The sequence below is a fragment of the Zalophus californianus genome, chromosome 8 (assembly GCF_009762305.2).
Source record: "Zalophus californianus isolate mZalCal1 chromosome 8, mZalCal1.pri.v2, whole genome shotgun sequence".
NCBI lineage: Eukaryota > Metazoa > Chordata > Mammalia > Carnivora > Otariidae > Zalophus > Zalophus californianus.
In genome coordinates this window covers 85,829,095-85,901,183 of record NC_045602.1, presented here as the reverse complement: position 1 = coordinate 85,901,183, position 72,089 = coordinate 85,829,095, and the positions used below count along the sequence as shown (strand labels likewise).

The following is a 72,089-nucleotide window of genomic DNA, read 5'->3' as shown; positions in this document are numbered from 1 at the left end:
TTTTTTCTGAAATCCAGTGGAATTGCCCTTCTCAGATCTGTGCATGAGCCCACTGGCTAGCTCACCTGGCTGGTCTGGGAGCCAAGAGCAAGTGTGGGTATCTTGAGGTCATCATCAAGGCAGGCAGAATGGATCAAAAAACTGGATGTTTTCTCTTTGCTATCCTTTTTTTTTTTTTTCTGTAAAACTAGATTCTTTCATCCAGGATAGGGTAGGAAAATGGAAGGTAGATAGATGAAGCAAGCCTGACCCATGAGTTGATGGTTCTCAAAGAGGAAAGATGGGTTCATCGGGCTTAGTATATTCTTCTCTCTACTTTGTTATATGTTTATATGTTATATATTTGAATATATGTTCCATAATAAAGACTTAAAGTATTGCAGTCCTAGTGCTTGATAGTGTTAGTGGATGTCCTGCTTCCAAAAATGCATTATTTTATCAGATCATTGACCCCAGTGCTTCCACTTTTACATATCTTGAGCAAAATTTGATACACATACTTCAGCTTCACTTGCTCTTAAAAATAGAAAAAATGTAGGATTCCTCTTTAAAAGTGATAAGATGTCCCAGATGGTTTGGCTCAGACTTATTAAATCCTTCTTAGAAGCAGGAAATCACATCTGCCAACCCAATGTTAATCTGAATTCTCAGATCAGAGGGAAGTTTTGAGGAGCCCATGATAATTGCAAGATCACATAATAGCCATTTCTCCTTTGCTCAGGTAAAGTATAGGAAAGGCAGAATTCAGGTCACCTTCAACTCTATCTGTACAAAAAGAAAAAGAGGAACATAGCTTCAACATTTTCACAGGTGAGACATTGGTCCACATTGATGATTCAGTGATTTCTGGTCTGCCTGTCTGGCCCCCTCTCCTCCAGGACCCTATGAACAAAAAGACCCCCTCTATGACAGATCCCAGTTTGGCAATATACATTATTTATGTCCACCACTTTTCTGGAAAAATTATAATTTTGGATTTGTGCGCGTTTTAGACCTTATATCGATTTTTTATTACAAAGACCAGCCTGTCATAGAGATGTCATTTCTCAGTGACCCAGTACCAGCTGGTGCTGACTCCCTGATGCTTTCTGAGTTGCCAGCAGCTCTTGCATACCACAAAAAGAGTGATCAACTCCTAAGCACCTTCTCTCAGGTTGTGGGAAGCTGTTCTTGGCCCCAGGTCACTGTAGGGCTAGATTAGTCTTCTAGACTAACAAATTACCACAAATTTAGTGACTTAAAACAATGCCCATTTATTATTTCACAGTTCCCGTGTAGTGACCTAGACGAAGCTTAGCTGGTCTCTCTGCTCAGGGTCTTATAGGGTTGTAACTGAGGCGTCAGCTTGTCTGTCATAAGGCCTCACATGATGTTCAGGATTTTCATTCAAGCACATATAGTTATTGATTGTTTGCTTCCTCGCTGCTATCAAATTCAGTCTGTTTCTCAAGGCTAGCCTGAGAGACAGTCTCTACTGCTTCAAGTCTCTCTGCCTCTTTTAAAGGGCCTGATTAGGTCAGATGGTATCCAGCAAAATCTCCCTTTTAATGAACTCAAAATCAGTTGATTTTAGGACCTCAATTACATCTGCAAAATCCCATCAGTTTTGCTATATAAGTAACCTAATCAAGGGAGCGGCTTCCATGATACTCACAAGGTTCCCCCATACTCAAGGAGAAGGATTACACAAGGGATGTACACTGGGGGTGGGGATGCTGAGGGCCATCTCAGGATTCTGCTCTTCCACATAGTTCAACACTTCCTAAAGGTTCTGAGCTCTCTGACATGGAGGGAAAAAGGTAGCACTGCTAATAGACTAGGATAGGTTCTACCTGGAGAGAGGTCAGGAACAGTAGTTCTAAATATGACTACCCAATGGAATCATCTGAGGCTTTAAAAAATTCTGATCTGTGACCCCACACGCAGAGATTCTGATGTGACTGGTCTGGGATGCAGCCTGGGCCCCAGGATATTTTAAGCTCTCTAGGTGATTCCACTGTGCAGCCAGGGATGAGAACCAGTGGTGTAGACAGGTAAGAAACTTATCTGCTCTGCCTCAGTCCTAATGAAAGAGAACACTCAGCAAGCAGAGCCCTAACCACTACCACAGTCAAAGGGACAAGAATTTACAACGTGGAGATGTTTATCAAGGTAGATTTTAGCAAGCTGCATTTCAGATGAAGCCAATTCATCTCAGTGATTGTAAAATCACTGACAGAGGGAGTCCGTTGGGACAGGTAATTTTTCTCATCATTTTTTTTTTTTTAAAGAATATGTGAATCTAAGATTCTTGCTAAGTAAGTGAACAAGACTGGAATTCATTTTTCTGTATTTATTGGCTGTGTGACTTTGGGCAAATTCTTGACTCTCTCTGCTCCTCTGTTTCCTCACCTGTCAAATGGGATAATTTTAAAGCCTAGCTCATAGCATGGTTGGGAAGATTAAAACGAGTTGCTTTGTGGAAAGATGTGGTCTGAGTGGAGGGGTGCATGAGTTAGTCCCAGAGAACCAGTTAGAGGAGGAGAGTTCGTATAATAAAATAAGACCCCTCATGCAGTATAGAACTACTTGGCCATCTTCAGAGTTTGAATTTATTATATATGTAATTGGACCAGATTTATTTTGAGAATAGATTGAAAGTTCAGATGGTCCACCAGCTATTTGATATTCTTTATTGGGATTGGATAGGCAAAGATAGAGGTTGACTTTCTCTTGACCCTCAGCCTGCCCTATATGTGCCCTTTTATCACCTCTGAGGTGCCTTTTTGTTAACACCCAAGCACCCAACACCCAAGCACCTCCAGAGCTTTTCTAACCAATGCCCAGCACCTGAGGCCTCTCCTGCTCTTTGTTCTCAAGAATTCGCTGTCTCCATCATCCCGCTCTTTGGCTTTGCCCTTGTTCCCTCTGCATTCTCTCTGTGGGCCATCACTGGATTTAAATCATGATATTGATTGAATCAATACATTTGTGTAAGTGATGTCCCTCGTGTTGCTGTGTCAAGATCCTCCCCATCTTTAAATACTAGTTCTGAATTTTCAACCACTTACAGAATGTTGTTCCACAGTCCACAAGCACCTCAAACTCCACAGCTAAAGGCACGTGCCCCCTTCTCAGTTAATGTGCCATCCCTCTCCTCCAGGACAAATCAGTCACCTGGAGACAAACAGGAATCCTCCCCTTCCTCAACCTGAATACCAACTAGTGGCCAAACGCAGTGTATTTCTTCTTCTAAGTACATGCCCAGGCTCCTCCCACCCCATGGCTGAGGCTTCAGCTGTTCAACCAATCTGCAAACGGCTCTGACTCCAGTCCTGCCATCTTCTGCCCACTTGCCCCCCCCCCCCCAAATGGCTACTTACCCTTCTAAAATATAGATACGGTTATGTTACTTCCCTCTTTGAAAGACTTCACTGGCTCTCTAAAGAGTTAAGCCAAAATACTCCTCCCTCCTGAAGCTTTCCTTGGCCCAGTTCCTGTCATGGATTTAGCCAGCCCTCCCTATGTCCCCATACCACCTGTACCCAGCGTTACTACAAACCTGACCCCTACTGTGGGATTGACTCCTGCACCTTCCACGAGACTGTGAGCTCCTTGAGGACACAAACTCTACCTACTATCGTGCCTGCATGTAATATAGCTAGATGAATATTTGCCAAATTTATTGGCACTACAAAACCAAACTTCTCAGGGTATCTGTGACTTAAGCCTTAAGCTTTTGAGATAATGAAATATTGACTATTCAGTTTCCAGCTGGATTAATTTCCTCCTCTGTTCTTCAATAAAATTATCTATCTATCTATCTATCTATCTATCTATCTATCTATCTATCTATCTATCTATCTGTCTGTCTATTGCAGGCCACTTTTGTAACGCTGTCTCAATCATTCATAAAATTCTTCCAATCAGTATCGCTGTGACTTTTTAATGTATGGTGAAATTATGGACATTCAGAGACTTAGTAGAAATCCTCTATCTCGTCCTCTTGGAGCAAAGGTAGATTCCCAACTAAAAATGCGCTATAGATTATGTATGGCTCTCGGAGCAGGGTGGGGGACTCTCATCTATAGATGACCAGAGAAGAGAAAACAAAGGCCAGGAGGCTGCCTCACTCAGTTTTGACAAAGGGAGGATCTTCCAGGGTCAAGGTAAGTCTGAGCAGCTCTGGGCTGGCGAGGAGAGAGGCTGCCAGCAGACTGTTCCCCTTTGGAGGTGTGCATGCCGTGAATAAAGCGTCTTCATCTTGGCTGTGTTTTCAATCCATTAAAATGAATAAAAATTTTATTTTGAGTATTAAAAAAAATTCTTTGAGCCAAATCTAATCATTTTAGAGGTCAGGAAAGGTGAGGGACAGGGGGCAGCCATGCTGCCAGGGAAGCAGGGAAAATGCCAAGTCTGGGTTTGTAAGAATTGATCCCACACAGACTGCCGGCTCTGCCACCCCTGGGTACGGTGAGATTTCGCAGGGGCGAGTGACTGAGTTGCTGCCATCTGGCTGAATCTCTTCATCATGAGTGCTTTCAGATATAGAGCATGTTTCCAAAAATAAGTGTCCTATATGTCTCAGGCCTGGGACTCTGTCAGCAGCTGTAGCGCATCTGGGCAGGCACTGACGAGGTTCACCCAACCAGCAGCCCCTAGCAGGCAGAGCACCTTCCTGGCTCCCCTGGGTATTCCTCTACCTTCTCACCTCCTTCCTGAGCTCTTCATGAGGAGGAGAGGGGGCCACGTGCAGGCTCACTCTGCAACGTAAATCCTGCTCCCACTTATTGGCCTTTTGCGGTCCAGTTTACAGAGCAGAAGAGCTTCCAAGGGGTTTGAGTATCTACAGCCACCTGCAAGAGGTTTCTGGCAGCCAGGCCTTCAGGAAGGTAGGATGGGCTTTGGCTTGTTCCTCAGTTTGCTTGTTCATCTTGTGGGATCCCCTCGCTCCTACTAGTCTCCATCTGGCTGACAGGATCAAAACATCACTTGGGGCAGAAAGAAATATAATAAAAGGCATAGGAGGAATAGCAAGGGGAGGAAATCATGCAAGACAGAGGGAGGCCTCCAGCCACGGGTGTGGGGCCGACAGACAGGCTCTGGACACTTCACGAGGGCATCGGAATACAGAAACCTGACGTCACTTTCCCCACAGCATTGTCTCCGTCCCGATCTGCTCAGCTGGAAAGCTCAATGAAGAGTGATTTGTCTTTGTTCCGACTTCTACTGTTTTCCATTTGAAGGCACCCACCCCAGGAGATTCAAATTTCCTGTAGATGTTGATGTGCCCATAACTTGAGTGACAAATAAGCCAGTAACTTATTCTTAGAGATCTGGTGTTCACACTGCAAGAAGTAACTCCTTTTTTTTTTTTAAAGGGGGGAAAATAAATTACAAACATGCTTTAGTCATCTCTCTGAATTGTACAGTGTCAAAAATTTGTGATTTATTACCCTGCTTTCTCCCGGCCTATTATATTTCCCTGAGACTTCCCCCAAGGGCTGCTTGGGACTAGATTAGCCCACATGATTATTTCAAAGCACATCATGTTGAAAGCAGTTCCCAGGAAACCCCGTGTTTCTCAGAAGGGAGCTGAAGAGTCACAGGAAGCTGGGAAGAGGTCAGAGCAACTGAAGTTGGTGCATTTGACTGGTTTCAACAGTGACCTTGGGGTCTCCATACATGGCCCTGCTACCTTCTGGCTCTATTTACTGCATTCCCTTTCTCCTTCTGCATAGTTACAAGCCCTTCATTGTCTTGGTACTAAAAAGAGCTCAAGGTTTGGGGGGAGCCAGGGTGGAGGAGTTTATGGTGGAGAAGGTAATTTGAGACATGGCTGGTTCTAGAAATCTTTGGCAGAAATCCTTAATTTAATAAAAATAAATTCGTGTGAGCTCTTTCAGGTTGTATGGTATTTTTAGAGCTCAGACTAGTGTCCGCCTCATAGTAACACAGCAAATAAGTGCCTTTATTAGCCTCCCTATCATGGATATTCATCCATTGCCTGCTATGCACCATGCATTCTAATCGCTGTGGATATTGCAAAGGCACCTGGTGTTCTGTTCTTCCATTTTTTTCATTTTTTCAATACATATTTATTGAGCATCTTTTTTAGTACCAGCCACTGTTAGTCTCAGGGACTTCAATGATGAATAAGACCTGGTCCCCAAGTTACTCACAGTTTTATGGGAAAGACAGGTGTAAATAAATAAGTATGAATCATGTGTTGAGTGCTACACAGTGTTATACAAAAATGTTACAGGAGTGGCTGAGTAGAGAGTGACTAATGTGGAGCTGGAGAGTTTACAAATAGGGTAATATTTGAATTAGGCCCTAGAACCAATAAGATGTGGGTATGTATAAAGTGAGAGATTTATTTTAAGGAATTTGGAAAGTCCAGTATCTGCAGAGTAGGCTGTCAGGCTGCAGACTCAAGGAAGAGTTGAAGTTTCAGTCCAGACTCTGTTTGCTGGTAACAGGGAGGTCATTTTTGGGGATTTTTTAGGTGTTGTGGTTGTTGTTTTAAAGGCCTTCGACTGATTGGATGAGGCCCACCCACATGATTGATAGTAATCTACTTTACTCAAAGTCTACTGATTTAAATGTTAATCCCAACCAAAAAACACCTTCACAAAAACATCTAGAAGAGTATTTGGCCAAAAACCTGAGTGCCATAGCTAGCCAAGAAGACACATAAAATTAACCACCCCAGGTAGAGATAAGAGTTTGAAGTTCAAAAGAGCAAAAGCAGACTGAAAATTCTTTCACAGCATCTCCTGGCCTTCCTGATAACCTCCAAGTTCCTTAGCAAGGCAGTCAAGGCCAATAATAGAAGCTCCTTGGCAGTCTCTCCCAGTCACATGTTTTCCACTCTTCATGAGGGATTCATGCACCAGCCAGAGCCTCAGACTTGCAACTCCCCGAAGGGATGCTATGCCTTTGATCGGCCCTATCAGCCTGGATTATTCCCACTATCCTGACTCCAGAACCCTCTCTTGTGGGGACCCTGCTCTGCTCCCCGGCCAATTTGGGAGTGAAACAGTACATATGAACCTCACTTCATATGCAGCAAGGACAGCCTAGATATGGCCACTTCTCTCCCACAAGCTTCCTGAAAATGGTATTTCTCCTGGTATCATGAGCATTTGCAATCTTGTTTAAGAATATTTGATTGTTAGAACAAGAAAAAGAGGATAGGTGGAACACATAAGGATAGATAGTGAGCTGATAGCTCATAAGGTGGAACTTACCTGTTAAGTAAAGATAGTAAGCAAGTAGTTATGGGATGGGGGCAAAAGTCATAAGGTGTGTTAAATAAGTCCGTAATCTCTAAGACATGCCAAAGACACACAGAATTAATAGAAAATATGATGGAATGCACAGGTACATTACTTATGGACCAAAAGAATTGCAAAAACAAATCATGGCCATGCCACTTGTGGCTGGACAGCTCTGTCTCCCCTAAACCAGCCATGTATATGTGGCATCAGTGGGGTCCCATCCTGGCCCCGTACATGCTCTATCCATGAACCACAAATGCAGCCCGCAGCTGAAGTTCAGCACAGTAATGTGTGCTCTACATCTGGGCCCAGCAAATATGCGTGGGTCTCTTCAATACAAGGAGAGTGTGTTCTAGGTCCTGGCATATCTTGTCTGGGGTCCCCCTTACTGCAACCTCAACTCTGGGCCCCACGACTACCAGTGAGGATGGCTAATTTGTTAGAGAGAGAGGGGACCTGGGAGCACCACACAACTCTGGGGGCATGACCCTCCCACCTTCCACCGTCATCTTCCTTGCACTGACCTACCTCCTTTCTCTGCTGTCCTCGCTGGGGGTTAGTAGACCCTGCAGTGAGGCCTTCAACCTAGTCTGTGAGAGGTTTTGTTCCCTGACCTCTAAGCAAGTTGCCTGGTAGGGTGTTGGGGGTGACACTGCATCAACTTAATTTCCCATGCAACATGTGTTCATATACTCATATTTGGTATGTGTCTTACATAAATTAAACACTGACTCAACAAATATTCTTGTAATGAGTGGGTGAGTGAATGAATGAAGGAATTACAGGCAGGAAGAGGGCATCCTTGCCTGAATCAGAAAAAACAGGAAGCATGCAAGTACCTTTCTTTCTTACCTGGCTACCTGGAGTGTAGAGTTTGAGGGAGGTCCGACTTAGGTATAGAAAAGTAGGCAGGAGTCACTTTATGGACACTAAATTCCATATGGAAGCATTGCAGATTTACCTTTTGGTCAAGGGAGCCATTAAAAGTTTTTAAGCAGGTCAGATTTTTAATTCAGATCAGATCTGACTTTCTGAAAAAGCACTGTAGCAGCAGAACAAAAATGGATTCGAGAATAAACCAGAGGCAGAGACCAGGTGGGGGTGAAATGAACTCCAAACTTAATTGGGGAAATAAAAAGATAATTAACCGGGTAAAAAAGATAAAAAGGTCAAAGGTAAGATCACAGATTTATACCATCAGAATTCAGATGAGAGAAAAGAAAATGAGCGTTTATTGAAACCCTACTATGTGCCAGAAACTCACTCACACTGCCTCATGTAACCTGCATAATAACCCTGTCAGGTGGTACAATTACCCACTGTTAAGCCAAAGAAATGCTAGCCAGAGAAAAGCTACCCTAATTCTCACACTAGAGTAGATCCAGGTTTCATGGGGTCTGAAGCTTTTAGAAATTTTTAAGCACTCTGTAATACAAAATCCCAAATATAGAAGTAGGTATGAAAGTGAGTACTTATTCAAACTGAAAAAAAGAAAGTACCATTTGAAGGTGAACATCACAAAGACCATAAAATCCAGCAAAACTCATTATCATGAATTAACTGCCTAACAACGTTTGTAATACTTCTTCCCTATATTTTTTATCCATATGTTCCCTGACTTCCCCTTTGTATAACCATGACTTTGTGTTCTCTATGGAGAGAACAGAAATACAATTTTATCTATTTTTCTTAGCATAGTTGAGCAAATTTGTTTTTACCATTGATAGTTTAGAAAAGTTTCTTTCATCTTCATACCTCAATATTGGTAAAGCCATGTAAAGTTTTAGGATTATTGTCAAATTCAGGAAAACTTTTATCAAGTTTCTTTTTAACATAAGCTGTAAACCTTCAAGGCCTTTCAGATTTTCTTACTCGATGGCTAGTCTTAGATTCTCTTTCAGTTGGAAATGGCTGGCCCATCTGGCTCTACTCTTATGTCCTTCCTATGCTAGGTACTGAGGATGCAATCTTTTTGCCATGTGATCTCTAGCCCCCACCTCCCTGTGACTAACCTGGTGAGGTAAGTTGGCCCAGAGAACATGACTTAAAGCCAATCCTGTGCTGGGACACCTGGAAATAATGGAACAGTGCACAGAACTAACTACAAGAGCAGATAAACGTGTCCCTCCAAAACTAGATCAAATATGTCCTCCCTCAACTTCTGCTTGTCTACATCCCAACATCCCCTGCTCCCCCACCAATGGCATTTGACATGAAAGTATGACAGCAGAAGAAAACAAAGTGGAAAGAGAAAATGGTCTTGACCAACTGAGATGTAAAGTTTACTTTTGCAAATTTTAGAAAATACATGACGTGGTGAACACATTACCAAGACACTGGAGGTGTCTAATATCTTGGAAATGACCTGTGCAAGAAAGGGGGTCCCCATCAAAGTCAGAGTCAACCAGAAAATCAAAGTTAAACCTTCAATGCACTGACTTAAAAGCCCATTCTCTTCCTAAGACTCTGAATGAGCCTCCAAGCTACTTTAAAGAAAAAAGAATTACCATTTTAGCCACTTTTAAGTATACAATTCAGTGGCACTTAGTATATTCACACTGTTGTACAACCATCACCATCATCCATCTCCAGAATTAATTGTCTTCCCAAACTGACATCCTGTACCCAGTAAATGACTCCACATTCTTCCCTCCCCCCAGTGCCTGGTAACCTCTGTTCTACTCTCTGCCTCTAGGTACCTCATATAAATGGAATCATGCAATATTTGACCTTTTGTGTTTGGCTTATTTCACTTAGCATAATGTTTTTAAGGTTCATCCATGTTGTAGCATGTATTAATATTTCATTCTAAATAATATTTCATTGTATGGATATACCACATTTTATTTATCCAATCATCCATTGATAGACACTCAGGTTGCTTCCATTTTTTGACTATCATGAATAATGCTGCTATGAACATTGGTGTATAAATATCTGTTTGAGTCCCTGCTTTCAGTTTTTTGGGGCATATACCCAGGACTGAAATTGTTAGATCATATGGTAATTCCAAGTTGAAATTTTGAGAAACCATAGTATTATTTTCCACAGTGGCTGCACCATTTTACATTCCCACCAGCTGTGCACAAGGGCTCCGATTTCTCTGCATCCTCACAAACACTTGTCTTCAAGGGTTTTTAAAATAGCATCCAAAGGGGTGTAAGGTGATACTTCATTATGGCTTAGATTTCCATTTCCCTAATGATTAGTGATATTGAGCATCTTTTCATGAGCTTATTGACCTCAAAGCCACTTTTATCAAAATTATCCAATTAATACATTGAAGCTCTCATGAAAACTTTGATTTTTTTTCATTCATTAGTTAGTACCCTCAATAAAATAAGATTAAATAACTTTCAATGGGTCAGACAATAGAGGATTTTCCTGGGAGTTGAGGAGTGGACTGCAAACAGCTGAAACTTTAAAATTTGCAGAGACTTTCAAGGATATCTGAGCTGCTGGCAGCATATTTCAGGGATAGAGAGAGTTACTGCTCTCATGGGTTTGCCATGACTAAGGGGTGTTTAAATTGGGGGAGGGGTGGAATACTTACCCTCTCTAAGTTTTTGCAATCATGATTGAAAGGATGCTATAGACCAAATGTGTCTCCCCTGCAAATTTCCATGTGTGGAACCCTAATCCCACATATGAAGTTATTTGGAAGTGGAGCCTTTGGGAAGTGATTGTCACAAGGGTGGAACCCTCATGGTTGGAATTAGTGCCCTTGTAAGAAGAGGCCAGAGTTCACTAACTCTTCCACCATGCAAAGAACTGTGAGCAATAAATTTCTGCTCCTTATAAGCCATCTAGCCCATGGCATTTTTGTTATAGCAATCCGAATGGACTGTGGCTCCTCAGGATCTCTCAGGATCCTTCCAGCTTAGTCTAGAATCTCTATGTCCAATTGTGACAGTTTCTGAACCCTGCCATAAATATGTGTGTCTAGTCTTAGAGCACGCTACCATCTCCCTTACTAATGTGTGCCATGTTTGACAACGTTTGCTGTCAGGAAACATTAGGCCACAGGCATTCATATTAGGCCTCTTCACAAACATGGATTGGAGCCATGGACAGTGTCACTGTTCACACTGACATCCTCCAGCAGAATACTCATACTTATGGTCATGTTTTAGCAACAGTCATCTGTAGACCCTCTTTGCTTCCAGCAGCTTCACAGAGTTAATCAGACACCAGATGGGAGACTGTGTGAATTGATTCAATCTGACCTCCTGTCTAACCATCCATTTGGCAGACACGATCAGTGTAATACTGTCACAAAGGAAGAGAACGATAGGCAACTGTGCATGGTATGACAGTGAGTAAACCTCCGAAAGTATTAATTGACCTATAAATCACACTATATGTCCCAAAGCTGGAAACTATTTCCCAATCGATAACTTCAAATGGCATAATGGAAATGGTACAATTCAGCCTTGATAATGTCTAGAACAAGTGAATTGACACATCTATGGAATGAGGAACCAAGTATACATCAGTCTATGACATGGCCACCAACATAAATTTCAGACAACATTGCCGCAATCAGGAGAAGGGGAATGGTTAACTTCTTCAAGGGCGGGGGCCCATGTTTAACACAATAGTTATAAATCGAATGTTGAAGTTGGGTGTAGGACTATAATGCTTTACCAGAATGTTTGAAAACCTCCATCAAGATTTACTAATGCAGTTGTGAAACACTGGCGCCCATTATGTACTGCAGGATCTTGCTTATGACTAGGCTGTTAAAGTTGAGTTATTACAGTGCTTATTCTAAATACCACTTTGTGATGATTTATACCTCAGTCAGTTTATGACACTCAGAACCAATTCTGTTCATGACTTCAGCTGAAAAAGAATTTTACTTATAATATTTAAAATTGCTTTAGTCAAGCATTAAAAACAAGGTGCCTATAAAAAGTTAATTTTTAAATAATTTCAGAAGAACCTTCAAAAAGTTTTCCTTAATAAAACTCTTAATGCCTTAATTCTACTGGTGGTTTTAAATGCCTATTTTTAATGTTGGATATAGTTACTAATTTGCTAAAACCAGCAGTTGCACAAGTGTCAAATCATGTCAGTTCCAAAGAAAATGAACATCGTTATAATTTGAGATTATTATAAACTCAAAATGTGCTGCTGGTGTTTATGACAGTTTTTGAGATTTGTATATGGATTTATAGCAAGAAAGGAATCATTTTTAGCTGAATGCTTCATTTTAAGTGAATTTTTTCCCATCTTTTAAAATAGTCATAATGAATTTCCACGCTCTTTGAGAAATAGCAAATCACTTTGTCATCCTGGTCTTCCACTTTGAACACTACAGTATGAGTGAACCACCCCCTAGAACTTTACAGTAAATGAAAAAAAAATGTTAACGCTGTTCATATTTCCTGCAGTAGTGTTTTGTTTAGGGCAAATTATGCCCAGAGACTGAGATTTGTCTTCACCAATAACTTATTTAACACACATCCACTGTGGGAATGATAATTTATAATAGTAATATTTCATGAGCCAATAGCATACAGGATAATGTCTCTTAATAAGCCAATAAAAAATAACGTACTCCAAACCAGTGATAAATTAATTACACTATTTTTCCAGGCAAAGGGGACATGAAAGAAATAAAAGCCACATTTAGTTGAGGTGCACCTTTCTGCAAATTTGGTCTTCAGTAGAGTCAGTCCTTCCCACTAGAGGCTGGGTATCAGCTGCCAATCAGGTCCCTCCCTGCTGGGGCGTGTAGCTAGTGGGTGACATCAGGACTGGCAGACGAGGTAGCTGTTCTGAAGGTGATTACCCAGGGACCACACCGTGGCTTGCACCACTGCCCACAAGGAATAGCCTCACCAAGGCAGAAACAGATGTTCCTTCTCTTCCTTAGACTACTGCTCAGTTTAACACCAATGCCAACCAAGAGTACCCTGAACCACAACAGGAGCAAGTGCCTCAAGATCATCAGAGAGCTATTTAGATCCAGAAACAGTAACCTCACCCAGACTGAACACTCTAGGGAAGTCCTCACAATTCCAGGTTTAAATGTCCATTGTATCATAGCTGGTCCCTCCATATACTCGTATCGATTGAACACTCTGTACATATTTCTGCCGATATCACCCTTACACAGCCTCCCAAATTTGCCCTTGATCAAAATAACTTCATGCAGATCAAAACAACTTCACTTAAGTCATGAACAAGGAGATTCTAAATCATAACACACCAGTACATAAAAAGTACAAATCCCTTGAATTCTCCAAACACAAAACATAAAACCAACCCAAAAGAGATTGCATGCTTTCTCTGAATTTCTCAAACGTGTATGTAAGGGTTCAAATATTTTATGATATCATCACCCTGCAAAAGAGTGGGCAAAATCTGAATCCAAGTAGAAAATAGATGCCATAAATCGAAAGTCTTTATCTCCCTAACCAGTAAATCAAAAACCTACCACTTTAGTATACTTCAACTGAAGATGAACACTGTAATTCTGCTCTTGATTACTATAAAGACAATTCAGATCTCAGAGGTTAACATGACAAAACATAGAGGAAAATGGAAATTAGAGAAGGAAGAAGGGTTCGTATCAGGCATAGACAGAGCAAGGCTTTGAGCTTATAGTTCAATCACCTTCTTATCTCAGCAATCTATTCTGAATTAATATTCTGTTTACTGGAAGACAGAGTGGAAACACTCCTTTATGCAGAATTTTCTCAGCAAGATTCCTGCAGTTAAAGGGGGAGTGGGGAAAAATACTTGAATGATGGGAGAGCAAGACAAAAGCATAAGACAAGGGGCGCCTAGGTGTCTCAGTTGGTTAAGTGTCTGCCTTCGGCTCAAGTCATGATCTCGGGGTCCTGGGATCGAGCCCCGCATCAGGATCCCAGCTCAGCGGGGAGTCTGCTTCTCTCTCTGCCTCTCCCCAGCCCCCCCCAACCCCTGCTCATGCTTGAGCTCTCTCTCTCTCAAATAAATAATAAAATCCTAAAAAAAAAAAAACAGACAAATACCATATGATTTCACTTATATGTGGAATTAAAGAAACAAAACAGATGAACATAGGAGAAGGGAAGGAAAAATAAGAAAACAAAAACAGAGAGGGAGGGAAACCCTAAGACTCTTAACTATAGGGAATAACCTGTGGGTTGCTGGAGGGGATGGGGGTAGGGATGGGGTAACTGGGTGATGGGAATTAAGGAGGGCACCTGATGTAATGAGCACTGGGTGTTGTATGCAACTGATGAATCACTAAATTCTACCCCTGAAACTAATAATAGTAATAATAATAATAAAGTGTAAGACTGTTGCTACAATCCTTTAGAAATGCAGGTAAAATTTTCTTTTTAATTAGCAGACACCATGGAGTCCCAGCAGGAAGAACGGCCAAGTATTCATCTCTCTGGGACTTCTGAATATGCATGGAGTGTCACTGACAACAGCACTACCAACTGAATCCGTTTAGATAGAACTACTTTCTCCCAGTGGTTTGAGATAGGGTAAACAATAGATACGTAGATCGATTTGCTTCCCTTCTGGTTCCTTCTAGTAGGAATAAATGATTATCTTTAATCTTTGCCTCTTCTTGGAGGATTTAAAGTTAAGAAGATGGATGTTAACTAGCCTAATTGTGGTGACTGTTTTGCAATATGTACATATACTGAATTGTTGTGTTGTAAACCTGAAAATAATATACTGTTCAATGGCAATTATATCTCAATAAAAATTAAATAAATAAGCAAAATTAAGAAAGGTGCCCATCTCTACTCATCAGAGCTCCAGAATGCTTTCCATCCAGAGCCCTGAGTCCTGCGTTGTTCCAGATTGTTCCTTCGTCTTCCTCTTCCCTCGCGCTACTTCTGTTATGTGTGTGATTACTCTTCCCAATCAAACACATGTATAAAAAAGGTTTCTTTCCTGGAGGCTCAATATTCTATGTAAAGAAATGTCCATAATTTATAATTCCACATTAGAGACTTTTCAGAAGAGTCATCCTTGTGTCCCTTATAAAATGCCACAAATAGCCGGGCAGGTGTCTCCTAATACTAGGTTGAGAGTCACTGGCCAGGTGTCTCCTGATTTAACACCTCTAGCTCTGTCTACCCCCAACTTAGATCATAAGGTTTTAAAGTCTTGGCACCTATTAATAGCATTAGTCATTTGTTGTGTCCTATCTTGTGTTATGTCCCCTGCAGGGCATTCTTCACCCATTACTTCATTTAATTTTCACACAGCTTTACCAAAAAAAAAAAAAAAAAAAAGCTATTATTCTCATTTTTACAAAAGAGGGATTGCAGCTGAGATGGCAGAACCAATACTGAAACTCAATCTGTCTTTAAATCCCATTCCTCTCCCCTGCCATGCCCCGCAGTGCCCTCCACAAGTGCTCATAGAAGGAAAGTAATACAAGGAAAAACCTTCGTTTTTGGTTCTGCTCCAATTATGTAACCAAGGTAGGTCACGGCCTCCTTGAATTTTTCCATCTGCCAAATGAAGTGTTGACTCCACATTAAAAATCTTATCCAGAAAAAAAAAAAAAAAAAAAGATCTCTGATTGGCTTTTATTCTGCCCCAGGTCTGAATTTTTATGTGAGAGAGAAGAACGTTCAAGCCCTCCTTTTGACATTATCTCCGTGTTTTTTTTACTGAAATTAGTGTTTATCACAGTTTTTCTCTAACTCTATGATGTTGACTTTATTCCCTGGCCCGGGATTTTATTTGCACTGTCCCAGAGCTTGCCATTCTCTATGTATTCTGTCATGGAATGTGGCTTCCGGCAGGCATCTGAGCCCAATTACAATTGACATGGTCTTCAAGCTACGTGGTTTTATTCTCTTTATATCTTCAAGGCATGGTCTGTAGATCACCCTGAGGAGCAGGTACCAAGTGCAGACATGAGGGCCAAGATGCTCTTGGGATTCTCATTTCTCAAATTATTGGCCTAATCTGAATTTGAGAAACATATCTAACTGCCAGAGAGTAAAGGACTGATCTGGAGAAATCCTATTTAAAACAGCTTCTGTGAAAAATTCTCAAATCCAAACCATTGTCTAATTATGTGCCAATGTTCAGTAGCACTGCATTCCACTAGGAATTGATACCAACTCAACAACTGAAGCCAGAAACACCAGGGAAAAGTATAGAAAGTGACTGAGATTTCAGTGATAAAGAGTACCTACTTCTGTAGGAATTAGAAAAAAGAAAAGGAAATGAGGACAATGCCGTACACAACACTGTACTGCGTTTTGACACTTTATTTGACCCTTATCTGCCTCCAGATCATTTCCATACATTTAATTTATGATTAATTTGTACATCCTTACCCCACAAAATATAAAAAGATGTTATAAATTGCTTACCATGTTAGTTGAAGCATAGATTTTTTAAAGTCCCACTGAACCATCCCTTCTCATTTGTATTACTCAATAAAAAAGAAGGTTAAACCAACAACGGCATTAAAATAACATTGAGATTCATAAAATGAAACAAATCCTAAGAAGCTCTCAAAGTTTTGCCCTAGGTTGTTTATCTATCAAGGATCCATCCTCCATCTGGTTTGCCAGTATCCCCAGATGTTCTATTTGAAGAACACTACCATTAACATAATCTCATGTATAGTTTTTAAAAAGGTAATGATAGCATCACTAAATACTTTTTAGACAGGAAATTGTACCTCAAATCTAAAGGATCGATGGCTATATAAAACCAACTGTGATTTTGGATGCCAAATAGTTGTCCTCAAGAGAGAAAATATTTTCCAACTGTATGTGACAATAATATTCACTTTTTTTAAATAAAATAAGCAAACAAAATTCTAAATAAAACCAACATACCAAAACCAAGATTTGCACAATAGAAGGAAGAGGAAAAAGCGGGGAAGGAGAAGGAAGGGAAAGAAAAGAGAACCTCACTCCCAAAAGAATTTATAACAGGAAATTTTTTAACATTATTTCCCATTAATCAGTGAAATATGAATGAGGTCCATGCTCTTTGTTTACATAGCCAGGCACATCAATTTTTTTGAAGAACATGATAAGCCCATATGAAAGTTATGTAATTTTTATTTGTTAAGAGACTTAAACCATAACTAAAATCCAAAAATCCAAAATCCTCAGCCTGATCTTCCAACCCTCCACAGTTGAGTCTCACCTAATGTTATCAACCTCCTTTCCCACCTCAGCCCATCCCTCACCCTTCTCCATCTCCATTTCACTTCTTGCCCTTCTCCAAGGAAGATTATTTCCATTTCCATACTTTGTTCCTGCATTTCCTTCAGCCTAGAATCCCATTCTCTTCTCCTTCTTGCCGAAAGAACTCACACTCAACATATTCCAACCCATTCATAAAATTCCAACCCATTCACAAAATTTCCCCCTTCCATCCTTAGAAAGTATTTGCTCTAATCATCTTTGTATCCTCAGAGCCTAACATAAGTGTTGGCCCATGGTCAGTGCTCATTCCAAAGTAGAGTAACTCAAGAACTGGCTCACTGAAGTCATCAAAACCCACTTCTTCACAATTTTTCCCTCTGCTATTTGCAGCATGTCATCTTTTCCTGTAGGATGGCATCCCTCACGGTCTCAAGATAGCTACTAGTTCCAACCATCACAGTCAGATGTGACATCACTCTTGATTTTCACCTAAAAGTTCTTAATAGTGGGAACCCTATTAAGGGTAAAGCAGGGCACTTGGTCACAGTACAGCAAACTCAAGACAAATTATAAGTTCTCACGCATTATCTCATGAGTAATGCTGTTTATGGGGAAGAGTCCACCTCATTTTGTTTTCATTTCATAGAATGTAATGCTATTTATGACGTCTTGTGATTTTTACTCAAAAAGTGAACCACACCCAACACCCAGATTGATTTTACTCCCATCCTCCAATTAAAGGTACCTGGTCGCCCTGGATAACTAGCTGATTCTATTGTGGCATGGAATATGCAAAATGAGCCTGAAACAACTAGAAATGTCACAAAATAAAGAAGTGTTCAAAAGATAATGATGGAGGCATGCCAAAGGGACACAGGAGCCAACCTGAAAGAGCTCTTAATGGCAGGAGCTTAATTAAGCAAGACAAGTAACATAGTATTAAATTACAATGCAAAGTTAAAATTATCCATGAATATATACTAATATGAAGAAATGATTGAATAAATAACTGGGAGAAAGAGACAAACCTCCTGTACAAAAGAATTCCAGATCTTAATTTAGATATTCACCACCACCACCACAACTGCCAAGAAGGTATGCTTAGTGACTTGCTTTCAAAGAGCACAGAAGGGGATGGAGGTTTTTCAGTGAAGAAAACTGGCAAACACTTGGCCAGCTGATTAAGGTCAACATCATCAGTGTTAAGTAATGTTCAGAGCACATACCTGTAATATAATATGATAAGAATGACATTTCACCTTTGGAATCATTTCATCCGAAACCCACAACCCCAGTCTAATCAGAAGAAAAACATCAAACAAACATGAATGGAAAGATAGGGCACCAAATACCTAAACAGCTCTCCTCAACACTGTCAAGGTCATCAGAAACAAGGAGAGTCTGAGAAACTATCACATGCCAGAGAAGATGAAGGAGATGTGATGACTAAATCTAGTGTGATATCCTGGTTGACATCCCAGACTAGAAAAAGGAAATTAGGGAAAAACTAGTGAAATCAAATCAAGTGTGGAGTTTACTTCATAGTCATACTCACATGTTGATTTTCTAGTTGTGACTAGTCTACGACAGTGACAGTAACATATTAACAGCAGCAGAAATTGGATGAGGTGTATATAGGAACTCTCTGTACTATCTTTGAAGCTTTTCTGTAAACTGAAACTATTCTAAAATCAAATTGTTGTTTTTTTTAAAGTAAGGCATCTATATTGAAAGCATGATACATAATAGGGAAAACTGATAAGCTGGATTTTACCAAAATCAAAAAAACTTTGCTCTGTGAAAGACCCTGCAAAAAAGATGAAAAGACAAGCCACAGACTGGAAGGAAAATTTGCAAACCACATATATGACAAAGGACTCATATCTACAATATATAAAGAACTCTCAAAAGTCAACAATAAAAAAAATCAAACAATCCATTATAAAATGGGCAAAAGACATCTCACCAAAAGGGATATACAGATGTCAAATGAAAAGATGTTCACATCAATAACCACTAGAGAAATGCAAATTAAAACCACAATGAGCTATTACTATGCAACTATTAGAACAGCTCAAATAAGAATAACTCCACCAAATACTAGTGAGAATAGAGAGAAACCAATTTTTTCATACACTATTAGTGGATGTGTAAAATAATAAAGCCACTGCAGAAAAGAGAAGGGTACTTTCTCTAAAGTACACATGTACTTATCATCTGACTCAGTGATAGCTCTCTTAGGCATTTAATCCAAAGAAATGAAAACTTAAGTTCACCCCAAATTCCATACACAATTGTTCATGGCAACTTTATTTGTAATGGCCAAAATCAGAAAGAACCCAAATGTCTTTCACTGGGTGAATGGTTAAACCATCTGTTTATATCCATACCATTGGCAATAAAAGGGAGGGAACTATTGATAATGGGCAGTTACAAGGATGTATGCCAAGGAAATTATGCTGAGTGTATGCCAGTCTCAAAAGGCTATGTATTTCAGCATTCCTGAAGTGACAGAGATGGAAAACAGATTAGTAGTTGCCAGAGGCTGAGGGGTGGGGATAGGGAGGGGCTATGACCATAAAAGCTGGCACGAGGGATCCTTGTGATGGAGCAGTTCTATATGTTGTCGGTGGTGGAGGCCACACAAACCTACAGATGTGATAAAAATATAGAACTAAACACACACCACAATGAACGGATATGAAACTGGTAAAATCTGGGTGAGGTTGATTGCTCTTATCAATGTCAATGTCCTGACAATTATATTATACTATAGTTATGCAAGATTTTACCATTGAGGGAAACTATGTAAACAGTTTCTTCTCTCTGTGTTATTTCTTACAACTCCATGTGAATCTAAACCTCAACATTTTTTTTTTTAATAATGAAAACAACACAGGAGAAAACATCAGGCTATGACAGATGTTTTTTTTTTCTTTCCAATACTGAAATATCTGAATCATCACCACCTAGTTTTGTCTAATCAATTCAGGCAAAAAAAAAAAAAAAGAAATAAAAATAAAAAATATAAAAATTAAAATGGAGCAAGCATATAATCTAACCAGTTCTGTTGTGTCGTATCAGTACATCCCAGAAACCACAGGCTAACTAAATGGAAGCTCTACTATAAAAAGAATTAAGGACTCAGCATTTGTATAATTCTGTTGTTGACCTGCTGCATAAGCCTTAGGAAAGACATTTACTACTTCACTCTGTGCAGGATGGAGCCAGAGCCCTATAGTGTATCTCCATAATCTCTACTCTTTAGACCCAGTTGTTCAGTCAGTTACAAATTCATCTATTGATACAGTTATTGAATACATTTTTTTCTTTGTAACTATAAGCATGTTAGTTTTGTCTTTTGTCTGTTTGGTTTTTTTAATCTCAAATCTCAAACATATTGTTGACATCAAGATAGTCTATCTACAACATTCCCTAATCTGTATTTGTCATGTAGGAAACCTTCAAAGGAAATGTGGTTAATGAGGCACAGTTTTACATAATCCATTCTGACTCACAAAGATCCCTCTCTTTGAAAAGCTTGAACTATACCATAGTTTGTTGGGGAAGTACTCAGTTTTCTAATCTATAATCTCAAAACTTACCTTGATTGCATTTTTGGAAAATTGGAACAATGGCAACATTGTTACCATTACAATGCTCATGGTCCCAAAGACACAAAAATATATAAACGGAGAGATGAGAGATGTGGTAGGAGTGCTTTTGCCTTAGTTTAGGGAGTGGGAGTTTTAGGCTTCATGGCACAAGTAAGCTTTAAGCAGATTCTAACAGTTAATAAGTACTTATCCAACAGTTATTGGATAAATAGATGAAAAAATAAATGAGAAAAGTAAACTCATATTTGCACAAAATATATATGCAAATATGTTTTTGTTTGTTGTATGGATAAATTCAAAACCTCTGAGTGACATTTAAAAGGGATTGATTAAATAAGGCATACAGCTCTAACACAGCTATTAAAATAAATGAGAAAAAGCTTTGTGTATGAATATGGAAAGATGCCCAAAAGACCATATGGGATGGGATAAGCAGAAAATTGCAAGGATATATTCCTATAATTTTATATATATATAAATACATATAATGTATATAATTATATATGTATTTAAATTATATGCATATAATTTTTATTTAAATACAATAATAGTATTTGTTAGTATACACCGAAATCCAACAAAATATAAATTAAATGACTTAAAATTATTAGTAATTGTCTAGATGAAGGGTAACAGGCAGTTTTACATTCTATTTATTCATTTAATGTTTGATTTCCTTTTTTAAAAAGTTTTATTTATTTATTTAGTAATCTCTATACCCATAGTGGGGCTCGAACTCACGACCTCAAGATCAAGAGTCACGTGCTCTTCTGAAGGAGCCAGCCAGGAGCCCCAGTGTTTGATTTCTTGATATAAGAACAAACTGAAGAAAGAATCTAACAAGAAGAGCAGGCATCACACTATCCAAAAAGCAAAGGATGTTATGGACTGGGAACAGCTTCTGTAAATCTAACAAGAAGAACAGGCATCACACTATCCAAAAAGCAAAGGATGCTATGGATTGGAAACAGCTTCTGTAAATGTCACGCTTAGTGACTCCACGCCCTCTAACACATCTAACATATTGGCTGGGCGTTGGAGACGGGGCAGTGGTGTTCAACAGCATCTTATGTACCAAGTGAACTAGTTTGGGCTTGTTTTCCACAGAGAATGGGATTTTAAGAAGGATTAAGATCATCAAGCCTGAGTTTTAAAGGATAACACATTTATTATCTTTATCCTTGATTATGACACCTCAATTTTGGAGCTATCCTTTGGGATCACCCAAACCACACTTTTTTTTTTTTTAATGTCACTTCTCTGCCAATTCCTGCTCTATTTCTCCCTAGGATGCTTTATAATTGTGCGGTAAGAACCTCCTTTCAAAAGCCACCAGCTCCTCCTAAGCCCTCTTTCCTTCAGAGCAGAGTTAGCTTTGTGCCCATTAGCTCTTCTCTGAACATTTGGGAAACTAAATCCTACTATTCTGGTCTCTTGAGCTCTTTCCGAGTCTATAAAACACAAGCTTGGGAAGATTTGCAGAGGGATAGTTCTCCCTGTTCTTATCTACCTATTTCTCTACAATAGCTCCCTTCCCCATATTTCACCACCACCACCACCATAGCAAAATATTAATACTTTAGCAGAGAAATGGCAGGGGAAACTAACTTGTTCACATACCCTTGGATTGGGTTAAAGCCACCAGGAAACTCAGCCATGCCTCATGCAGAGTTGAGGAAATCAGTGGAAATCTATGAAGCATCCCTGAAACTCGGAGCTAGAATTCCTACGCGTGAATGCTGTGTCCTCCCACAATATGAGGCTTTGCCAAGTCAGGAAAAGGAGTCACCAAGAGAACCTATCAGCTGAGCAAGCAGCTGTGTGTGACCCACATGTAGGAAGGCAATCTCAGGAGCTGGTGGCAAATTCATTTCAACCCGGAAAGTCTGGGCAGGTGCCAGCACTGTTTGCGCCAAAAGGAGAGGTCAGGGTTGCTGCTGTGGTCTGCAGGGTTATATGGACTTGAGTCACACATGGAGGTGCAGCAGAGCATGTAAGAGCAAACAGTGTTCCTCCAACCACCTGACTCTCCTCTGGTCAGGAAAACCTTGCAGACGAAATATCTCACCAGCCCCCAGATGTGTGCAGTCGGTGTTTCCCAGCCATAGGTGACGGGCCATCAGTCTCCTTGCTTGAAACAATCGACAATGTTCCCCTTCTTCAAGGCACAGCCTAAGGGTTACTTTCTTGGGAAGCCTTTGAGGCCCTAAGTGTCTTTGTGTATATCTTTCTCCTAACACATAAAACACCATCCTAATTATTTGTTCGACTTCCTCCTCTCCCCACTCCTGTAAAAAAAATCCCAACAAAGCTATGACTCACTTGAGGACAAGGACTTTATCTTAAATTTTCATCACATTTGGAGGCAGATAGATGAAAGGATAAAGGAAAGAGAAGAATTTGTTATCGTGAAACCAGAGTGGGTACCTAACTATTGTTGTATATGCATGCACACATGAACAGGTGCTTTATGTACCAATCTTCAGCAGGCTTTTCTGTGGTAAAGATGCTATTACGTGATTAGGGCTATTATTTTAGCCATTCACAATACCTTTTAAATAGAGGTCTATGAGAGAACAGGAAGGTTTTTCAGGTTCTCACTAATCATTGCAAAATAAAAGAGGAAAGGTAATTGTGTGGTTTTTAGTTAAAAGGCTTTGCTGTTTCAAGACTGAGCCTGTGGCATCTGGTTGAAAATGGCTTTTGAGAAGCAGTCCCTGATGCAGTCTCTCCCTTCTTTCCACTAAAATGCTGAAGAATACACAGCAAAGGCAGAAAACTTGTATCCTCTCTAAGATCTAGGTCTGACAGTCCTTGTGGGAAAATCTGAAGCGAGGGAGTAATAGATGGATGCCACAGAACGAGGGAAGGAAGAACAGCCTCTCAAGTGCTAAAACTGAAGGAGAAAAGCTCCAAAGTGCACTGTTTCAGGTCTCACAAGCCACACTTTCCTGGCTCTGCTTTTCTCTGCCTTCCCCTCTCTTCCGAAGGACCCCTCTGCATGAGCTGTGATGACCCCTGGGACCCCCATGACCCATGACCTCCTGGCTCAAGAGTTTTGCAGAGTCTGGCTCTAGGTCCTGCCTCTGCATGTCCAGGAGGCAAGCTCTGAGCAGCCCAGTGTAGATCAGGGCCACAGCGTAGTAGAGAGGATGGGGTTGCACAGCTCATCACATCAGCTGTCCCTGATGGGACAGAGGACAGGTGTGGACAGGCTCCCTGAAGGTTGTCTACTGCAACCTTCCAGAAAACAGCTGTGCAGGATAGAAAACTGCATGGGACACAATCAGGTTGTGAGATTATATGCATTAGTTTTCCAGGGGTGCCATGGCAAAGGACTGATGGCTTCCATAGCAGAGATTTACCATCTCACTGTTCTGGAAGCTGGAAGCGCAGGATCAAGTGATCAGCAAGGTTAGTTCCTCCAAAGGCCCATGAGGTAAGGATCTCTGTAGCTTGTGAATGGCCGTCTTCTCCTTATGTCTTTCCCACACTGTCCTCCCTCTGTGGCCAAATTTCCTCTTTTTATAAGGATTATTGTTTCACTAGATTAGGACCTACCCTGAAAGACTTACTTTTAATTTTTTTTTTTAGGATTATTTTTATTGTTATGTTAATCACCATATATTACATCATTAGTTTTTGATGCAGTGTTCCATGATTCATTGTTTGTTCATAACACCCAGTGCTCCATGCAGAACGTGCCCTCCTCACTACCCATCACCAGGCTAACCCATCCCCCTACCCCCTCCCTCTATACCCTCAGTTTGTTTTTCAGAGTCCATCATCTCTCATGGTTCGTCTCCCCCTCTGACATACTCCCCTTTTCTTCCTCTCCTGTTATCTTCTTCTTTTTCTTTTTTCTTAAAATATGTTGCGTTATTTGTTTCAGAAGTACAGATCTGTGATTCAACAGTCTTGCACAATTCACAGCGCTCACCATAGCACATACCCTCCCCAATGTCTATCACCCAGCCACCCCATCCCTCCCACCCCCAAACACTCCAGTAACAGTTTGTTTCCTGAGATTAAGAATTCCTCATATCAGTGAGGTCATGTGATACATGTCTTTCTCTGATTGACTTATTTCACTCAGCATAACACCCTCCAGTTCCATCCACGTCGTTGCAAATGGCAAGATCTCATTCCTTTTGATGGCTGCATAATATTCCATTGTGTATATATACCACCTCTTCTTTATCCATTCATCTGTCGATGGACATCTTCGCTCTTTCCACAGTTTGGCTATTGTGGACATTGCTGCTATAAACATTGGGGTACACGTACCCCTTCGGGTCCCTACATTTGTAACTTTGTGGTAAATACCCAGTAGTGCAATTGCTGGATCGAACGGTAGCTCTAATTTCAACTGTTTGAGGAACCTCCATACTGTTTTCCAGAGGGGTTGCACCAGCTTGCATTCCCACCCACAGTGTAGGAGGGTTCCCCTTTCTCCACATCCCCGCCAACATCTGTCGTTTCCTGACTTGTTAATTTTAGCCATTCTGACGGGTGTGAGGTGGTATCTCATTGAGGTTTTGATTTGGATTTCCCTGATGCCGAGCGATGTTGAGCACTTTTTCATGTGCCTGTTGGCCATTTGGATGTCTTCTTTGGAGAAATGTCTGTTCATGTCTTCTGCCCATTTCTTGATTGGATTTTTTGTTCTTTGAGTGTTGAGTTTGAGAAGTTCATTATAGATTTTGGATACTAGCCCTTTATCTGATATGTCATTTGCAAATATTTTCTCCCATTCTGTCGGTTGTCTTTTGGTTTTGTGGACTGTTTCTTTTGCTGTGCAAAAGCTTTTTATCTTGATGAAATCCCAATAGTTCATTTTTGCCCTGGCTTCCCGTGCCTTTGGCGATGTTTCTAGGAAGAAGTTGCTGCGGCTAAGGTCGAAAAGGTTGCTACCTGTGTTCTCCTTTAGGATTTGGATGGACTCCTGTCTCACGTTTAGGTCTTTCAACCATTTGGAGTCTATTTTTGTGTGTGGTGTAAGGAAATGGTCCAGTTTCATTCTTCTGCATGTGGCTGTCCAATTTTCCCAACACCATTTGTTGAAGAGACTGTCTTTTTGCCATTGGACATTCTTTCCTGCTTTGTCAAAAATAAGTTGACCATAGAGTTGAGGGTCCATTTCTGGGCTCTCGATTCTGTTCCATTGATCTATGTGTCTGTTTTTGTGCCAGTACCATACTGTCTTGATGATGACAGCTTTGTAATACAGCTGGAAGTCCGGAATTGTGATGCCGCCAGCTTTGCTTTTCTTTTTCAGTATTCCTCTGGCTATTCTGGGTCTCTTCTGGTTCCATACAAATTTTAGGATTATTTGTTCCATTTCTTTGAAAAAAGTGGATGGTATTTTGATGGGGATTGCATTGAATGTGTAGATTGCTCTAGGTAGCATTGACATCTTCACAATGTTGATTCTCCCAATCCATGAGCATGGAACGTTTTTCCATTTCTTTGTGTCTTCTTCAATTTCTTTCATGAGTATTTTATAGTTTTCTGAGTACAGATCCTTTGCCTCTTTGGTTAGATTTATTCCAAGGTATCTAATGGTTTTGGGTGCATTTGTAAATGGGATCGACTCCTTGATTTGTCTCTCTTCTGTCTTGTTGTTGGTGTATAGGAATGCCACTGATTTCTGGGCATTGATTTTATATCCTGCTACTTGACTGAATTCCTGTATGAGTTCTAGCAGTTTTGGGGTGGAGTCTTTTGGGCTTTCCACATACAGTATCATATCATCTGCAAAGAGGGAGAGTTTGACTTCCTCTTTGCCGATTTGGATGCCTTTGATTTCTTTTTGTTGTCTGATTGCTGTGGCTAGGACTTCTAATACTATGTTGAATAGCAGTGGTGAGAGTGGACATCCCTGCCGCGTTCCTGACCTTAGGGGAAAAGCTCTCAGCCTTTCCCCATTGAGAATGATATTCGCTGTAGGTTTTTCATAGATGGCTTTTATGATATTGAGGTATGTACCGTCTATCCCTATACTCTGAAGAGTTGTGATCAAGAAAGGATGTTGTACTTTGTCAAATGCTTTTTCTGCATCTATGGAGAGGATCATATGATTCTTGCTCTTTCTTTTGTTAATGTATTGTATCACGTTGATTGATTTGCGGATGTCGAACCAGCCTTGCAGCCCAGGAATAAATCCCACTTGGTCATGGTGAATAATCCTTTTAATGTACTGTTGGATCCTATTGGCTAGTATTTTGGTGAGAATTTTTGCGTCCATGTTCATCAAAGATATTGGTCTGTAATTCGCTTTTTTGATGGGGTCTTTGTCTGGTTTTGGGATCAAGGTAATGCTGGCCTCATAAAATGAGTTTGGAAGTTTTCCTTCCATTTCTATTTTTTGGAACAGTTTCAGGAGAATAGGTATTAATTCTTCTTGAAATGTCTGATAGAATTCCCCTGGGAAGCCATCTGGCCCTGGGCTTTTGTTTCTTGGGAGATTTTTGATGACTGTTTCAATTTCCTTAGTGGTTATAGGTCTGTCCAGGTTTTCTATTTCTTCCTGGTTCCATTTTGGTAGTTGAAACATCTCTAGGAATGCACCCATTTCTTCCAGGTTATCTAATTTGCTGGCATAGAGTTGCTCATAATATGTTCTTATAATTGTTTGTATTTCTTTGGTGTTGGTTGTGATCTCTCCTCTTTCATTCATGATTTTGTTGATTTGGGTCATTTCTCTTTTCTTTTTGATCAGTCTGGCCAGGGGTTTATCAATCTTGTTAATTCTTTCAAAGAACCAGCTCCTAATTTCGTTGATCTGTTCTACTGTTCTTTTGGTTTCTAGTTCATTGATTTCTGCTCTGATCTTTATGATTTCTCTTCTCCTGCTGGGTTTAGGCTTTATTTGCTGTTCTTTCTCCAGCTCCTTTAGGTGTAGGGTTAGGTTGTGTATTTGAGACCTTTCTTGTTTCTTGAGAAAGGCTTGTATTGCTATATACTTTCCTCTCAGGACTGCCTTTGCTGTATCCCAAAGATTTTGAACAGTTGTGTTTTCATTTTCATTGGTTTCCACGAATTTTTTTAATTCTTCTTTAATTTCCTGGTTGACCCATTCATTCTGTAGTAGGATGCTCTTTAGCCTCCATGTATTTGAGTTCTTTCCGACTTTCCTCTTGTGGTTGAGTTCTAGTTTCAAAGTATTGTGGTCTGAAAATATGCAGGGAATGATCCCAATCTTTTGGTACCGATTGAGACCTGATTTGTGACCTAGGATGTGATCAATTCTGGAGAATGTTCCATGGGCACTAGAGAAGAATGTGTATTCCGTTGCTTTGGGATGGAATGTTCTGAATAAGTCTGTGAAGTCCATTTGGTCCAGTGTGTCATTTAAAGTCTTTATTTCCTTGTTGATCTTTTGCTTAGATGATCTGTCCATTTCAGTCAGGGGGGTGTTAAAGTCCCCCACTATTATTGTATTGTTGTCAATGTGTTTCTTTGCTTTTGTTATTAATTGCCTTATATAATTGGCTGCTCCCATGGTAGGGGCATAGATATTTACAATTGTTAGATCTTCTTGTTGGATAGACCCTTTAAGTAGGATATAGTGTCCTTCCTCATCTCTTATTACAGTCTTTGTTTTAAAATCTAGTTTGTCTGATATAAGGATTGCCACCCCAGCTTTCTTTTCGTGTCCATTCGCATGGTAAATGGTTTTCCACCCCCTCACTTTCAATCTGGGGGCGTCTTTGGGTCTAAAATGAGTCTCTTGCAGACAGCATATGGATGGGTCTTGTTTTTTAATCCAATCTGATAGCCTGTGTCTTTTGATTGGGGCATTTAGCCCATTTACATTCAGGGTAACTATTGAAAGGTATGAATTTAGTGCCATTGTATTACCTGTAAGGTGACTGTTAACTGTCTGTTGTCTGTGTTCGTTTCTGCTCTTTGCTGCTTTTAGGTTCTCTCTTTGCTTAGAGGACCCCTCTCAATATTTCTTGGAGGGCTGGTTTCGTGTTTGCAAATTCCTTTTGTTTTTGTTTGTTCTGGAAGCTTTTTATCTCTCCTTCTATTTTCAATGATAGCCTAGCTGGATATAGTATTCTTGGCTGCATATTTTTCTCGTTTAGTGCTCTGAAGATATCTTGCCAGTCTTTTCTGGCCTGCCAGTCTCTGTGGATAGGTCTGTTGCCAATCTAATGTTTCTACCATTGTAGGTTACATATCTCTTCTCCCGAGCTGCTTTCAGGATTTTCTCTTTGTCTCTGAGACTCGTAAGTTTTACTATTAGATGTCGGGGTGTTGACCTATTATTATTGATTTTGAGAGGGGTTCTCTGTGCCTCCTGGATTTTAATGCCTGTTTCCTTCCTCACATTAGGGAAGTTCTCTGCTATAATTTGCTCCAATATACCTTCTGTCCCTCTCTCTCTCTCTTCTTCTTCTGGGATCCCAATTATTCTAATGTTGTTTTGTCTTATCATATCACTTATCTCTCGAATTCTGCCCTCGTGATTCTGTAGTTGTTTCTCTCTCTTTTTCTCAGCCTCTTTATTTTCCATCATTTGGTCTTCTATATCGCTGATTCTCTCTTCTGCCTCATTTATCCTAGCAGTTAGTGCCCCCATTTTGGATTGCACCTCATCAATAGCCTTTTTGATTTCGATTTGGTTAGATTTTAGTTCTTTTATTTCTCCAGAAAGGGTTTCTCTAATAACTTCCACGCTTTTTTCAAGCCCAGCTAGTATCTTTAAAGTCATGATTCTGAACTCTAGGTCCGACATCGTACTAATGTCCGTATTGAGTAGGTCCCTGGCTGACGGTACTACCTCTTGTTCTTTTTGCTGAGGTGATTTTTTTTGTCTTGTCATTTTGTCCAGAGGAGAATAGATGAATGAGAGAACAAAATGCTAACAGGTTTACAACGTCCCCAGCAAATATACTGTATACAAATCAGAAAAGACCTGAAACCAGGGGAAAAGAAAGGGAAAGAAAGAAAAAAGAAAGAGAAAAAGAAAAAAAAAAAAGAAAAAAGATAAAAACAAAAACAAAACAATACAAAAAAGGCAGAATATGATCAAATATGATCAGGCTAGTGCATAGATCAGTGCCACACACTAGATTTTCGGCGTATTTTGGTCTGTTAGAAAAAAGTGCCTCCTAAAATTTTAAAGGAAGAAAGACATATATGTACAAAATAAGGGTTGATTCAATGAATGGATGGAAGATGACTGTAAAGATGAAAATTATTAAAGATTTTATAAAAGGACTTGGTAAGATAAGTTGTTTGAAAAAAGAAAGAAGATTTAAGAAAAAAAAAAGGAAAAAGGGAGAGAATGTGATCAGGCAGGAGACTAGAACAAAGCCATACACTAGTGATTTAGGGTATATTTTGATCTGTTAGAAGAAACTGTACCTCAAAATTTTAAAGAGAGAACAACTTATATTTATATGCCAAAAATAAGGGTAACTACTATGAAGGGATAAAATATGACTCTAAAAATGAAAAATAAAAAATGTTTTTTTTTTTTTTAAAAAAGGGATTGATAAGATGTTGGTTGAAAAAGGGAAAAAGAAAAATAAAAAAAAAAACAGTCAACAAAAATTAACTTTGATGAAATAATGGATCATGGTAGAAAAAAAAAAAAAGCCATGAATCTATGTGCAGTATTCCCCTAGCGCTGGAGTTCTCCCATTCTCCTTGATCGATCAACTTGGTCTTGGCTTGCTGGCTGTTTGTGCTGATCTTCTGGGGGAGGGGCCTGTTGCTGTGGTTTCCAAATGTCTTTGCCGGAGGCGGAATTGCCCCGCCCTTGTCGGTCTGGGCTAAGGAAGCTGCTCCGGTTTGCTCTCAGGAGCTTTTGTTCCCTGCAAGCTCTCGGTACAGCTTTGGAGGACCAGGGCAGAAATGGTGGCCTCCCAATCTCCACCCGGAGGAGCTGAGAACTCGGGGCCCCGCTCCTCAGTGCGCCCCCAGAGAAAAGCAGTCACTTCCGTGTCCCCGGTCTCCGGCCGCACTCCGTGCTCACCCGGCCTGTGATCGAGCGTTGCTATCTCTGGCACCCGACCCCGCGCGGAGTCTCCAAACCCAGCAGATCCCTGCAGTGCATTCCCGCACCGCTCCTCCCCGGGAAGGGAGGGGAGTCTCCCCGGATCTGCTGCTTGTTGGGTCCCTGCTGGGGGAGCCGTGCCCCGACTGGGCTGCAGATCACAGTTTATGGCAACCCCGAGCTGAGAGCCCGTGCCTCGGCTCCGTCTCTGCAGCCGGCTTCCCCGCTCCGTTACCTGGGAGCTCTGGCGCACTCAGGCACCCCCGGTCTCTCTGTGACCCCAAGGGTCCTGAGACCACACTGTCCCGGGAGGATTCCACCCCCCGCTTAGGCACTGCAGCGACGTCCCTCCGCCGAGCCAACTTCTAAAAGGTCCGATTTTGTGCTCCGCGGCTCTATCACTTGCCAGAAGCGGCCGGCGGAGTCCCCTCCCCCGCCGTCTATCCTCCCGAATATCGCCCCGGATTCACTTCTCCGCACGCCCTACCTTCCAGTAAGTGGTCGCTTCTCTGTTCAGAGAGTTGTTGCTACTCTCCTGTTCGATCTCCTGTTGAGTTCGTAGGTGTTCAGAATGGTTTGATCCCTATTCAGCTGAATTCCTGAGACCAGACGAAATCTAGGTCTCCTACTCCTCCGCCATCTTGCTCCGCCCCCTTACTTTTAATTTTTAATTGAGATCTAATTGACATATAACATTATATTCATTTCAGGTGTACAACATAATGATTTGGTATCCCTGCATATTGCAAAATGATCAGTCTAGTTAACAGACATCACCGTAAATAGTTACAACACTTCTTATATATGATAATTTCTAAGATCCATTATTTTAGCAACCTTCAATTATATAATACAGTAGTATTAACTATAGTCACCATGCTATACATTACATCCCCATGACTCATTTATTTTATAACAGGAAGTCTGTACCCTTTGACCACCTTCACCTATTTTGCCCACTCCCCATCCCCCACCTCTGGCAACTATCAATCTGTTCTCTGTATCTGAGTTCAGTTTGTTTGTTTGTTTTCAGATTCCCATGTAAGTGAGATCATATGGTATTTGTCTTTCTCTGCCTGACTTATTTCACTTAGCATAATGCCTTTGAGGTCCTTCCATGTTGTCAAACATGGCAAGATTTCTTTTTTAATGGCTGAGTAATATTCCATTTTAGATAAATATCACATTATCTATGTATAGATATATAGATATCACATTATTTTCTTTATCCACTTATCCATCAGTGAACATGTAGGTTACTTCCTTATCTTGGCTATTGTAAATAATGCTGCAATGAACATGGGGTACAGATATTTTTCTGAGTTAGTGTTTTCATTTATTTTTCTATGGATAAATATCAAGAAGTGGAATTTCTGGATCATATGGTAGTTCTATTTTTTATTTTTTTGAAAAACCTCCATACTGTTTTTTTTTTATAGGGTCTGCACCAGTTAACATTCCCACCAACAGTGCACGAGGGTTCACTTTTCTCCACATCCTCACCAGCACTTGTTATTTGTCTTTTTGATGGCATTTTTACAGGTGTGAGGTATCTCACTGTGGTTTTGACTTACATTTCCCTAATGATAAGTGATGTTGAACACCTTTTCATGTACCTGTGGGCCATCTGAACGTCTTCCTTGGAAAAGTTTTTACTCAGATCCTCTGTCCATTTTTTATTTGGATTGTTTATTTGCTATTGAGTTGCATGAGTTCTTTATATATTTTGGATATTAACCGCTTATTAGATATTAACCCCTTATCAGATTTGCAAATATTTTCTCCTATTCAGTGAGTTGCCTTCTCATTTTGTTGATGGGTTTACAGATTCACTTTAATTTGATTACCTCAGGAAAGACCCTATCTCTACCTAAGGTCTTATTCTGAAGTATAGAGGGTTAAGACTTCATTATATGAAATTGGGGGAGACTGGGGAGACAGAGTTCATTCCAAAACAGTACATTTGCAAACACATAGATATTTAACACCTTGTGAAGTATAATATTTGATGTTCTGTCTTCTCAGAGCTGTGTGCATACTCTCAAAGAATATCAAGAACTGCTCAGTGTGAACACAGATCAGAAATTCAGAACTAGGTGAGGGACTATATGGGCGGCAATCTGCCCTACAGGTATGGGTCTGGGAAGAACGTTTATAAGAAGACTCAAACAGCTAAGTCAGCACTAGTTACTAAAAGAATGTGAAACAAGACAACAAAATCACATTTATTTCTACTACATTCGCAGAAAGTTAAAACCATACTCCATTCTGAAAAGAATGTGTTTAGATGAACATATACATGCACTGCTGAGGGGAGTGGAAAATGGAACCACATTTCTGGAAATAATTTGGTGCTTTAGTCAAGGGCCCTTAAAAAAGTTGTGTAATTTGACCCAATATCCCTGATTTTAGAAGTGTTTCTTCAGAAGCCAAAAAAGCCTATATTGAAATTTTTTTTAAAACAATGTTCTTCCCAACATTGATTAGAATAGTAAAACAAAACTGTGGAAAAACCTCAGTGGTCAATAAAAAAGGAAAAATTTGTATGATGGGGGAACTAAAAGTAGGAGTCTTCAAATAATTTGTTCTGATGGAAAAAAAATTATGATATGATTTTAACGAAATAAGCCTTACACTTATAATACAAAATATAACTAATTTTGTTTTAAATATTCTCATAAAAGAAATCATGGAGATCTTAACATTTATTATGTTTTGGTGAAAGGATTAGAGAATGTTTCTATTTTTTTACTTTTTAATTTTCATATTTCCGAAACCCCTTACAAGGTGTATATTTATAGGTTACTCCTATACAGCAAAAGGATAGAATTTCTTTTAACATTGTGTATCTTTCTATTTCATGTCTCCTGTTCCTTTATGTTCCACGAAGGCTATAGATTGAACAGTGACTAAGTGCTCACAAAGTCCATTACCCTCTTTTATTCATTAGCTTTAGATCTATTTGTGATTACTATTGCATCCATTATAACTCTATCCATATCCCGATGCTCATGAAACTTACATAAGAATCTCAATTTGTTTAACCTGCTATCACTAAGTAAGAATGCAGTTGCCTCTGCTTCAGCTGCATCATGGCACTAGGATGAAAACAGTTTAGTGAATGGAAAATTGACTAACAATGGAATTATATTAAGATTTCTGAAGGCTAGAAATGGAAATAACCTGGCTGAATTACTGTCATTTACAAGCTATACTTTTCTATATATGTATTGCAATTTTTACCTTGGCGTTTTTCCATGATAGAAATATGTTGTCTTTCAAATATAAATATGAATAAATATGGATATAAATATAAATACTATATATATGAATGCAAATATAAATATAAATGTATTTATTAGTGTGGCATTATCAATTTGTCATGAAGTCTTTTAACCCTTTCTTCTCACTTGTGACAGGATGATTATTGTAAAGAAAGAATTTGATTATGTTAATTTCCCAATTTGAAATTCTTTACGTGGATGTGTGGTGTGTGACCTTGATCTGCCTTCAGAACTGAGCACTCATTCCTCCAGTTGCCAGTGGTTTTGGAGCTAATGGTTCTCAACTGAATGACCCTCCAGGTGTTTCCCTCCACCAAAGACAGCAGCTTTACCCAAAGTCATCCCCACCCCAGGAACAGCCCACATCTAATGACTAGTCAATGCAGGGATATAAAGGCCTGATCACCTTGCCTCTACTCAGGACAAATCTGAAGGGCCATATAAGCTCTAGAGTTTGTTGTAGGATGTACCCTGCAGTTCATTTCTTCCCTCTGCCCACTCCTACTTCTTTCATTTCCCTATAGATGTTGATCCTGGAACACTTTCTAATAAATACCTCCACACATAAAAATCTCTGTTTCAGGGTCTGCTTCCTGAAGACTTAACCTGAGAGCTAGTGTCAGGCGTGGTCTGAGGAAATTGATTCTAACATGGGATTTTGAAGTAGATTATCCCTAGTCAACTGGCTATGAGAAACCTATCACTGGTGGTGGGTGGAGCATAAATAGCCCCAGGCATCCTGTAGCTATGAAATTAACTTTCACTAATAGTGAATTGGGATGGGATACCATGAAAGCATTGCACTGGAGTGAGAAATATCTCAGTGCCTGAGAATTCAGAAAATAGAAATGAAGGACTATGGAATCAGGTAGCCTTGTTTGGGTGCCGTTAAGACAGAGAGAAAAAGGAAAGAAAAAGAAGAAAAGAAAGAAAGAAGGAAGGAAGGAAGGAAGGAAAGGAAGGAAGGAAGGAAGGAAGGAAGGAAGGAAGGAAGGAAGAAGGAAGGAAGGAAAGAAAGAAAGCAAGAAAGAACGTAAAGAAAGAGAGAGAGAGAAAGAAAGAAAAAGAGAAGAGAGAAAGAAAGAAAGAAAGAAAAGAAAAGAAAAGAAAGAAAAAGGAAGGAAGGAAGGAAGAAAGGAAAGAAAGAAAGAAAGAAAGAAAGAAAGAAAGAAAGAAAGAAAGAAAGAAAGAAGAAAGAAAGAAAGAAAGAAAGAAAGAAAGAAAGAAAGAAAGAAAGGAAGGAAGGAAGAAAGGAAGAGAAAGAAAGAAAGAAAGGAAGGAAGGAAGGAAGAAAAGAAAGAAAGAAAGAAAGAAAGAAAGAAAGAAAGAAAGAAAGAAAGAAAGAAAGAAAGAAAGAAAAAGAAAGAAAGAAGAAAGGAAGGAAGAAAGAATGAAAGAAAGAACGAATAGAAGGGAAAGAAAGAAAGAAGAAAGGAAGGAAGAAAGAATGAAAGAAAGAACGAATAGAAGGGAAAGAAAGAAAGAAGAAAGAAAGAAAGAAAGAAGAAAGGAAGGAAGAAAGAATGAAAGAAAGAAAGAAAGAAAGAAAGAAAGGGCCAAAAATGACTAATCTGGGTAAGTCTAAGAGTCAGAGAGCTTCTTTGGCATGATATAGAGTGACTTTCATCTTCTATAGCTGAAGGGCAGGAAAAGCTTAGGATCAAATCCAGGACATACTCAAAAGAGTAGCAGAGCTGCAGAGGAGGTTAAATTTTTAACACCAAAAAGTCTTCGATGCCAAGGTCAGAGCCCTTGGAAAGGAATGGGGCCCTGAGACACAAAATCACAATATCTGGGCTCATGCACTTGAAAATTTTGAATGTAGATCCCTCTGCAATCCCTGGACCTGCTAGCATAGCCTACTCTTTCCTGTTAATTGCTAAGGTTCTCTTCTCTTGCTTGAAGGTGATGAGCAGCAGGTCTGTGGCTTCCAAGACAACATACACCTCCTTTAGCACCTACCCCTAATTCCTCTCCTGGATACAAACTCAGGTTAAGTCATATCATAAACTTGCAAGGAAGGGGCTAGGCCTACTAAAAGGGGAAAGTACTGTGTCCCAGAGAAGCCACAGGACCTACCAAACATGAGCTAACAGGAGTTGATATATGGAACTGTATTACGAAGGTGTGAATCAAGGGAGACAGAAAAGTTGTATAAAAGTTTATGCATATGGAAATACTGTCCCCTGGTACAGGATTTAATATCCTGGCCAAGACCCCAAAAGACAGTGTTAATGCCATGCTTGAATGTTTCTTAGAAAACTGGAGAAAGTGATGGTTCTTGTATATAAAGTCAACATACCAGAAGGACCACGACAGACAATGGAATAGGGTATCAAAGTCTCAGAGAAATAGACCTGCTAGAAGGAATGTCCTATGCATGCCCAGAAGAACAACTAGCTGTTGTTCTGTCAGAGGCATGGGAAGTACCATCAAAGCAATAAAAAAAATACACTGGTTAGGGGTGCCTGGGTGGCTCAGTCAGTTGGGCATCCAACTCTTGTTTTCGTCTCAGGTTATAATCCCAGGGTCCTGCGATTGAGTCTCATGTCCGGCTCCCTGCTCAGCAGGGAGTTTGCTTCTCCCTCTCCCTCTGCCTCTGCTCCTGTGCTCCCACTCTCTCTTTCTTGCTCACTCTTTCTCTCTCTCAAATAAGCAAATAAAATCTTAAAAAAAAAAATACACTGGTTAGAGGGCAGTTGCATCACCAGGAATCTCAGAGATGACTGTGCTCTACAGACCAGGGCTGATAGTAGGAAATGATGCTATAGCCCTGGGTTCTGTGGTAGCAACAAGGATGATAAAATCCCAAAATAATAGAGGTTGGATGCTGCACTTAAACATCAGAAACAAGATGGTGCAATTTTAATAATAAGTACAAGGTCATTGTAACAGCCAAAAAGCTTTGGAGATAACATATCATGTCACACTTCCAAACAAGATAGGTGGATAGACAACAACGGTAATGTTCAGTCCAAAATCAAAACAAAACAAAGATAGACAATGAGAACACTGAGAATCGGTGCCCCAATAAAATATCACAATCACTTTCCCAGTTTCTGAACCTAAATGTGCAGACCCAGCTCCTATAGACTGAAGAAGAGGCCAGGTGCCTAGAAGGAAGAACCCTCAATACTATGTAAGTGTGTTCACTAATAGCTCCAGTCCTTCTCTAAAAGGACATATGACCCATTACTTGAGTAATCATATCTCAGGGAAAGGAAAGCATCTCAATATTTCAATGACTGAGGTACACAATGTCTGAGTTGATGCACTAAGAGACCCAAGGTATCATCATGCCCTCCCTGTTAAAATAGGAATATACAAAATCCAAGTAAGAAATGGAGTCCTGGCTCAGATCTATCGATCCTTGACCCACCCTATGGTCATTTCCCCTGCCACCCAAATCATAATTGGAAAGGACACATGTGAGATTTGGCAGGATGCACATATTGACTCCTTGACATATGAGGTAAGGACTATCATTGTGGAGAAAGGCCTGAACTGTTCCCCACCCCATCTGCCTGCTCTGTCAGTAGGGTAAATCAAAAACAGCTCTGCATCCTGTACAATTTCAGAGACTGGTATTACCCTAAAACCATACAGGGTATAGCAATGCTGGTCCCCGATATCACCACATTAAATCACCAGTTTAGCCCTTAAAAATCCAGACAGTTAATGGAGCATGACAGTTGTCTACCACAATCTCAGTCAAGAAGCAATCCTAATTGTACCATGTGCCTCATGTGGTATCTTTGCAAGTGCAAATTAATACTGACCCCCCCACTTCAAAGCACTGGGGACCCCCTGCATTTCTGACCAACTGGCTATAAATTCAGGGGCTCCTACAATCCCCTCAATTTCAATAATTCACTAGAGCAACTCACAGAACTCACCTAAAGTGCTATACTGACAATTAAAATTGTATTATAAAGGATACAGACCAAAAAGAGCCAAATGAAGAGACATATAGGGTAAGGTCAGGTGGGGGTGGGGTACCCAGATTTTCCCTGCCCTCGTGACAGGTGCCTCATCCTCCCAGCACATTAATGTGTTCATCATCCAGGATGTTCCCCTGAGCCTCAGTGTCCAGAGATTTTTATTGGGCAGGTTTGATTAAATGATTGTTCACATTAATGGACTCAATTTTCAATCCCTCCATCCTCCCCCAATTACTGTGGCTGGTATTCCGGTGACAGCCCCCATCCTGAAGCCATCTAGGGGCCGACCTTGAATTACCTCGCTAGCAGAACAAAGACAGCCCTACCACTGAGGAAATTTCAAGGGTTTGAAGCTCTGTGCCAGGACCTTGGAACAAACACCAGATATGTTTATTACACCACACAGGTGACTTCCCTGTTACTTGAGGGCAGTCCGGCCTATATATATCCAGTGATTGGTAGGTATAGGAGATGGGAGTTTGGGATAAAGGCAAGACTGTTTTCTTTCGAGACAGGACAGCTCTGAAGGACCACCCTAGTTCCAGAGTTCCCCTGGATCAGCTGTAACTTTTGTTACAGTTTACATTCTGCCTTCAATACCCTACAAGTGTTGATCCACAGAAGCACTCTCCAATGAACCTCCTTGCCTGTTCCCTTTATACTTCACTTTATGGGCAATCTAAGACATTTTTCTATATGTGGCAAGATAAAATTCAAACATCTATGCAGATAAGGTCATTGCTACTAAGTTCTTTAATATCACCTTACATAATTGTTGAAACTTCTACTTCCACCATTTTGAATTCCATTCTACAGTTCCTAAATTCCTTCATTTAGCGGATAGGGCTGGATTGGCTGGTGACACTCTCATCTTTTTGTAAAACCAACTGACTTGCAGCAAACAGGCTACTTCCTCACAAGCAGGCCCACAAAACCATGCTTCACCAACTGTGTTAGTGATCATCTGGAGACAGCTCTTCCCAGAATTGTTTATGCTAGCACTTACTGTCAACAATATAATTTAATTAAAACCATATCAATTAGTAAACTATAAAGACAAAAATGAGTTGTTTCTGTGAAAACTAAATTGAATGTTTTGGAAAGACTTGCTAAAGGGGAGTTCATAAAAATAATTGCTCTCTAATTTGGATAAAATCACAGCAAAAGATAGAAAGAGGATAAGTCCCTAGAAATTTTCTCAAGAAAGTTGTTTCCAAGTGACTTCAATTTTTCATCTCACTTGAAAAAAAAGAGAAATAGGAACCCAGGGGATGCATTAAGGGCATAGCTCATGCAAGGAAGAAAATATGAAACAGTAAATAATCAAGAGAAGCCATTGGTCCTTTATTAAAAAATTGGCCAGGGGCGCCTGGGTGGCTCAGTTGCTAAGCGTCTGCCTTGGGCTCAGGTCATGATCCCAGGGTCCTGGGATTGAGCCCCGCATCAGGCTCCTTGCTCGGTGGGGAGCCTGCTTCTCCCTCTCCCGCTCCCCGTGCTTGTGTTCCCTCTCTCGCTATACCTTTCTCTATCAAATAAATAAATAAAATCTTTAAAAAAAGAAATAGGCAAACATAAGTACACTATGGTTTTAACATAAACTAAAATGTTTAAAGTACTTGTGTCCATTTTTATAATAACTTGCATTAACCAGTAGACTGAGCCTGACAAGAAGCAACCCTAATTACATCACATGAGAATCTCCATTGGACTACTGTTCTGAGTCTACCAAGGCCCTTGCTTTTCACGTGATGCTTTTCCACATGCTGCTTCCTTCACCTGGTGGTCCTGAAATCTTTCCCTCCTCCTCTTTCAAAACTCAGCTCAGGAAGCACTTCCTCTAGGAAACATTCCCAAACTCCTGATATTTCACAGGCTCCTCATTGCCCTCTGGAGAGAGGCAAAACTCCTAAGTACACAGAGTATTGTAATTGCCCATGTATTTATCTTCTCCCCAAAACTGTAAGCAGTGCCTGACTCTTATTTATCCTTGCCAACCCTGTGCTCAGCAGAGTCTGGCACTTGGGAGGAATTCAATAAATATTCACTGGATTAGTGAATTTATGAATAATTCACCAATGTTACATTTTCTTTCCATGACAAATTTTCTTTCAGATACCCTTATTCTCTTTTTCTGGCTGCTGCCCTCCCTGCTCCTTGCATAGGAAACGGGCTTGTCAACATCAGGGGTGTGTTCTGATAGCATGATGTAGAATAGAGGCAACTGCAAACTTCAGATACCAAACCAGAAAACTCAAATTCCTAAACATTTTCCAAGCTTTAGTCCAAAAATGTAGTTAACACAAGGCTTATAATGACATCCTTATAGCATTTTTAAGTCAATGAAAAGGAACTGGAACTTACCTCAATGAAATCTGTCCTTAGAGAAATATATATATATTTATGGGTTGTACTAGCTGAGGGAAAAAAAAATATAGGCATATGGTGATTTTTCCAACCTTCCTTTTTTTGGAAATAAAGCTCATATTACCCTCCACTTAAATGCACTCAACTACTGGATTTTTTTCTTCTTAAATTTTTTTTTTCCTGCAAATGTCTTGACTTGGAAAGATATACAATGGCTATAATAATCCTCATATTCCATTTCCACATAATCTAATTAACATAATGGCTCTTTAATGATTAAAGAAGAAAATTACACTTCAAGGAGATAGCTGATCATTGCCTTTAGAAATTTATTTGTAAATTACTGTGACTCTAGTAGCAAATTTTATTAATTAATCTACCTTCCACATATACCATTTCACTCTCCCTAGAAGCACCAAATAACCTTTGGCACATTTTGTATGAAACTGGTTACCTGGTGATAAATTACCATAATAGCTGAGAATACCATTAGTATTCTTGACAATGTTGCAAAGAAAGTCATGATGATGACACTGTGCTAATGGTGTTTCAGCTGGAAGCTAACAAGAAGCTTCTACCATTTGTGGCTCAGTGTTTGCAGATGACAGAATCTTGTAGGATACCATTTTCCCCTCCACTAACACAGTCTCCATCCAGGAGAGACCGCACTGCAGGAGGTTCCTGGCAATGTCTTGACTGGGAACCACGACTTCTTTGTTTATCAGACAGTTCCATGTTCGGCTACATCGAACCATCAGTACAGGGAACAAAACAAACCAAAACAAAGAATGCTTCAGTTTCTCAACATTCAGAGAACTTTTAGAGTTCAAGAAAAATCCTCAGAAGCAATGGGGGTTTTCATTCTCCAGTTACCAGGGTGAAGATTTTAGTAAAGAGTTGTAGCCAAGGCAACCAGGGCTTTGCCCTGTCCCCTCCAACCCTGCGGCAATTGTGCCCGCAGTCTCTGGCTTCTGTCCCTCCAAACTCCCTCCTGCCCCTTGCTGGCAGAGGCTGTTTTTAGTCTACCAGGCCCATTTTGCCTGAGTCAGAAGCCAGAAGTGCCTCGAAATTGGGGGCATAGCCCTTATCAATAGCTGAGTGGTGTAATGGTATAAATGCCCAGCTCCTTTGCCCCCAGAATTTGAGCCTAAGTTACCTTCTGTGGGTAACATTTTGACTGGTCTCCTTCCCTTCCCCTCTCAATGGGGGTGACCACCTACACTGGTTTGCCTGGGACTGTACTGGTTTCAGCACTGAAGTTCTGCATCCTGGAAACTTTTCGGTCATAAGCAAACTGGGCCAGCTGGTCACCTTTCAATTCCCCACACCTCTCCCAAGGGGACTTTCCAGGAACACTTCCCAATAAATCACCTTCACATGAACCAGATCTCATGATCTGCCCCCAGGACTTCCAACCTGTGACAATAATCAGTTTGTAGAAACATTGGCTTCATAAGAAGGAAACCTCTTTAAGCTTCAGCTTGCCCACAGTGCAACAACAGGGCATTCCAACAACCAGAGTCAGCCCACAGCACACTTTCAAGGAGGTGAGAAAGGTCTTTCAAGGAGATGAAGAAAGATGAGGAAGTGGGCAGACTCATTCTCCACCTCCTTTACTGCCACCTCCCAGCACCAAAACTTTGCCATCATCTCTCACTGGGATCTTTAGTGGCCTCCTCACACCACACATCTCCTATATTCTCCCCTTGTACCCTGTAGTTTATTTTAGACTAATTTAGTTAAATATAAGTCAGACCATGGTACCCCTCCACACAAAGCCCCAGTGACTGCCCTGCTCACTCAGAGCCAAAGCTAAAGTCTTCCCTCTGACCCAAAGGCTCTACAACAGTTGGTTACCCTGCCACTCTCCCCTTCTGGTGCCCCAGTGGCCACCCTGGCCTCCTCATTCTTTATCAGTTATGCCTACCCACCCCACCTTAAGGCCTCTGAGCTGGATCTCGCTTCAGTCTAGAAGGTGATTCACTTCCTTCAGGCAGGTCTTGACTCAAATTGGCCACCTCAGTGAGCCCGCCTCTGGTCCCCCATCTGAAATGGAAATCCCCGCCACCGACGTGCCATATTCCTCTCCCGCTCTCATTTTTCTCCTTAGTATGAACTTCTTTGTCTTCTTTCTTTCCTGTCTTCTCCCTCATGTGCAAACTCCCACAGGCAGTCTTAGTCTCTTCTGCCCCCCTGCATGTGCGCCCAGCCCCAGACACTCACGGTAGATGCCCAGTCGTTATTTGATGATTGTCCTTGTTGTGTCCCCAAGTCTGCTGCAGCCCTGGGAGATCTGGACTTGTGGGGAGCTAAGCTCGAGTTCCACTTTGTTCATGGCCAGTGACCAGTCAATGACCTGTGTGGCACCTGAACTCTTAGATCCTAAGAGCTCTGGCCAGAACCCGGGTGGAAAAAAGAGCCACCTCCCCGGCACGATCCCACTCTTTTTTGGGATTGTATAAACTATGAAGCACTGTCTTGTGACTGTGTCTTTTGCTTTCCTCCCAGACGCCAACTTCCCTCTAGACACTTCCCCCTTATCAAAGATGATAAAAAGGTGATGCCCATTGCCTCAGGAACTGTAGTTGGACAATGAAACCCAAAAACAAATCAGAATATCCGAAAGACAAAAATAGCACTCAATGTGGGATGTGAGCATCTGAGTAAAACATTGCTCTTACCATGCCAAAGGCATGTATCTTTGAAGGCACAACTTCAGGTACAAGCCAGCTGAACCTAGCACAGTGATTTTCAGAGTGAGGCTCCCAGATCAACAGTGTCATTGCCACCCAGGAACTTGCTGGAAATGCAAATTATCAAGTCCCTCCAAAGCCTCCAGATCTACTGAATCAGAGACTGGTGGCGGGCTCACCCATGTGTACCTCGACAAACCTTTCCAGGGATATTGATGCACACCTGACATTGAGAACCACTGGCCTAGTAGATAGACTTTACTGGGGAATCTTTCTCTAGAAAACACCTGCTATAAATTGTTCCATTGGAAGCTGTTAGACCAGGGTTTCTCAGCCTTGGCACTGTTACGTTTGGGGCTAGACGGTTGGGTGTGTATGCTGTCCTGTGCATTGGGGCATGTTTAGCAGCATCCCCAACCTGCATCTGCTAGATGCCAGTAGTATCCCTACCCTAACCACTCCCTCCACTTGTTGTGACCAGCAAGAATATCTCCAGACTTAACCAAAATCGCCCCTGGTTGAAAATCACTCCCTTAGGCAACATGGAAGACAAGACGGCTTTATAATGTGATTAAAGCTGAGCCTGCCAACATCAAAATAGATGGCAGTCCTCCCATTTCAACAGCTTGATCTAGAGTATCTGCTGCATTTTGGGCTTCCTGGGAATTGAGTTTCCAGTTGGCGGGCATGCAGGAGGTTTATGGGGGAGTACGCCCAAGGACCACTACGGTGAGGGACAAGGGAAGCAGGAAGGGCAGATGAAGAAGCTGAGCTGTGAGGAACTTGAAACAGAGGCCCCACCGGAAGCTATGGAGTCCCAAGGCCCTGCCGAGTTGTCCTAATTGAGCCCCAGGAACAGGCCTCTCCCATTGAAGGGCTACTCTGGGCTACCCCCGGGGCATAAGTGGAGATGAGGCAGCTTCCTGCACAAAGGCAATTCCCAGAGGACTGAGTCATGAGCCGCCAGCAGCCAGCACTCCAGGCAGCTGGGACGATCACAGGCCCTGGGTGGGGGACCACAACTCTCACGACAGCATCTGATTGTCACAGGACTGGGACCTCAGTGTCAGCAGAACATCTGTGATCCCAGTCCATGCTACTAAGTACCATGACAGAGGCTTAAATCCAAATGGTAGTTATCTAAACACCTGAACAAGGAACATTTACTCAGTCAAAATACATGTTATTCTTTCTAAAACCTATTGCACACAGACCCAATGCTCCCTGCTGTACCGTTCTCTCTTCCACCGGAGCGCTATTTGTTCTCATAAATACATCATCTGTGAAGATGCCCTCCCTGGATCTCCACACTGCAGCCAGCGTGAATCAGGCTCAGCGATTGATTTCCTGGCTCTGATATGACTCTCCTCGTGAGGAGCTAATTACAGATGATGAGGAGTTTTCAGGGTGTGCAGTCTTGCCTTCTCTTTGATTTCTGTTCTGAATGACAAAACATAGAGCCGTCATCATCTCTGGCCAGCTCTGTCTCCTGGCCCCGGGGACAGAAGACCTCCGCCTGCAACGTCAGCGCTGCCTGTCTCTGGGCCAATCAGAACAGAACCCTCAGTGTTCCAGACATCCCATCCTCTTCTGGAGGAGCCCCTGACATCCGTCTGGTGTGCCTATCCATCAAGCTGTCACCTCTCATGCGTTCAACATTCACTGAGTTCCTGTGAGGACACATCTAAAAGGCTGTTCAGCATTCTCCTCTGACCCCATGCCCTGCCAAGTGATGTGGGCCCAGCCTATCACTAAGCAGACTTGTCTACAACACTGGTGATCCTAGTGTGGGCCAAATGTCCTTGTGAAAACTTTGATTCTTTTAAGGCCACTTATTTCCAAGACTTAAAATCCCAAGAAGGGCATCAACAGTAGAAATACTAGAAAGAAAAAATTTAATGCTTTCAAATGTGAAATTTGACTCTCAGTAATCATCTAAGTTAAAAAATATAAATTAAAGTTGACATAACATGCAAAGGAGGAAATACCTTTGAACGAGTCTTTTTCCTTTCAGGAATTTGCCCCCCACACAAACCTTTTATTGAGATGATGAGCTCATGGGACTGTTTCTACCCTAGACTTGTAAGCGCCTGGGTGACAGAAGTCAGGATCTTGTCTCTGTTCTGTGGAAAATCAGGATCTGGGGGCTGTGGTGTGTGGGAAACCCAGACTGAGATGGGAGAAGAAAAGGGGGACTATTAGAAACCTCACGCCACCATTTGTCTAAGATTTTGTCAGAGAGCCTCAATTACAACAAAAAAAGCAAATACTCTGTACTTTTGTTAGACCATATGTCTGCCAATACTCCTATTTATGGTTCAGAAATAGGAAAATATTTCCACTGGAGGTAAAAAATGTAGTGACAACCCTGTCCTTAAAATCTTCTCCTTGTGATCAAAAAAAAAAAAAAATTTGTAGAAACTGTGGTTGTTCACCTATTTGGATCACACACAGTGCTGTGAGTCTGACTCATTCCTCTCCCCACAACCAGACCGTTTCAAGGGCTTCATCAACTCCAGAAGTCCTCTGCTCCCTCCCGCCACTTGGAGCCCAGAAAAAGAATCCCAAGCTCCCAGAGAGAAATTTCATTTTTAGCTCTTCTTGCCTCTCCCTGCCAAGGGAGCTACCTAACTTTCTCAGAAGTATGCAAGAAGATAGTATCTTCATCCACTTTGCCAGATGGCTGCATCAAGATAACACCAAGACACATTCTGTGGAGGTGGGGGAGAAGGAAAACACTCCCGTGTGACAGTGTGACATATGACTTCCATCATTCAGCCTGCATCTATTCACACCACAGCAGTATCTGGAAGCTCAATGGCCTGTAAACATATTTAGGTGCCTGATCATTGTTTCACAAGCTACTGTCAATTTCACATGTCAATTTCCATAGAACATTGAATGTGCCATCATAAAAAAACTTCCGAGGCATTTTCCTCCCTTTAATATAGATTTTAAGAAATAAAAATTGGACAAAATAAGGACTAACTCATCACACAACTCATACACTATTGACATCAAGCACATCGCAGAAATTCATGACAATATGTGATGTCCAGTCTCTTCATAATCCAAGAGTTACTGATTTTTCATTGTTTGGGAAAATGAAAAAATTTTGCTTTAGGCTCAGGATTTGACATTTGGTTTTGGCTTACCCATCTTTGAAGAAAGCTCTTCAGATGTAAGTAAAGTTATTTGAGAGTAAAGCACAGGAGACGATTTTACCAGGCTCATCGCTCAAGAAACTCCTGTCATTCCCCACTCACGAAATGTCCTCCCTGACTCTTTTCACCTGTTTCATTCTTACTGTGAAGATACAAGCTTTGCCCTAGTGAAGCTGAGCTATATTTCAGAATGGTACAAATTTAACTGCCTCCCGGAAGCCAGACAGGAATATGCAATCCATACACTGCCCCTTTTCTTTAAAATCCCTACAGCACCCAGAGTTCATAACACTCCTGTAAATATTCAATTGTATAAAACTTGGTTTCAACAACAGTTACCATCAACCCAACTCACTTGTATATCTTCTGAAGACTGAACTCCTAGCTATGGGATTTCCATTTCAGGGATGTTTAAATGATTGCAAATAAATTTCTGACCATCCCAAAATGTATCACGAATGGAGAATTAAGATCCACAGTGCTATCAATTTATGTTATGAACAATAATTGTGAAATTCATTTCTGTGTGTGTGAAATTCTTATCATAACAGGTATGAGCACTTACATACATACTGACCAAAGTTGAATTGACTTTTAAAACCATTGTTTTAGTACAGTGTAGTAAAACAATAGATGATAGATAGATGATAGATAGATAGATAGATAGATAGATAGATGATAGATAGATAGATGATAGATAGATAATAGATAGATGATAGATAGACAAAATGGCAATTCAAAGACAGTCAGTACTGTATATAAGTAATCATATCCATTATAAGAATATATATATGTGTATGTATAGAATGTATTTATGTAAGGATATATTATGTAGGAATATATTTATGTAAGAATATATATATATACATATATATATGTATATGTATATCTCCTGGTAAGCACAGGCTAGAGATAGAAAACTAATTAGGTTCTGAATTTGACAACCTACTAAAAAATAGTAACCTATTTATATAGCATTCTGGAAAACTCCCATCCTTAATTTAAAAATTATTAAGGCATGCTATTTATAAACCAGTTTATAGAAAAATTAAAAAAATATTTTTTTTAATTTTAAATGTGATCTGCAATATACAGAGATGAGCCCAAAGATTTATGTATAAGAATATTTGTTGTCAGGTTACATATAAAATTAAAAACCAAAAAATATCATAAATTTCCAAGAAATAGAGTCAATAAAATTTAATATTATACACTCATGAAAAGAATGTTTTAGGAGAATTTTTAATAGCCTAGAAATGTTCAAAAACATATTGTTGAATTTTAAAAAGCAAATTATAGCATTATGCACAATACAGTTTCTTATTTAGTGTATAAAAATTCAAAGAAAAAAAGGATAAATTTTTAAAACGTTAACTGTGATTACATTGGGAATGAGAACTAAATTGTTTTACTTCTTCATTGGTACTTTTCTCTATTTAAAAAATTTTCCACAGTGCACATGTATCACTTTTGTAATCAGAAAGGAAATAGCATTTAAAAAAAAATGTGATACTCTGTACCAGCAGTACCGTTTTTAAATAACATCTTGTTCTGAAGCATAATTTTTAATAACAGCAAAAAAATGATGAACCAATAAAATTATCTCTGAGAGTCTGTTTTAAATAAACCATAATTCATCTAGCACTCTGATTTTGTTTTCCAAATACTATTCTTCAATAAATAAACAAATACATACATATGTACATACACATATCCATACATAAATGAAAAACAGATTTTCAGAGGTAATGACTGAATTCAAGGCCTGAGGCAAAGAAAGTTCAAGATGAATTTTGAACATCTTTTCTTTTTACTTTGGCACAGGTTTTTGTTGTTCTTAATTCCTAAGCATTACACACAGAGTTGTGCCTCTCCCGTGACTTTTCCCTATTTTTGCTGGTCCTAATCCTTGCGTTTTCTGAGGTGCAGGTAGAAAGCTTCCTTTTCCGTGTCACCTTCATTGACAAGCTAGAAGTATCCTAAAGCACCAAAGAATAAGGCAGTGCTCAAAGAACAACACTGTCGTTGATGGCAAAAGGACATGTGAGACAACTTGAAAGGGCTCCCAATGGCGAAATTTGGGATAATTTGAGCAATAAAATAATTATAGAAAGGGATTCGAATCCATAGAATGAAAATATCCATATTTACATAAAGATAGAGGAGAGGGATAGATGATAGATAGATAGATAGATAGATAGATAGATAGATAGATAGATAGAGGGAAACCACCTCCATACTGTAGAATTTCAATGAATAAATAAGCTTTTAATAATTGTACTGTGGTTTTAGAAAATGTTAACACCTGATGTGGTTTGATGAAGGAATTCAGGAATTCTTTGTTCTACTTTGGCAACTTTTTTATAGATTTAAAACTATTGCAAGATGGGGGCACCTGGATGGCTTGGTTGGTTAAGCATCCGACTCTTGGTTTTGGCTCAGGTGATCTCATAGGTGGTGAGATCAAGCCCGGCAGTGCTCTTCTCTCTCTCTCTCTCTCTTTAAAATAAATTAATAAATCTTAAAAAAAAATATTGCAAGATGAAGAGTTAAAATTGCAATAATTTTTAAATATTAAGGTATACATTTCTTTATTAATATGTCATGGTTGTAGAAAACTGAATAGAAGAAAAAAAATCACAACCCATAAATCCATCACACAAAGAGACATTTCTATTGTCTTTGCTTTTTAATGGATATTTTTAAAGGCATCTAAGGGCAAAAAGCTATACAGTTCTAAAGAGACACTTGCTGTGCCTCCTGGATTTATTCCTACATGGCCTTGAGCTTTTATACTGAACACTGGACAGCCATACTTCTAGTGTGCTGACTCAGAATTAAATCCACATGTTGAAACATGGGAGGACAGTGGGCCAGTATCAGACATGGAAAGAGAGCCTCTTCCTCTTCAGTCAGAGCAAGCTTCTGGCCTGGCCAGCTTCCGGCCTGGAAACCACCGTCGGCCCATCCCATCTGGAGAACATTAGCAGGAATTTCCAGGGGTAGCATCAGAACTTCCCTCCAGGCATAACGAGGCCTGATGACAGCCAGGAAATGGTAACAAGATTTCCAGCAGCAGATAAAGAGCAAAACTGATGTTTAAATGATGTAAAATTGCTTTTCTTAATATAGATTTTTGATCAAAAACCAAAGCATCAAGAAGTCATTACAAGGCATCTACCTGGTGAGGCATCATTATGTAACTTGTAAGCAAATAAATAAACACAAGGCTGCAGAAAGGCCCTCTGTTCATGGCCACCAGACCGTATTTCCTGGTAGATGTTATGCCCCACCAACTTGAAATGGCGGTTTCTGCCTTGACAGTGGAGGAAAGCAAGCCTAGAGTTCCATGAGCCAGCAGAATGATCCTGTTCTCTGGAATTAGGCTGTTGCTATAGCAACCACCAAATGATGGACAGATTTTTGAATGTGCAGTGGTCTACTGTGATAAGAGCTTCCAGGATATCCACCACATATTTTCAAACCTGCTACGTCGCGCATACTGTGTAATGATACTAAATACCATGTTTCAAGATCAATTTTAAATGGCTTTCTTTTAAAAATTGAAATGATAGACAATCTGAACTATTTTTAGTGCTAAATAACTATTTGTGCTAATACCAGTTTTACTCACTAGCAAGCCAAGTCGAAATTTGCATTCTTTGTACAGCTCTGCTTATTTGCTTTAAGGAAAGTGGGATGGAATTAATGAAAAAGTATAGTGTCCCCTAGATAACAGTAAAGTTCTTACTGAGGTGAATTTAATGCCAGGAGTTGGATGGGTTCTAAGAAATCAACACAGTAAAAACACAATAAGATGCTTTTGGCCGTCACTTGCTATATATATTTGACTCATTCCCTTAAGAAAATACTATATCTACAGAGCAATTTCATTTTGGTGGAAGTGGGACTGAATAATGCCCATATGACAATAGCATTTCCAGGCAATCAAGTTCAATTCTCTACCTGGGTTTATGCAAAATCCCCTTGACTTCAATACATCCAAAATGCTTTTGACAGCAAGTATTAGAAAAAATGCAATGAGATGCCCAGAACTGCTGGAATTTGGAGCAAGTGGTTTTCTCTGATCCCTGCCTAGCAAAGACCCTCGTAATCATTTAAACCATAGCTGATGTCTAAAGGAACAATCTTAAAACCCAGGGGAGCCTTTTAGTGTGTTTATAATTGACAGAATGTGGATTGACTTTACCAAGAACCTTGGGCAAAAAGTCATCTCCCTTGAGGCAAAGACTGTCAGTGTCTTAAATTTTTTGTTGAAGCATGTTATACTCAGAGAGAAGTGCCCATATCGTAAGTGCAATCAGCTCAATTAATTTAAATAACACACCTGTGTAACCAGCACCCAGTTCAAGACAGAGAATACTATGAGAACCACGGAAGGCTTTCCATGCCCTCCAAACACTATCCCCAAAGCGTGACCACACCCTGACTCCGTAGATCAGTTCTGCCCATTTCTGGGGTTTATACAAATGGACTCAAACAGCATGTTCTGTGTCTGGCTCATTTAGCTCAACGTTGTGTCTGTGAGATTCATTCATGCTGCTGCTTGCAATGACAGTTTGTTCCTTCTCAACCCTGTAGAGTATTTTAGCTGTCATTTTCATTAAAAAAGATGGTCTGGATCTACTTTAACATGGTCAATTCTAGGAAATAGCTACAATTTTCAAGTAACCTTTTTCTCAATGCTGAACATCAAAAGGGATCACAGAGAGTTGGCAGGCACTAATGTGTTTTTCCTTGAAATCTGAGTGATCACACTCTCGTTTTATTGCTTTGATGGTGTTACAGGATTTCTTTTCCTTCAGTGCCTGAGGTTCTCCGTCACGCCGCTTTGAAGCATGAAGAGGCGGACCAGACGAAGAGTGGTGGGCAGCAAAGTTTACTGAGTGATAGTACAAAGCTCTCGAAGAAGAAGGGGACCCGAGAGGGTTGCCACCGGGAGTTTCTAAGTCTAGGGGTTTTTATGGGCTTGTTGGCTGGCTTTTTAAATCTGATTAACCCTCCACGTGCCTGTCACCCCATCAAGTTTTTGTCATCTACCTATCACATGGGAAAGGGTGGAGGGCTCATTCCAGGGTGGTGTAAAATCCTTTTAAGGGTGGTTTCCTCTTCGGGTCGGGGAGCCCCTTGTCCCTCCCTTCCTTTCGTCCAACTATCCGTCATTAATGAGAGGTCGTGTAAATATCAGGCTTGATTACCTTTGAGGACTGCAGAGCACTGAGAAATATTAGTACTTTTAAAAGTCACCCTAAGCCTTTGTGTGTAGTCACATCCTAATCCCAAATACCGTTTTTTTTTCCACTTCTAAAACATACCGTGAGATTTAGTGGGATTGTTTCAGGGAGGTGCTAATTGATTTCATCCTCTTCTTTTTTTCCTGTCTAAAAAGTCTAAAATGATTTTTCGAAAGGAAAAAACAGATTGCCAGCATGGTTATTTGCAAATATATGACCACACCAAAGAGTCAAGAATTCCACACCTCTGCACCAGTAGTATACTTTTAGAGAAGTCCCCATTTATATTATTGTTGTTGAGACTGCCAAGGGAAAATTTGCAAAAGTTCTGGAGTAAATATATTATTTTGAGAGCCTGCAACATCTTACCCAAAACACAACTCTAAATTTAGATTGCTTTCTTAGAGATTGCTTCTGAAAATTTTACTGTATCATCCAAATGGGGGTAACTTCACATGGTCGATTCATTCAAATGTATAATATTCTCAGGTTCATTCTGATGAAGTAAAATGTGACCCCTGTTTCTAAAATACAGACTAAGGCTTAAAAATCAAAATTAATTCTATTTTTCACACTCTGCTGCATTAACAAATGAATCAAACACAGGCTTATCTTCTCTTTTGGAAAGGAGTTGTAGGAGTTTCAGTGGCCAAGGAGAAAGAAACTAGATAAATATTTTACCTTCTCTTTACTCCAAAACATTTGGAAAAATCGTTTCGAATATTCAAAAACCCTGGAAGTGTGTCTTTTTAGCCCGTTGTTGTTCCTCTACTGCTGGTCAAGTGTTCCCACTTGGTAGCCTTGGAGAAAACACTGCGACGTACAAGAGGAGAAAGATCTCCAGGACTTCAGACTCAAACTTCATAGATATAGACACAAGGGTACACTCCAACACACATGAACCCCAAGGCACATAACACAGATAACATGAAATCGAAAACAGAGCTGCTGTCAGGATTGGCCAGGTGATCCAGAAGGGGTCAAGCCCCACCTTGATACAAGACCAGGGGGCAGTTTGCCTATAAGGTCACAACTATCACTGAGCCCTCCATTTCCCTGGATCTCAGTTTCCTGACAGATACATTGTGAAAGGATTTGACCATGTGGTCGAAGTCTCCTTGCAGAACTAAAATGCTTTGATTCTTCTTCAGAAATATATCAAGTGGTGAGAGGCAGGAAGGAGGTCAGAGCAGAGGCCAGGAATGTGGTGATTATAGTTACAGGGAGCTGGCAGGGTTAGGAATAAATAATTAGATCTCCTGGGACTTCAGGAAGGGAGTCAGGATCTAGGAATGGTGATATACGTTCAGAAATGCCCCTAATCCTGGTGCCTTTGAAGTTCCTGCCAAATGAGGACGTGGCCAGGAGACTGAAACAAGACACAGCATCTGCCCAAGTTGACATGTACCCGAAGGACAGTCATCACCGGATTACGTGGCACCTGACCCACTTCAGAGAAGGCGGCAATTTGGGCTGGGATATGGGGCTTGGAATATTTTTAATGAACTTTTTAAAGTTTTTGAATAGTTTCAGATTGACATAAAAATGACAAAGATGGTACAGAGATTTGCCATTTACCTCCGTCCAGCTTCTATTGTTAACATCACACATTATTACAGCACATTTGTCACAATGACTGATCCAACGTCAACACTTTATTATTAACTTAAAACCATGCTTTATTCAACTTCCCTTAGTTTTTACTAATGTCTTTTTGCTGCTCTAGGACCCGATCTAGAAGAACAGGTTACATTTGGTCCATGTCCTTTTAGGCTCTTTTGGGCTATGACAGTTTCTCAGACTTGTCTCGTATTTTGAAGACCTTGACAGCTTAAGGAGAGCTGGTCAGGGAATTTGTAGACTGTCAGTTGGGGGTTTGTCTAGAGTCTTTTTTCTTTTCTTTCTTTTTTTTTTTTTTTGTCCTCCAATAGAAGACGTATCAGATACTAAACTGATAAGAACAGATACTACAAAAGACTCAAAGGCCAAGAAATGATTCATTGTTTTTTTTAATGTTTGGAGTGGGGTTCTGGGCTTTGGGGAGGAAGACTACGGAAGAAACAGTGCCATTCTCAGCACATCAGATCAAGAACACATGGCAGCAACATGATTTATCACTGTTAACATTAACCTTGCTGTTAACCAGAGTAGTGTTTGTCACCTTTCTCCACTGTAAAGTTACTCTTTTTCCCCTTTTCATACTGAAATCTTTGGAAGGAGGTCACTCTGCCGCAGCCCAACTTAAGGGTGGAGAGTTGGACACTTTTCCTTGAAGGAAAATCATTGGGTAAATTTTTTGCCATACTTCTGCACAAAAGACTTGTCTCTTTTCTCTCATTCATTTATTCACTGATGTTTATTAATATAGACTTATGGAGATTTATTTTATACTTTGAATTATAACCCAATGCTACTTTATTTTCGTTTTCAAATTGTTTCAGCTTTGGCCACGGGCAGCTCTTGCAGTCCGCTCCTGTGTCCCATTGACTTACCACCTTCATTGTGGGTTTGGAGGTTATTTAGATTTGTTTTGTTTTGTTGAGAACTTCCTGATTTTCTAGGATTTGTGTTTTGACAAAAGTGGCTCACCTAGGACAATTCGGCCTTTTGCCTAAGCCTCTTGTTCTGGTTAACTTTATATAATCATCTAGATAATGTTTACATGTAGGTATTTTCAGATTTCACATAGATATCAGGGAGCAATATAGGAGGTTGGTTTTTACTTGCTTTGGCCCCAGGGCTGTGCTCTGACTACATATTATACATTCCTATGGTCTTAAAGAGATACCTCTTTTCAGCTCAGGGAATGATTTTCTTTCATGTATTTATTAAAATTCTTCCTACATTTTCATTGTTTTCTTTTTTCTGTTAACTCTTAGTAGTTGGATAGCCTTCTGAATTGAGCCTCTTGAGTTTCAAATCTTTTGTCTTTTTCATTTCCTTGACTTTTTGTTTCATAGTCAAAGAGATTTCTTTACCTTTATCCTTTCAGCCTCTAATATATATACAATCTGTCCCTGTCTCAGGGCATGCAGTTCTTGTTTCTTTTATAAACGCAATCTCCTTAAATCATTCTAGGGATGCCAATTAAAGCTTTTAAAAGTTTTCTTCATTACTTGATTTATTTGTGTTTTTTACAGGGTTTGGGGGAGGAGAGGGTTAGTGTAATTTATTTTAGCAGTAATTACCCCATTGAATGCCCTGCTCACATTTTAGAATGTGGTAATAGGAAGCATGCTTAAAAGCTCTCTGCAGGTGCACAAGGCTTTCCACCTTCAGGCTTCATTTTATGCTTCAGAAGTAGTTCTTATCAGATGGAACCTCCAACTCTGAGCACCAGCACCTCTCTTAGCTGTCCTAATTTTTTCCAGAGTGTCAGTTCAATTCCTTTAGAGAAGAATCGTCAAATATATTATACTGGGGTAAGTGTTTGGTATAGGCAGAGGTAAGGGTAAACTATGGACAAGCCTCTAGTTGGCACATTTTCAGCCCAAATCATAATTTTCACCTTCTGGTCTCTGTTTAACTGGTGGTATGTGCATCTCCAACCACAGACCCTCTGCACAGCACTGAGCAGTTTCTCTCAGTCGCACTTCCGTCTATGTGGACTTGCCATGTAGCTCCTTTGCTTCACAAGTGACTGAATTTATCTGCCAGATATATGCCTAGAAATTAAATTGTTAGTACAATGTACACATGAGTTTGTAATTTTGATAAGTAGTGATAATTTTGCCTACAGGGGGAGATTCCAGTCTACATTCTCACAGGCAAAAAATGAGCCTCTCCAAAATATTTGTGTCATCAAATTTTTGGAATTTTGTCATTCTGATGAACAAAAATGACATGTCAGTTTAATCTTGCTGCATTTATCTTATATGAATGAGGCTGAAAATCTTTTATTTTTTTAGGAGCTACCTATATTCCCTTTCTGTGAACAGTCTGTTTAATTCTTTGACTAAGTCCCTCATTGGTCCTCTGCCTTATTGAATTATACAAACTCTTTATATATTGGGAGATTAATGTTTTGACTATGTCATAAATTACAAATATTTTTAACCATGTTGCAGCTTGTCTTTTGACAGAATTTATAATTTTTTCCCAAGAAAACATTTTTGGTGTTCATATAATCAAGTGTATGCATTTCCATAGTGGTTTTGGAATGTGGTTTAGAGTTAGAAGAAACTGGCCTTCTCTAGAGGAAAAAAACAGGATTATCTCATGTACCTTCTAGTACGTTTTATAGTTTCTTTTTTTTTATTTGTCTTTGGCCCATTTAAAATGCATCCTTGAGCCTAGAGTGCATTATCTAGTGTAGACTATAAGGCTCTTTTACAATATTTGGTACCTTTCTTTCCCCACCCTCCTTACACTAGATTTGACCATGTGACCTGCTTTGGCCAATGAAATGTGAGCTGAAGTAGTCTCTGTCGCTTCTGGTCCGAAGCTTTAAGAGATGATGCATACTTTGTTCTGTTCTCTCTCTTCTCTCCAGCAAGGCAACAAGCAGGTGTGTCACAGAGAGTCTGGGATTCCAGAGTGACAGTAATGATGACTGGTGCAACAATATATAACACGAATGAGAAATAAATCTTTGTTAGATTAAATTAAGCCACTGAGATTTTAGGGTCCTTTTTCCTGTAGCATAACCTGAACCTTATTTATTATAGGATTTAACTTCATTTTTTTCCGGATGCCTGCCCCATGGTCATATCCCAGATTGTTGAATGTTTTGTCTTTCCTCATTCATCATATGCAACGTTTGAATTAGGGTCAATTTCTAGAGGGTTTGTTTGTTTGGTTTGTTTGTTTTCTTTGTTGTCCCTTGATCATGTCCACATGCATTTTCGTATCTTTCTCAGTGTTACACATCTATGACTAAATATATCGGTTTTAACATTTATCCTTTGACTCCCAACTATTACAAGTAAGATCATTATTTTTTCTCAATTTCTTTCCCCTTTGCACTTGTGATTTTATCAGTTGTGTCATTTCTGCATTATCAGATCATGTAGCACCCACATTTGTGTTCATCTTCATTTCATTGTTAAATATGCTGTGCTTCTTGAAATCCTTTCTTCGTAGTTTCTCTTCAGGCCTTTTGGTTAGCTAAAGAGCATCTTCTTGCAGCTTCCTTAGATGAACTCATAGGAATTTTGCTCAAGTTCAAAACTCTTTGCCTGTCATCCTTACATCTGAAAGACATTTTGACTGAGCATCAAATCCTCAGCTTACTTTTTGTTTCTTTGGACGTCTTTGTCATAAGATGCTATAAAAGAATAAAATAAAGTTGATCCCCCAGCCACCCCCATGCCTTATTTTGCTTGGCTGCATGAAAATTTCTTTCTTTATCCTCAAGCTCCAATGGTTTTACAAGAAAATGACTCGGGTTGATTGGGCTAAATTTAACTTGGGACTTGGTGTATGCTTTAAATAGAAATTCAAGTTGTCTATTAATTCAGGGGAAACTTTTAATGTATTATATATTTAAACACATTTTTCAGTTCTGCTATTTTGCTTCTCTTTTTCAGCAACTCAAGTGTCACATGTCTTTGGTTTATCACCTATATTATTTTTCTAATCATTTTTATTTGATAAAATTTCAAGCATATAGAAAAGGTGCAAGGAGAATAGAAAGTACGCTTATTTTGTCTTCACCCAGATTCACTCATTGTTTATATTTCACTCCATTTGCTTATGATTTGTATATGTTCCATCTCTGTCTCTCCACATACACTCACTCACACACACACACAGTCACACATGTACATGTATTTTTTAACCAATTGAGAATAAGCTGTAGACATTACACCCTTCTGCCCTAAATATATCAGTATATTTCCTGACAAGGCTATTCTTTTATATGATCAAGAACAATGTTCAGGTTCAGGAAATTTAATATTAATACAATCCTATTATCTAATTCCCAGTCTCTATTCAAATTTCATGATTGTCTCTATAATGTCTGCTATGACATCTCCCTCACTCCATCCAAGATTTAATAAAGGGTCACACATTATATTTAATTATCATGTCTCTTTAGTCCCTTTTAATCTGAAGCATTCTTTAGACTTTATTTTCTTTAATGACTGATCAGTTATCTTGAGAATCTCACTCAATGTGTGTAATTGGATGTTTTATCATGATTAGTTGTAGTTCTATGTTTTTGACAGAAATGCTACAGAAGCGGTGCTGTGATCTCAGGGAGTCATAGCAAGATCTTGATTTGTCTCAAAGTTAACTTTGATCCCTTGAGGGACATGGTGTTTGAAAAGTTTCTCTGCTCTAAGCTACTATTTCTTTTTTTTCTCCAAAATATATAAAGAACTTATTTCTTTTCCCTTCATAACTAATAAGTATCTTGTGGGGAGACACTTGAATGGAAACAGGATGTTCACATAGTCTCACACTTTCACCCACAAGTTTTGTTTTGTTTTTGTTTTTGGGTTTTGGGTTTTTTTTTTAAGATTTTATTTATTTATTTGACAGAGAGGGACACAGCGAGAGAGAGAGCACAAGCAGGGGGAGTGGGGGAGGGAGAAGCAGGCTTCCCGCAGAGCAGGGAGCCCAATGCGGGGCTCGATCCCAGGACCCTGGGATAATGACCTGAGCTGAAGGCAGACGCTTAACGACTGAGCCACCCAGGCACTCCTGCCCACAAGTTTTTAATCAACAGCTCTATGACAGTGATTTCCTAACTCCATCATTCCTTCTGCTTTTCTTCATTGCTTTTCACAGTAATGAGGAGCTTGTCCTTCTCATTCATTCATTCATTCATTCATCATTCATTCATTCATTCATTCATATCGGTACCACTGATTGATTCTCATTTTATCCAAGGAGTTACAAATTCCCTTCAGTCATTATTTATTTTGATGCTTACATTGTCCCAGAACTGACCAGCTGAAACATCTTTGTAAGTTGGCTCCTGGGGCCTTTTGGGGAGTCTCCATCATTCTTTGATTACTTTCTTGCTTCCCCACAAAAGGATGCTCTATTACTCATCTTATACTTTCCTTGCCACAACCTTAGAATCAGCTATTTCTCCAAGGAAACCATTCCTCCCAGCCAGTTTATTAGAGAGTGGTATTTAGATCTCAAGGTCCGGGTGCTGATTGGTACTGAGGCCTATTTCTCCTAGGCCTCTTCAACCAGGAGAATTGGAAACATATGGATGGATTGATGTGTGTGTGTGTGTGTGTGTGTGTGTGTGATCATGAGATTATACAGATACCTCCAATTCCACTGCATACCACAGGGTTCATTTTAGTCCCTACTCTCGTCAGGCTTGTAACCAGTTCACCAACAGGAGAAGAGAAACTTGAAGCCAATTATCCTCAATATATTTACTTATTTGCTCAATTCTAGTATGCCCAGAAGTAGTTTCAGAATTATTAACCCACAGGACTGTGGAAAACAAAGCTACTAATTAGACTTCAATATGTGTTGTACATATTATTTTTATCTTCAGTCTGAGGTAGATGGTCAAAACAGTATCTAACATGAGTTATTTGGGCCAGTTTCTCTGTTGGATGTTCTCTAATATTTTTAACATTCTTTGCCCATTTTTTTCTGAGTGTTCCTCTCTACTCTCCATGCTGCTTGATTTATTTTTTTTTTCATTCATGTTTGGACCTTGTCCAGTTCCAGCCTCATTTTGGTGATCGTTGGTTGTTTTGTCATATTTCTATCCTGTGTTCCTCCAGCCTATGTTTCATACCCACCCTGTCTTCCATCTCTTTCCTGAGTTCTTGCATTTCTGCTTCATCACATATCTTTTAAAATGGGATTTCTTTTAAATTTATGGAAATGGTATTATTCTTTAAAATCTCTATCTCTCCCATTGCAGTACTTTTCTGGAGAATACCCTTTCTCTGTTCGTAATCTTTGCTGCTCGTTTCTTTCTTTTCATGTACAGCATCTTTGTTCGGATGGACGTTGTATACAAAAGGTTCTAGTTCCTTCTTTACTATAGCATTTATAGGACTGAGCAATTTAGAGCCAACCTATCTGCAAGAGACTTTTGAAGGAAGAGTGAAGCTGGTATAAGTTTCCAGATTTGCTGGTTTCCACAGAGTGCATGCTCTCTGCACCTCAGCCTTCTCAGGCAACTGCTTCCTACAATGGCTGCTTCTATGCCATTCTACATGTAGACCAACTCCTTCACTTCCTTGCCTTATGGAGCCGTTCCATTTCTATACCCTTCTTTCATAATTTTTCCCTCAGGGTGGGAGCCACATTTCTCAAACTTTACTTTTGTTAGCACTTTTTGAAGATCTGCTGTCGTGGGTTTCTGCTGTCAAAAGCTTTCACAAAAACTGTTAGATCTTCTATAGGTCTGGTCTCAGAAAAATCATATTTCTTAAGACCCTGACCTCTAATTTTTACAGCTGTCCACTGCCAAGAGCTTGTAGCTACTTTCCTGAGGCACCAACTGTAATGTATTGAATGGATTTCTCTATGACAGTGCCAAGTATATTTTTTATGGATGTAAGCATTCTGGATTTTCTTAGCCTGTGACCCAGAGAGCAGAGTCTAAGGCATAGGCTTTTCTAGAACTGCTTTATTAGAAGTGCAACCTCATGGATCAAGAATGAAAGAAAGGGAGAAGAAAGTGGGGGATGAGCCCACCGCTTCACAAAGAGCATGCCTGACTGTTCGTTTGTCTATCACTGTCTTTGGAGAGGCTCTTTCTGCAGCTACTTCTTACATAGTCTGTTCAAGGCAACAAAGGGGAAAGTAGTCCACTGGCTCCTGTTTTCCACTGATTAAAGGTTTGCTCCACAGAATATTAATTTTCTCACACTTCTAAGTTGCACCTCTTTGGGCACCAAACTGAGACCATAGTTCTTACTCCTTAGCATCAGCAGGGAAGCCCCGGTACTAGCTGCAGAGGGCAAGAAGTCACTACAAGTTGATGGCCACCAGAAGTTACTTGTTCAGACTCAGGGTGGCTCTATATTCTCACTGAACAGACACTGTCCCGGTTTAAGTCTATGGCCATGGTATAATTATTAAAAGCACCTCCTTTTACTTTAAAAATTGTTTTGGATTGAATACAAATTAAATATTTATACGGCAGGACCCAGGACAACTGGCCAAAGTCCCTGGAAACAGGTGTATCTGAGAAGATCTGGAGTAGCGTATAAGAGTTGTCTGATACACCATCTGGAACATTTTTTCTGGATATCTCCTACCTTTAAGTAGGCTAACCAGTCAGTAATGTTCAGAGAGCACAAAAGTAGCTTTTTTATATTTTCTGGGGACTTCTCTTCACCATTTGCCTGTTAATATAATCAGATATTCATATAAATAGAATGCCAAAATGCATTAGAGGGTGGGCATGGAAATAGAGCTGACTTGATACCCCAGAAGGAGGTGATAAGGTGTCTGTGCAGATGAGGTATCCAATATGACTTTAGAAATATATGTGGACACTATAATATTCAACCTAAAGATTATTGACTTTCAGTACCATTTTAATGGTGACATGCATTGATTGTGTTTAATTAACTGATCCAGAACATACTATTAAAAAGTCTGCTCAAAACAACTTCCAGAAAATGCATGTAATTTAGAAATTGTTACAGGGTGCTAAATTCAGCTAAATCTAGAAAGAGCATTATCAAGCAAAATTTATCTTTCTAAATAATCTGTAAGTATTTTCAAACAACCCAGACATAGTAGCCAATGTACTGTTCTACTCATTGTAATTTTGGCTTCAAAGGTAAATTTTAATTGGATATATTGAAAATCCCGGTGAAATTCCAGAGGCAAAGCAATCCATTTTAATTATGAAACTTTCAGAGCACATCATGAAAGCCGTGGTCGCCAAGCATCTGAAAGGTAGATCATGAGTTGTTCCAACATGCAAATCACAAAGCGAGGGGCAAGATTTTTCAAAATATTTTCTCTCTCACAGACTTGAATTTGCATTTAAAAACACAAGAATAAATTTATGAGAGATTTTGTCACAACACCAGCAAGGAAAAGCATACCAAGAGAAACATTAGCTATTAGCTGCCTAAAAGCTCTTTGCTGAGGTAGAAAAGAGAGAGTTGGGATAGGTGGACCATGGAGGCACTTAATCAATGAAGTCAACAGTTCAAAAAATGGGGTATGAGTTTTAAAAGAAAATTATAATAGGTAAAATATTGGAAAATAAAAACTATGAGAAGAATCTGTGCTTACTTAATCTAATATAGAGGTACATTATTTTCTTGATTCTGTGACACCATCAAATAGAAGCTACCTCATCAATTAAATAATAGGCTTTTGGAGGAAAAAAGTGCGTATGTTTGTTTTTGTGTGCTTCTTTTTTTTAACTAAACAAATATAACATACATATCACATACTAATTCATCATTCTTTCTTTCTGTTATTACAAAAGGCTTCCTAATTTAGAAACTAAGGATTGTTTTAATAAGACTTTTGGCCATCAACAGCTTTGAATAACATTAAGGAGACACATTGTCTTTCAAAATCCATACTTGTTTGTGTTCTTGACATATTTAACAACTTTAGGATCAACAGCATAATTTTGAAACATATAGGATAATATTAGGGTTTTGACTGTATTTCTTATGATTAAATGCCTGACTAGAATCATATTTCACTGAAAGTTAAACAGTTCCTCTTGAAAGTCAGACAGATATCTTATAGATAAATATTCACCGCCTGAGTGACAGAAAGGTGAATTAATTATACCAACCATTCCAAGCTCCCACTATGAGAGTTTTGGCAATTTCCATACCTTTGATTATATTACCCGGAATGTGACAGGCATTTTTTGGCATACAAAATGGTTGTAATCTTAAAATGATAGTTATAAAGTTATGTTTCTAATATATTTTGAGGAATGAATTACAGATCCAAAATTGAGTTAAATTTAAAATTGTTTCTACTATTTCTATTCATTTCACAATATATACGTATATCAAATCATGATGCTGTTCATTTTAAACTTACACAATGTTATATGCCAATTATATTGCAGTAATACTGAAAGAAAAAAAATCAAAGTAAGTAAATAAATAAATAAGCCAACACGTCTAACACAATAAAGTACATTAGCAGGACAGATGAAAGCAAATTCTCTTCAGATAGAAAAAATAAAACAGAAACATCATCTTGCCTGTCTATCAACCAATGAAAAATCTCTACTTGCAATAGGATGGTCAGCTCTTCTCCCTGTCCTTCAAGAAAAAGAAAACAAACTAAAGATTCATCAAAGAACATTTGAAATGATTTAAGGGATGGGATGGGATAAATAATTAAAACTGCTCAGATGGGAAAGTCAGAGGCTGAGTATACGAGCAGTGGCCAGACCATATACAACAATAGAACCCTGCTTCAAAATCTGAACAACCACCTGGGAAGCCACACTTCAACATCTGTGGCGATTGATGCAGTACCATCATGACTTGGTCAAGAATGACTGACAGCTTCCCTTACATTTTGCCCTGGCTTCTAACTCAACACCAACCACAAAAAGCCAAATATGCACACAAAACAATCACATAAGATATTCCACTTCTTAGTGACCCCACCTCCAACTTCCCCGTGCTACCAAACTCCAAATGGGTCACACCTGCAACCTTCCATCTTATTCCATGATAAAGCTTCTGCACTCTTTAGCCTGCCTTTGAGCCTCCCAAAATACAAGAGATGGTGCCTGATCCTAGCTATGAATAAATAGCCTCTGTTTCTTTTTATGTAGTGACCTTTGCTCATTTCCACAAGGAAAAAAAATGTTTAGGAGTTAAGATGATAAATACCTCTAAAATCAAGAAGGATAGGCTCAAGTAGAGACTTAATCACCAAATTTTGTCCTTTGAGAAGGAAAATGTCCCCTATGTCATCTAAACACTAAGTCCCCTATGAAAACAGTCATGACAAAGTAAATATCAGACAATTGTATTTTTTTTAAGATTTTATTTATTTATTTGACAGACAGAGACACAGCGAGAGAAGGAACACAAGCGGGGGGCAGGGGAGGGAGAAGCGGGCTTCCCGCGGAGCAGGGAGCCCAATGTGGGGCTCGATCCCAGGACCCTGGGACCATGACCTGAGCCGAAGGCAGACACTTAACGACTGAGCCGCCCAGGCGCCCTACATCAGACAACTGTAAAAGAACCCATCTTAGGAAATTATTTGTAAAGTTGATATTGCTATGTACAATATTACCTCTGTCTCTTCCAAGATCAGGCTGTCAAGCAAATTTGACCAAGAGACCAGTAAGTAATTAAATCCACAGTAAGATGCAGAAATATTTGAGGGTCAGAACTAATCCAAATCCTACCTCTTTTGTGAAGCTGTTCTGGATCTTTTAAGCACACCCAGTGCTCTGCCTACCTTCATTCGTTGTTCTCATAGACTACGGTCACCCATGACCTTAAACTCCATGCATAATTGAGTAACTACTGTGCCTGCCTTGCTAGTGTTTCATGAGTTAGTGTGGTTCCCCGAAGCAAAGGTTAATGTTCTGAGGGAAGGAGCACAGAGTGTGAATTTCCTGGACTACCTATGTCATAACAACACAGATAGACTGACCATTAAGGTTGACTTCCTGTCAGATGTCCTCATGGGATGCTGATGGTTTCTTACATCATAGCTCTTCCCAGAGTTGTGTCGTGGTTGCTTGTTTGCTTACCTGTGTCCCCCTTTCAACTGGAAAGACTTCAGGGCAATGACTTGTGTTTTTGTGTGTTGTTGTTGTTGTTGTTCATATTTAAAACCCCCGTACCTAGCTCGGTTGCTGGTTTCAATGTTGAATGTTTTGTTGTCTACCAATATCTATCTGAGAAAAAAACTATGTGTGAATCAGCAATGATCTAATGGGTAATAGATGATGCATTTACTATTCCAGGGTTAATGAAATTTTCCTTAAATGGACAAATGGCAAATATTAGGCTTGCAGGATATAAGGACTCTGTGAAAACTAGTCAATTCTATCTCTGTCAGACAAAGCAGCCCTACACAGCAGTAAACAAATGGGCATGACTGTGTAAATAGCACTTTTTTTCACAAAAACAGGGAACTGGATGTAGCCAGAGACCCACAATATGCCTACCTTTGCCATAGAATGTCAACACTTCAAAAAGAGGTGGAAATGAGAAACTTCCAATAAATCTAAGCAATACTTCCCAACATCCATACGATCAGCATCTGGACTAGTCTAAAAAGTGATGTTATTTGTTACCTACATTCATAGTGGAAGAAAACACTAAATTTCAGTCAGAGGTTAGTCAAGACAAAAGTGGGGCCTGGGGTAAGAACCCTGCTGTGGGAGGAATGGAGTCTACCTTCAGTCATCAGTCTTTACAGTAACACTTTCCGTGGATGGATTACACACCATGGTCCAAATATTTAACATACATCATCTTGTTTAATCCTCAAAGAACACTACAGATTAGGCATCATTGTTTCTGTTTCATACCTAAAGAAACAGTGATGGAAGTTACTCAAATGTTTTGCTTGAGAACCCAAGGCTTGTGTGGGGAACAGACAATTTCAAGCCCCGGTCTGCCCACCTGCAGATGCTGTGTGTTCTTCAGACTCTGTGGAGGGGGTGGGAGAAGCCAATGTTATGGGAGGTGTGTTATGTATAGCTTATAACAGTAACCTGTAGTGATCAAATAAACTTAACTTCTATTCAAAATATGATGTTGACATTCTTTTAACTCTTGAAATCTATCACCCAAAGATTAGAAAAAAAAAAACTGTTTGATGGAATTTAACTGCTTGGATTAATAATTGTATTGAAATTATATTCATTAGCAAAATGCAACAAACTGCACATTTTTTAAAGATTTATTTATGTGTTTTAGAGGGAGAGAGAGGGATAGAGAAAGCATGGGCGCATGGGGGATGAGGGGCAGAGAGAAAGAATCTCAAGCAGATGCAGCACTTAGCACAACTCTGAGGTGGGGCTCGATCTCACAACCCTGAGCTCATGACCTGAGCCGAAATGAAGAATCAGATGCTTAACCAACTGAGCCACCCAGGCATCCCCAAAGTGCACATTTTTGAAGAAAGAAGTCTTCGTGTTAAAACAGTGTTAGTATTTCAAAAGTCGAAAATAAAACTTTTCCATAATACAACTGACTATTTTTATTTGAACACATTGTAAAAGTGTTTAAAAGTTCTAATTTTCAAGTTCTCACTAACGTGAAATTAAATTTTTAAAGTGTAAGGTTGATCTGTAACATTTATACAACTTGCTATATGTTCTACATCTGGCAGGTTTTCTTTCTCTTCTTTCTTATCCATAGTCTTCCTCTATATGGATTTTACTAGAAGGAAGCATAAGGATTTCGGGGGTATGGAATCATGATAAACAGGCCTGTTATATAACTGGCTCAAAACATGCACTAAAAAGACTATAAGAATTGATTTGTTCCCCAATAGCTTTTTTTATTATTATTTAAATTTTTTTAAAGATTTTATTTATTTGTTTGACAGAGAAGATAGTGAGAGAGGGAATACAAGCAGAGGGAGTGGGAGAGGGAGAAGCAGGCTTCCCACTGAGCTGGGAGCCTGATGCAGGGGCTCAATCCCAGAACCCTGGGATCATGACCTGAGCCAAAGGCAAATGCTTAATGACTGAGCCACCCAGGCGCCCCTCTCCACTGGCTTTTGACCTGAACTCATTAGCTGCCTTCCTTCAAAGGATGCAAACTTTACAGAGGCAATGCAGAAATAATGACTAGATTTTTAAGTGTACCGATGGAATTTTTCTTTTTGAGATGCTAACAAAGAGATCCTTTGATTTTGTTGGTTTCCTGACTCTTAAACACACTCACAAACACATACACACACAACAACAGTTTGAACAAATTCCTTGTTGAGGTTCAAAAGCTTCCAGGCCCTCACCCTCTGGCTTAGAAAGTCTCTGCCCCTGCCTCTGCCCCTGTGGACGCGTCTCCTCCACTAGGGCATCTCAAAATCCTCCTGCCCTTCAAAGATCTCCTTGACCTGTTAACCTGTCCTGGAGACTTGAAGAAATTCTTACCTAAGGTGTCTTTCCTCTCTTTTTACAAGGGTTTTAAAAAGTCAAAAAAAAATTTTTTTTAAATAGCAATTTAACATTCAGGTTATTTTGAAGCCTCCATAATCAAAGGCTGCACAAGTAAAGGTTCTGTTAGCACACTCACCCACGTGGTCCATATGTTATATTTTGGATAGGCGAGATGTTAAATATAAGCTTTAATAAATGCAGTGAGGCTAAATGAAGTCAGGAATCGTGATATTTGCATTTACTGTTTAACCGTGATTTTGCCTCACTCTACCAAATGAAGACAGACAACCCTGAGCAGGAGAGGGAGGAGTCATTGTCTACTTGGTTTTTACCAATTTGTAGGCATACAATCTAAGTTTCAACCTTACCATCTCACTCCTGGTCTTGTTTTCTTCTTTATTTAGCTTTTTACTCATCTCTTTTTTCTCTCCCTTCATAAACTCATAGCATGTCTCAAGTATAGAGGGAAGAAGTACAGAGATTATACGACTGGATAGTCACTCTCACGTCTGTTTGGAGATAGGGTTAGGCTGCAGTGGATCTGACTTGTCTTGAATTCATAATTCGTGTGATGCAAGTTGCCATCCAGATGACTGTTTTGGTTGGCTTTGTAATTCAAGAATACTAATACGATTATGTAGTGAAAAGAAAAGCTAAGGAGGAATATATCTTTGTTATTTGATTTCAAGTATATTCACAAATAGCTTTCAACACTGACAAGAGAGCGACACGCAGGCACTCTTGTCAAGTAACACCAAACATCTGGATGAAAACTGCAAAAGAAGAATCAAGCAAATTGCCTATTTTTGAATAGTCATGAAGTGAAGCACTCAGGTCTTTGGAACATCACACACGGGCTTTTGATGAATGTTTATCCCTCTTCAAAGCAAAAATTCTATGAATACTGCCTTGGATTTCTTACAGATAAATCATAGTGTCTTATCTCAGAATGAGATAGCATTAGAAATGGGAAAGCACTGGAGAGGGGGTTCTCAGGGCTGGCAGAGAAGGAAAGCGGGAATTCATCAGAAATGGGATGGGGTGCACCACCAGAGGGATGAACAGCTACCCTTTCTTGAGGACTCTATCAGGCATGGGCCACGTACTTCATATGCATCACCTCATATAAGCCTCAAAACAACCCCAGGATTCTAGTTACAACTTATTGAGTGATTATTATGAATTAAGAACTGTTCTAAGCATTTACATTTACTGATTTAGTCCTCACACCAACCTTTTCATAGCTGAGGTCACTGAGAACCACAGAGGTTGGCTTGCCTAATCTATGTACCTAGGGAAGCCACACTCTGTGTGAAGGGGGTGGTCCTAGAGAGGACTACAATGCACAACTCTTCCTTATGTCTCTGAAAAGCTGGAACAGCCTCGGTCTAGTGTTTTGTCTAGAAATCCCTTTTCGCCTGCTCAACAAATAATTATTATGAATAGCTGTCCTTTGTGGAATGGTCAGTGTGTAAGACACTGTTCTAAGTGTGGTATGTGCATTCATCTCTATATTTTATTATCTTTTTTCTTAGAAAACTGAAATCCAGAAAGGTTAATTAACCTGCTCAAGTCAACAAATACTAAATAGAAGAGATTAGATCCATACTGTGAGACTGAAGTTCTGTGTTAAATACTGCAGTAAGCATCACTCACAAGAGCATTTTTGGGCACATGCCATGACAATGTCTGGCTTAGAGGTCAGTTTTGTTCTGATGAAAGGCCAGAATCCTTGTCAGAAATGAGCTAAGGGTCAATTGAAGAAGATATACATAAACCAACAATCAAAATATCTTTAAAAAATTGTTTTAATTAAATGGAAATGCATCAGAAAACACCTATGTGGGACATGACACTTGACCTGCCACTTACAGGATGCATAAGAAGTTAACTAGCAGAGTAATACTGGGCTCAACACAAAGAAGACTCAGGCTGAATGTGAGCCTATACCTTCTTGCATGGAGCTCTAAGGATGTCACAGCTACAAGAGAGTTACTGAACATGCAAATGATATTTCACCATAGAACCAGAATCCCCTGCATTGACTTGTACCAGAATGTCCCTTTCTCCCTCTCTGCACCTTTCCATCTCACCCACCCTCAATTTCTACATAGCTCTAATACTCAGTATTACTAGGCAGATTTAAATCACACTTCCTTTCAGGCAAATCCTACTATAATCCAATATCCTACTATATTATAATTGTTTCCTTCCATCTCCATCTCCCCTACTGGATTGTGCACTCATATTTTCCTTGCCCAAGTGCCTAGCTCTCCCCCATTCCAGTGCCTCACAGCCACTGAGTAGGTGGTTAAGGGGAAGCTTTGGTTTAGAATAGAGCCCAACCTCCTTCATGCTCAGAGAAGTTGAACTTGTCCTAAAACATGTCAGTAGTAAGAATCAGGGCTAGGATTTAGGTCTTTAGCTCTCTGGCCTAGCTTTCTCTTCATCACAGCATGCTGTCCCCAAATTGAGCAGAGACTGCTTAACTGCTGACCCATGAATACAGAGCTAATAATGTGAAGAATTGGAACTCTGATTTAAGTCTGTTGAGTCCCGATTTAATAATCATCACAGAAAATCAGCTAGGATTTCTTGGCAAAAATTTGAGGTTATACACTGCAATGACAGTTGTTAGAGCATGATGTGGGGACATGCAGGAAGCAGCTAGCAGGGCAGGGATGACATTATCAGTGATCAAACTAAAAACCAGCTAGGGGCACCTAGGTGGCCCAGTCGGTTAAGCATAAAACTTTTTATTTCAGCTCAGGTCATGATCTGATCCAGGTGGTGAGATCGAACACTGCAATCAGGCTCCTTGCTGGGCATGGAGCCTCTTAAGATTTTCTCTCTCTCTCTCTCCCTCTGCCCCTCCCCACTCCTTCTCCAAACAAATAAACAAACAAACAAAACAAACAAACATCAAACAAACAAAAACCTTAAGAACCAGCTAAGTGATGGAAATCAAGGCATTATATGGGTGACTACCCCAGAAATCAAAGATCCATGACAGATCCTCATACTTGACTCTGCCTTCAAGCTCCCACATATCTAAGTTAGTCTTGGCTAGTCTTTTCCTAAGCTAACAAAGCTCTTCTGTAAGCTCCCACACATCTAGGTTAGTCTTGGCTAGTCTTTTCCTAAGCTAACAAAGCTCTCTGTCTCTTACAATCCTTACAGAGGAGTAGTACCTGGGTGGCTCAGTCCGTTAAGCTTCTGCCTTCAGCTCAGGTCATGATCCCAGTGTCCTAGGTTCGAGTCCTGCAACAGGTTCCCTGCTCAGCAGGGAGCCTGCTTCTCCCTCTGCCTCTGCTCACTCACTCTCTCTCTCTCTCTCAAATAAAGAAAATAAAATAAAAATCTTTATAAAAAAAATCCTTACAGAAGTAACTTAAGATCTCAGCACCAAAAGAAGGTAAAGGAGTTTCCAGGGCTGGTCCAATATGTAAAGAGGTTGAAAGTTATCCCTCCCATTCACACAACAACAAAGAGCTACAAACTGAAAATCAACAACTCTTTTTAGATCCACCTCCCCAAAACTGGGGAGAGAGACAAGGAAATATAGAGCCTCACAGCTTAGTGGAAGCAGAAGCTCCTGGAACCACAAACTGATAGGAAAACTGAAACTGTAATTGATGAATTGTTAGAGGCTCAGTGTGGACAAGCTTGAGAGATAAATGTGGAGGACCCACATGCATTTGTCAATTCTAGTTCCAGAAACCTCATCAGATGCTCAGAGTGGAGATCAGAGAAAAATCTCCTCCTTCTTCTGGCAGGTGAAAGGGAAAAGTAATCGTTATTTTGAACTATACCTAGAGCAATGTTATCTTAATAAAGACCCAACTCAAGAGAAACTATTTTACCAGAGCCTAACATATTTCAGTTTTACTAGAATTCAAGGGAAGGAAAATACCCAAATTCAGCCCTCAGAAGACTTCCTGTCCCACCTAAGAGGGAAAGGATGCTGAGAAGTACTCATCATGAAAGTTACAGCCCAAGGGCACAGACTCACTAAAATACTGAGACCTGATCATAGGGCTATAGAATGCTTCCTCTCCTCTGGACTTCTGCACCGTATCTATAGATGTTGAGAGTTTAGCATCCATTCAGTTTGGCCAAGTGGCCTGCAAGAACTTTAAACCAACACAAGCACCTCATGCAAGTGCATGCCCTAGAGAGTAGACCATAGAGTCACAAACAACTATGTCTTTGATATGATTTCCCCAACAGCCCTTGTGATCCAAAGTCTCCTCCACCTTACAGGGACTTCCTTTTGTGCGCCTCCTAGATAAGACCCCTAAGGGGCTTACCAGCACCTTACTCCTTTGGTTTGAATTGACCAGACCAGCCCTTGCCTGGGAACCACAAAGCACTTGGCCTAGGAACCCTAATAAAGGTATGCACTCCAGGTCCTACTGCTCTGTCTGCACTACACCTTGACTTTCCCATGTAGCCCCTCAAGGCATTCCCCATACTTCTTCCAGGACCCGTGAGTGATAAACTTCTCTATTTCAATTTCTCCTGTTGTTTGTCATTGAACTGTAGTCCACCATCCAGTACACGGTGCTTCCCTGACAAATGCTAACCTAACAAAGTCATAACATTAGTATAACAATGGATATAGACAAGGGAACTGCAAGTCTCAGACCTTATTTAAGAAGAAGTTTCTAGGAGGGGTGCCTGGGTGGCTCCATCGTTAAGTGTCTGCCTTCGGCTCAGGTCATGATCCCAGGGTCCTGGGATCAAGCCCCACATCGGGCTCCCTGCTCCGTGGGAAGCCTGCTTCTCCCTCTTCCACTCTCCCTGCTTGTGTTCCCTCTCTTGCTGCTTCTCTCTCTGTCAAATAAATAAATAAAATCTTTAAAAAGAAAAAAAAGTTTGTAGGAAGACAAAAAGACAATAGAGAAGACAATTTTAGTCATTCACACTAGAGCTAGCACACAGAGTAAACACAAACTCCCAACCACAAAACATAAACCTTCACACTAAAGGCCTATTATCTCAGTTCCTTTCACCCAACACACCATTTCTCACATTCAACAACAAATTACAAAGCGTGTTAGCAAGCAAAACCATAGTTTCCAGAGACAGAGCAGACAACAGAACCGGTATGACAGTTGGGGCACCTGGGTGGCTCAGTCCGTTGAACATCTGACTCTTGATTTCAGCTCAGATCATGGTTTTGGCGGTGACATCAAGCCCTGCTTTGGGCTCCACACTCTATGTGGAGTCTGGTTGGGATTGCCTCTCTCCCTCTCCCTCTGCCCCTCCCCCTGCTTGCTCGCTCTCTCTCAAAAAAACAAAAACAAAAACAAAAACCAGTATGACAAAGATTTTGG

At 40.0% G+C, this 72,089-nt stretch overlaps 1 pseudogene; it reads right to left on the bottom strand.

Moving 5' to 3' along the window:
• Positions 1–53,603: 53,603 nt before the first annotated feature.
• LOC113938850 lies at positions 53,604–53,731 on the bottom strand (annotated as a pseudogene).
• Positions 53,732–72,089: the final 18,358 nt, after the last annotated feature.